Source organism: Arachis hypogaea, chromosome 16, assembly GCF_003086295.3.
Source record: "Arachis hypogaea cultivar Tifrunner chromosome 16, arahy.Tifrunner.gnm2.J5K5, whole genome shotgun sequence".
NCBI classification, from domain to species: Eukaryota; Viridiplantae; Streptophyta; class Magnoliopsida; order Fabales; family Fabaceae; genus Arachis; species Arachis hypogaea.
In genome coordinates, this window is record NC_092051.1 from 24004941 (window position 1) to 24077029 (window position 72089).

Below are 72089 nucleotides of genomic sequence, written 5' to 3' on the forward strand. Positions count from 1 at the left end.
CTTAGTAATACAAAGTTACTCCTTTACTAATGGACTACATTGCTTGTTATTAATATAAGTGATATATATATATATATATATATATATATATATATATATATATATATATATATATATTAAAAACTTTTTTATTAAATTTAATTTTAATTATATATAATTATTAATATAAATATAATTTTTTATAAGTTTATAAATTAAAAAATAAATAAATAATACTTTTATTATTCACAATCTATTTTTTATTATATCATGTATACTAATGTTATGTTTTCAATAAATAATTGTAGTATCTGATAATATAATAGGTATAAACTAATTAATAAATTATTAAAATTTATAAATAATAATTATATTATTATAAAAATAATAAAAAATTTTATTTATTATAAAAAATTAAAATTTTATATAATTATTTAATTATAACCCAGCTAACGATTCAACCAGTAACTTGACGGTTCAACTAGTGATTTAATATTTTGACCGAGTTAATTGCCGATTTGATCATGATAACTATGATTCTGAGTTACTGTGAAAATAAGGAAGAGGCTAGACAAAGCAGAGGCGTATGAATATTATTGAAATTCATGGGACTGACTTACGAATAAGGATATCTTTGAGCAAAATGTTTGACATTTGCATGGACTTTTACTAAGTTTTTCTAGAGAATTTGAGATTGGAGATTCTGAGCTATGCATTGGGTTATGACATTGGTCCAGATTCGGGATGGGATGCAGTGGGTCAGGTCAAAATGGTTACACTGACAAAAGTGCGCACTCGTGGTTACTAGAAAAAGACTACACATAGGATCGAAAATCATAGATGACCATGCTGAGAAACCTCTAATTCAGCAAGGTTGAATTTGTTTATAAGGACATGGCATTAAGACACGAACACAAAGACAAAAAATCATGTTTATTAGGTAAGACAGACAGAGATATTATGTATTTTGTGTCATTCTTAAAGGCAGGATACAAAAATATTAGACAGACACAATTTATTTTTTTATTTTTTTTTTATTATCACTATCAAATTTTTGTAATTATATTTTTTATTATTTTATTTTTTATTCTAAATTTTTTTTGAAGAAAAAAATGAAGGTAAATCAAACTTTTTATTGCTTGTTCTATCATATATTCAATTTATCACCAAACAAAATATAAAAATACTAATTTTTATGTCTCTCTATCTTTAGTGTCCTGTTCTCAAAACCAAACGAAGCCTAAGTGTTTGAGTTGACGCAACAAAGAGAATGAGAGGTTCGGTTTGTGTTGATCCAAAGAGAAGCTAACATGATCATTGATTGGTTAGTCAAAAAAAGTGCCCAGGGTAATGCAAGTGTAGTGGAATGGCAGCGTTCTAGTAGAGTATTCAACACCTGGCCTGATCCAAACCCGAGATATTTTATCAGGTTTGGGTTTATCATTTTTACTCGTGTTGCTTTTGGATTGGGTTTGAGTCATGCTTCGGGCAATCCGACCAAACAAAAATTATATTTTATAGTTAAAATGCATACTTCTTAGTGAAATTAGTAATAAAATATTATATTTTTATATTTGAATTCATATTTTTTATATTATATGGTATTATTTTTATTTAAAATAATTTATTTTGGTATAAATATTATATAACATTTGTTAAGTTTAATTTTAAAAGTAAAGTTTTATTAATTTATTATATAAAATTTACAAATTTGTATATACTAATTTCATGCCGAATCAACCCGATTTAACCCTATTTATTTCAGGTCTATTTAGAGTCGGGTCAAAATAGACTTGATAAAATATTAGGGTCAGGTGCGGGTATAAATAAACCCGGCCCGGTTCAGTTCATGTACACCCCCTATCATCTGCCTTGTAGTTAGGGATGGAAGTGAGTTAAGTCAATTTGTGAACTTGTAAAGTGATTGAGCCAGAATTTGAGCTTGTATATTAAACGAGATGAGCTTGCGCTTGAATAAGTTCAGCGGCTCATGTATATATTACTTATTACAATTATTTATATTAATACATATATTGTGTATTTTATACTTTTAAATTACGATAAAATTGTAATCTTAAACACATATAGTTATAAAATTTATTATTTTTTGTCATCACTTTTAGCCATCAATCCAAATTCCTTTAATTTAGTACAATATATTTTATTTAAATATTGATAGCTAATTGATGGTTAAAAATAATAAATCATGTTGGCCTTTTAGCATTCTTCTAGTTTTAAACCACCATTGATATCTGCCCTTGATCACCCTCATAGTCGCGTGCTGTGAATTCTGTTAGTGTTGGTCTTTGATTCAGTAAGATTTGTGAAATAGATTAAGTAAAAGAAAGATTAAGATGAGAGATTAAGGGTAAGTAAACTTATGAGAAAAATACTTTTATTAATAGCAAATAAGCAACACAAGAACTAAAGATGAGAAATGGAGATAGAAAACAAGTGTAGAGACCTTTGCTAATGTCATAAGAAGGTGAATGAGCTCTTTTAAAGTGAGTAAGGATTCACTGTCGGGGTGTTCTAGTGGAACACCCGAATGCTTATTTTTTTTAATTCTGTGAACAAAGTGAAAAACAATAGAAGAATTAGAGCAAAGGATAGATATGTGATCTCTCAAGTTTCAAAGAAAATAAATTCTCCAAGAAAAGTGGGTTGAGGTCCTTTTATAGGCCCAACCCATTTTGAAAGAGGAGTACATTGTCCAATGATTACAATGTGATATTCAACCTACCCTTTTTATTCCATGGTTTGTTACTAAATAAGATAGTCGGCAGAAACTAAAGTATTTTTGGATGTTTTTAGCATTTCAAGTCTTTTTAACTAAAATAAGTGTAAGGAGGAAGTTGATCCCCACAAATTAAATTAAAGTTTTTACACTATTCTGAGTGTTCTATTCTCAAAACCAAATGCAGTCTAACCGTTTGAGTTGAAGCAACAAAGAGAATGAAAGGTTCGGTTTATGTTGATCCAAAGAGGAGCTAACATGATTGCTGATTGGTTGGTCAAAAAAGGTGCCCTGGATAATGCAAGTGTAGTGGCATGGCAACCTTTTAGTAGGGTGTTCAACACCTAGTTTGATCTAGATCTTAGATATTTTGTCGGGTTCGTGTTTATCATTTTTACCCGTGTTGTTTTTGGGTCGGGTTTGGGTCAAGTTTCGAATGACCACCAGTCAGAAATTATATTTTATAATTAAAATGTATATTTTTGAGTGAAATTAGTAATAAAATATTATATTTTTATACTTTAATTAATATTTTTTATATTATATGATATTATTTTTATTTAAAATAATTTATTTTGGTATAAATATTATATAACATTTGTTAAGTTTAATTTTAAAAGCAAAATTTTATTAACTTATTATATAAAATTTACAAATTTATTTATACTAATTTTATATCAAATCGACCTGATTTAATCATATTTGTTTCAAGTCTATTTAGAGTCGGGTCAAAATAGACACGATAAAATATTTGGGTTAAGCCCGCGTATAAATAAATCCGACCCGGTTCAGTCTATGTACACCCTATCATCCATCTTGTAGTTAAAGATGGAAGTGAGTTAAGTCAGTTTGTGAGCTTGTAAGCTAAATTTGAGCCAGAATTGAAGCTTGTATATTAAATTACCCAAGCTTGCGCTAGTGTATATATTATTTATTACAATTATTTATATTAATACATATATTATGCATTTTATACATTTAAATTACAATAAACATTTTAATCTTAAACACAGTTAGAAAATTCATGTTTGTTAAATATATGATGATTTTTTATTGTCATTTCTAAATTGTAGTATTTTTGTTTATATTATTGGAAATTGAAAGGATTCAACTAAAATATGATAAATTAATTAAATTATTTATTATAGACGAGAACATATTTATATATTAATCATTTTAACCATGTTAGGTATATTTTAAAATTAACTATTAAAATTAACTATTAAAATTAACTACCAGTATAAAATACATATTGAAATATAAAATACACATTAAAAATGAATTAAATAACTCGTGTGTTTGTATACAAATATATAGTGACTAATTTTGGAAATAAATTTTGGTATACAAATAGCATTTGTAATGTTTTTTATACAAAATTTCATAGTAGATCTTTTTTACGTATGATTTTGTTAACGACAATATATATATAAAAGAAAAATGTTCGAAAACTATCAGAATTTATTGATTTTAGCCATCACTTTTAGCCATCAATCCAAATTCTTAGTTTAGTACAATATGCTTTATCCCACACTTTTAAATATTAATGGCTAAAAACGATAAATTCTGATGGCCTTTTAGCCTTCCTCTAGTTATAAACCACAATTGATATATTGGTCTTATTCTGTCCTTGATCGCCCTCATGGTTGCGTGCTGTAGATTCTGTTAGTGTTGGTCTTTAATTTGGGTGAGTTTCGTGAAATAGATTAAGTAAAAGAAAGTTTTAGATGTAAGATTAAGAGTAAGTAAACTTGTGAGTAAAACACTTCTATTAATAGCAAACAAGCAACACAAGAACTAAAGATGAAAAATGGAGGTGAAGAACAAGTGTAGAGACCTTCACTAATGTCATGAGATTGTGAATGAGCTCTTTTAAAATGGACAAGGATTCACTGTCGGGTATTCTAGTGGAACAACCGAATGCTTATTTTATGAATTCTATGAACAAAATGAAGAATAATAAGAAGAATTGGAGCAAAGGATGGATATGTGATCTCTCAAGTTTCAGAGAAAAAAAGTCCCTCAATCAAAGTGGGCTGAAGTCTTTTTATAGACACAAGCCATTTTGAAGGAAGAGTATATTGTCCAATAGTTACAATGTTATATTCAACTTACCCTTTTTTATCCCAAGGTTTGTTACTAAATAGGATAGTTGACAGATAGTGTTTTTGGGTGTTCCCATCATTTCCAGTCTTTTTAACTAAAAATTGGTATAAAGAGGAAGTTGATTCCCACAAGTTAAGTTAAAGTTCTGACAGTGTTACAGGTGTCCATGGCAAGGAGGTGTCCAAGTAAAAAGGTGCTTATGATATGTGACATTAGTGATGTGACATCTAATTTGGTTTATTTCTAACTAAATGTTACTCTCTAGACTTCAAATCCAACCAATCTACTTCTACCAATTTAGTTTCCATTAAAAAAGAAACTCAACTCTTCAAGGTGTTCTTTTTGGGTTTCACCTTTTTAACCCAACACCTCTAGAAGAAACTTTACTCTTTTTTGGCCATATTTTGGGCTATTTTAAAATTATTCATACACAAAATTCATATTTATGCCGTTGATATTCATGTATTCTTAATATTCACCCCGTTTTATTATTATCGCTGTTTTTTCTTTTTCTTTAGGACTTGTTCCTATGTTGTCATGCCTCGTATGAAACTCACTACCAATATAATGGATAGTGACCTAGAGGACTCTGATAGTAGTTTGGACATGGACACTTCTATGAATGATATGGACGATGTTCTCGAAGAGTATGCTATCGAATTTTCTGAATCTGTCCCCCAATCTTGGATTAAACCATCAGACAATAGGACAACTTTTATAGATCCTCCTCTTATTTAAAAGCCTTTTCTAGAACCTCCTTCCTCTGGCTTGTTATTAAGCATAGATAAAACCATTAAACCTGACTTTGATTCTTTAGACGGTAGAATTTTTAGGTGAATTTATTGAAAAATCTTCATATCAAGTGGGTCGTGCTCTTCTTCGTTCTCGGATGAAGCGCCAAGAATTTTCATGGACATATTTCATGTCTAAAGCAGCTATTCACGTGAATAAGCTTTAGCATAAGTGGGTATTCATAGTATTATTTAAGGAAGGTGGTGATTTTGTGAGGAGATTGGAGTTTTCTAGTGTTGCTAAGACTATCCGCACATTCGCAGGTTGGTTGTTCTCTACGATATGTTATCATAATTGATTCTTATCACTTCTTTATTTTGTTACTATATATTGAAGAAGGATTAACTGATTTCTTCATGGCAGGCTTGGGTGTTTAACGGGATGAATATGACATGAGTTTACTTTCACAGCGGTGATGTTCTCAGACTCACTTTTCTAACTTCTTGGGGTGAGTTTTCGACCACTTTAGAAGATATTGTGGTTCTACTTCAATTGCTTGTGTTTAGTCATGTGGATCTCACTTTTCTTCGCCCAGACTCTTATCTACTTAAGCTTGCAAGATATCTTCAAAGGAGTTTAAGTGATACTTACCGTTATGCAAAAGAGTTGTCTAAAAGTAGCCATGTTGAGAAGTCTTTTTCCAAGGATAAGCATCCAATGACTTGTAGGTCCTCCAAGGGCAAAGAGGTAGTTTGTGAGAAACAAGATTCCAAGAGGAAGAAGATTACTGTTAAGTACTCTTACTCTAATTGGTCTCGTTATTATTTTTTTTTTTTTGTGATTTTCTCTATGGTGAGTTTGTCTTTGCTCTTGATGTTTATTCAAATCTTAGGAAAGCTACTTTCATAGCTTATTGGTTAAGTAGATATGTGTTTTTGGGTCCGGCAGATGAGTATGAGCCATGGCGTCTTTCTCTTAGCTTCCTTGATCGTTCAAGGAGAACGTCTTTCACTAGCTTTTCTCTATCTAGATAGTTTATATACGCGAGTTGATCAATTTTCTGAGCAACTCAAAATTTTTTATGGTCACTTTTCGGTATTAGCTTTCATTGATAAAATATTTCAACTCTTTCTTTTTGAGTGGTTCTCTTGATTTGCTCCCATTCACAAGCCTCCTACAATTTTTTTCAAAAAAGGAGGCAAGTCCTCGTGCTTGGATTTGGAATTCAGTTTATCCTTCTAAATCTTTGGAGGATATTATTGATTTGGAGGAGAATTTTTGTTTCCACCCATACATAACTTCTTACTACCCTGGTGCATTAGTTTTTCATCATATATATTCCACTGATCTTAAACAAGACCGCAATGAGACTTTTGGCTTCTGTGCACTTTTCCTACCCTTCTTCCTGGTTTGATTATTATGGATAGGGACTTTTCTTATGGGGATTTAATATATCCTATGATCTATCGTCCTAATAAGGTAAGTCACTTGGGTGGTCGATTCTGCCCAGAATTATTGTTTCTAGACTTAGCCATTACGTTGAAGTGTTCCTCCCCAGTAGAGTCGCCAAATGATTCGGGTGAGTTTTGTAAAATAGATTAAACAGAAAAAAATTAAGATAAGATATTAAGATAATTAAACTTGTGAGAAAAACACTTCTATTGATAGCAAATAAACAACACAAGAACTAAAGATAAAAAATGGATGTGGAGAACAAGTGTAAAGACCTTTACTAATGTCATAATAGGGTGAATGAGCTCTTCTAAGGTGGGCAAAGATTTGCTGTCGGGTGTTCTATAATGCTTATATTTTTGAATTCTTTGAACAAAGTGAAGAACAATAAGAAGAATTAGAACAAAGGATGGATATGTGATCTCTCAAGTTTCAAAGAAAAAGGTCTCCAAGAGAAGTGGATTGAGGTCCTTTTATAGGCCCAAGCTATTTTGAAGGAGAAGTACATTATTCAATGGTTACAATGTGATATTCAGCCTATCCTTTTTATATCCCTTTTATCCCAAGGTTTTACTGAATATGGTAGTTGCCAGAAAGTGTATTTGGGTATTCTTCCTATCATTTCAAATCTTTTTAACTAAAAATGGGTGTAATGAAGAAGTTGATCCCCACAAGTTAAAGTTTTGACATTATTCTAGATGTCCATGACAAGGTGTTCGAGTAAAAAGGTGCTCATGACATATAATATTAGTGCTAGAACATCTAGTTTGGTTTATTTCTAACTAGATGTCATTCTCTACACTTCAAATCCAACCAATTCACTTCTACCAATTTAGTGTCTACTAAAATAGAAACTCAACTCCTCAAGGTGTTCATTTTAGATTTCACCCTTTTAACTCAACACCTCTAGAAAGAACTTTATTCTTTTTTGACCATGTTTTTGAGTCATCTTAAAACAATTCATATATAAAAAAATCATATTTTTGGTATACAATCAGGCTTCTAACTTTTTCTTTTGAATTTATTTAATTAGTTTCTAGAGTTGTACATGTTAAATGGATTCATGTAATATGTGATGTATCCTTAAGATCTTGGTTTCAAACGCTTAAATTATTTGCTTATGATCAGAATGTATCGGTGGGATTTTTATTTTCTTGGATAATCACTGTGTAATAATTCTTCATTTGTTCTTTGGTTTCAATAAAGTACTTGACCTAACAGAATATACGCGCGCAATATGCAGACACATGACAACATGGCGTTCCCTATTAACTCAATTTTTCCACCCACCAATTCTGCTTAGTTGCAAAACTGTCCCTAAACCTTTTGTGCCTGTATACCCGCAATCCTTTGGGGTATCTATCCTTAAAGCCAACACTTCTCAACAAAGCCAATTTAGTTGCTGATCAAATAACTAAAATCAAATTCGACACATCTTATATATCTGCAATGATGATACAAAATTTTACAAATCTGTGCTCTATGCATCTTCCACATGGTGAAAAGGTGAATAATAATAATCATTGTTCATCTAAGACAGACAGGTTAAATATAGGAAATGATTTATGTATAAATAAGTTTAACACAAATTTGTTAACTTTATTTTCTGTTCTGTTGTCCTTATATAACTATGAAACTAATGATCATATTTAAGACTTGTGTGCGTTTTTATTACAAGTGGCATGCGTTCGCCAAGAAAAAAATGAGATTGCATGCTATGATATGGGACATGGTCAATTCCAAGGACCAAGGCCAGGGTCGAAGACATGGTCACGAATTGAGGTTAGTTTGTATGTTTTTTATAAGCATGTGTTTTTTGTCTTGTTTTATAACAAGCGTTTGATTAAGGATATGAAAGGAAACACAAAGAACAAATAGAAGAAAATGATTGTATCAATGTTTGGGATACAAGAACCAGAGTTAATCCTATCCTTATTATAAATAACATGTCTTCATGTTATAACATTGATTTAGTGGAAGACGATAAGGTTAGGGGCTTTATGTAAGATTTTATTAGTTTTGTCAAATTAAAGGAAAATATTAATATACTCCACCCAACTAGACAATCTATGTTGTCGAGACTGATGTCATTTTACATGCATGGGATATTCGTCAAGTTGTGTAATTGCTGTTCTTTCAATTTTCTTAGTTTTGATGCAATTAAGTTGAAAATATTGGTTTTATTTTTTGTATGTAATTAATATGCTAATGAAAATTTGATAGCAGTATGAATTTGAGGACATCAATCAACTATTTCATTATTTCTATCAATTCTATCTTAGTCATGAATTATTTTATTTATTAGAAACCTGTAACTATAGAGACTTAAAAGAGTTGGTGAGAACATTTCTTAATTGGAAGGTAGCTATCATTCTTGCTCCAATATATATTACTTGAATAATCAAAACTTCATTCATATTTTACCTAATCCTGCATAAAAATGGGTAATTTCACTGTTGCACCCCTTTTAAAAATATTTTCGCATTCAGGATTGAAAGCGTATGAACTGAATTTAAAAGAGAGATAATTTGAATACGAGAGAAGGACGAATATGTTAGAATTTGTGAAAATAATTTCACTACGGATTTCAGTTATTTATAAAAAGTATAACTCAACTCACTTCTACATCAAGTAATCTAACTAGCTAACTCAGCCTTAACTAACTTTAATAATTGGCTGTATTAGTTACAATTAATTATAATAGTTTAAGCACTCCTACTCTTCAATCAGGGATCTAACGTAATATTTTTTAAAAAATATATTGTAAATCTTCATTTTAATAGATGATTTCAAATCCCTTTGTGCTAGCGGCGAGTTCATATACACTGCTGATGGCTTTAAAATTTTGCATTTGTTCTTAAAATAGTTCAGCTTAATATTCTGTAGTATCGTATCGTCATTGATTATGCAATAATTATGCTTTATTCTTAAACTTCATTATTGTTTGGCAGTCTTCTGTTATCTAATGCAAAGGTATCAATTATAGCAAACTCACTCGTGTCCACTTCATTAGTTTCAACCCTTCATGTCATTAACAACTAGCATTTCATCTAGAACAAAAATGGTAGATTTCCCAAATGAAGGTCTTTGTCAGCTTAATTTACTATTAAAGAGTGTTGAGTGCATCCAAAATAGTTATTTTTTTTTCTTTTTATTATTATTCTTTTAAAATTATATGCCAACAATAGATATTTTACCTAAATATATTACTTCAAATTATATGCATTTTCTCCCAACACTTCTCTCTAGGTCTATGTTTAAAGAGACAAAGTTACACATCTTCATTTTTCTCCATGCCCGCCCAACTTTAAGTAAGTTCATTAAGAATGACTTTATTCATTACTTTGCAAAATGATTTTCCAAACTAAGTTTAATCATTTTTCTTCTTTTTACTTTTTACTAGGGGTATTAATTTCTCTATGAATAGAAACTTTTGTGATGTTAGAAAATCCACGTGATTATCCATGTCTTTAGTAGGTTATTTTTAATAAATTAGAAGCACTCATCGCATCTGCTCTTAGTGCTTTTTTGTCTTTTTTTTCATAAACTTTATGTAGAACATGTATATATATAATGTTAGACTTGTCATTGCTCCTATTCACTTTTGAATTCAATTGTGAAATATTTATTTCCGTTGAATATTCAAGTGTAAAAGATCTATATGACTGTGTCACCTATTTTTTCTTCATTCATCTAATGGGATTTTTATCCTAACACCAATTCCCCATGTCATATTTCTCTAGAACTAAGTAAGATCGCCTAATTCTTCGAATTCTCTTTACAAATAGTTTATTTATAATTTTTGTATATTTTAATTCCAGACGACCCGGAATGGACTACCAGCAAATTTATACCTTTATCTTCGGGGAGGAAGTTTATTCTTATTCCCATTTTATGTGCCTGTCATCCATCATGTGACATGTTGGTCGTTGAATCGAAGGTTAATAAATTTCTTTTTTGTCTTGAAATTTATTAACATTCTATCCAATGTACATGTAATATGATAGATGACAGACACATGAAATGAGATGAGAATAAACCTTTTCGTAGAAGATAAAGGTATAAATTTACTAACATTCTTCACTCTAGGTCCTCTAGAATTAAAATACATACAAATTAAATAAACTACTTGTAAAGAGAATCTAGTGGGTTAGGTAGCCTTACTTGGTGCCAGGAGAAAAATCCTAATAACTTCAGGAATTGGTGTTGAAATAAAAATCCATTGGATGAATGTCGCGTAAAACAAGTGATGCAGTCATATAGATCTACACTTGAATATACAATAGAAATAAATATTTTCCATTTGAATTCAAGAGTGAATAGAAACAATGATATGCCTAACATTATATATACACGTTTCCCATGAAAATTTTATTTTAAAAATAAAACCAAAAAGAGTATGAACACCAAGAACAGATGCAATGAGTACTTCTAATTTATTAAAAAATAATTGACGGAAGGCATAGATAACCATGTCGGTTTTCTAACATCATAAAAGCTCCTATTTACAGAGAAATTACGAAGTGAAAAGAAAAAAACTATTAGATTTAGTATGTAAAATCATTTCCCAAAGTAACGAATAAAAACACTCTTAGCTTATAATTTAATTAGATAAACTTACTTAAATTTTGCGGACATGAGAAGAAAATGAAGATGTGTAACTTTGTCCCTTTCAACATCGAAAATGCTCTACAGAGAAATGTTGGGAGAAGATGCAACATATTTGAAATAACATATCTAGGTAAAACATCTTATATTGGCATGTAATCTTAAAAGAATAATAATAAGAAAAAATAACTATTTCGGATATGCCCAGTCTCATTAATGCTAGTCGGTAATGGCATGAAAGGTTGAAACTAATACAGTGAATACTAATGCGTTTGCTATCCTGGGAACTTTTACGTTGGATAACAGAACGCTAAAAAACAATAAAAATGCTCAAGCATAAGGCATAATTATTACTTAATCAATGGCGACGACACAATACTATATCAGAATATCAAACTGAAATGTTTCAAGAACACCACTTGTATAATTCGTGTATATGAACACATTGATTGTCGCTAACAGAAGAATTTGAAATCATCTATTAAAATAAATATTTACAATATCTTTTTAAGAAAAATATTATGTTAGATCTCCAAAGAGTAAAAGTGATTAAGTTAGAAGAAACAGTTAAAGTCTGTTTGTTATAATTAATTGTAAAAATTATCAAAATTAGTTAAAACTGAGCTAGTTAGTTAGATTACTTGATGTAAAAGTTAAATTGAGCTATGATTTCTATAAATAGCTGAAATTGTAACTAAACTCTGTAATGAAATTATTTCCACAAATTCTAACATATCTATCCCTTTTCTCTCATTCTCAAATTTTCACTCCTCTAAACTCAGTTCATATGCTTTTTAATTAATCCTAAGATGAGAATATTTTCAAAATGGATCAGGGATGATAGTGAAATTACTCAAGTCCTCATGTAGCATTAGGTAAGATATGAATAAATCTTTAATTATTTAAGTAATATATATAGTAGAACAGAAACGATAGTTACTTTCCAACTGAGAAATACTCTTAGCAACTCTTTCAAGTCTTTAGTAGTTTTCCAAACTTCTGATAAACAAAATAATTCATGACCATGATAAAATTGACAGAAATAATAAAATATAGTGGATTAAAATCTTCAAGTTCATATTGCTACCAAATTTTTATTAACATATTAATTACATACAAAACAAAACCAATTCTTTCAACTTAATTGTATCAAAATTAAATAATTGAAAGCAAAGTACTTACACCAACCTCACGAATATCTCATGCACGCAAAACAGCATCAGTCCCTGTCTGGTTAAATGGAGTATATTAATATTTCTCTTTAATTGAACAGAACTAATAAAATCTTACATAAAGCTCCTAACCTTATCGTCTGTCACTAAATCAATGCTGTTATAACATGAAGACATGTTATTTATAGTAAGGATAGGATTAGCTCTTATTCTTATATACCATGATACAATAATTTCTATCGCAAGCAATCATCCTGTCATTTCAACCAGATAGCCATTACCATTTTGAGTATCTGAAGTGACATTGCCAAATAAAAGACCGCTTACTAACGACAAACTTGCTCATTCGGGTTGGGTGATGTAAAAGCAACATCAGTGGGAAACCATAAGAATTGATTCTTTAGCGTGAAAACCTGTATTACAAAAATCAATGGTATACACAAATTATTATAATTAGTTAACAGTGCATTTTGTTAAGGGAACTAAAAATAGTAATATTTTATATTTTTCATGCATTCAATACATTTCAAGTGGATTGAAAATATAATAAGTATTTTTTTAATGAAAACTTTCTATTTTGTAGCAAATCTATTGAGGAGCACCGAATTCATTTGAGGAAAGTGTTGGCGCTATTAAAGGAGAACAATCTATATGTGAATAAAAGTGAGCAACCATGAATTGAGTATTCAATACATTTCAAGTGGATTGAAAATATAATAAGTATTTTTTTTAATGAAAACTTTCTATTTTGTAGCAAATCTATTGAGGAGCACCGAATTCATTTGAGGAAAGTGTTGGCGCTATTAAAGGAGAACAATCTATATGTGAATAAAAGTGAGCAACCATGAATTGAGTCCTTGGGCCACATTATCTCAGCCAAGGGAGTAGCAGCAGATCCTCAAAAGATTAAGGCACTGACATCATGGCCTATACCAACAGATTTGCGAGGGTTGCGAGGCTTCCTCAGGTTGACTGGGTACTACGGAAGGTTTGTGAAAGGGTATGGGAAGATAGCATTTCCTCTAACTAACACAACTACTAAAAAAGGATAAGTTCCAGTAGAATGCAGAGGTTCAGTTGGCATTTGATAGCTTGAAAAGAGCTTTAACAACCTCAGGTTCTTGCTGTCCCCTGATTTGAAAAATACTTCGTGATTGAGACAAATGCTTCTAGCAAGGGGTTAGCGGTTGTACTGATGCAAGAGGGCAAGCCGATTGCTTATTTAAGCCACACACTCTTGGATAGGGCCCAACAGAAATCAGCATATGAAAGAGAACTTATGGCAACAGTGCTGGCTGTTCAGAAGTGTAGGCTTCGATTTTGAGATAAAATACAAGGCGGGGACAGACAATTGAGTGGCTGATGCACTCTTGCGCAAGTTGAATTTTCTTCAATTTCTGCAGTAACATTTCATAACTGGGAAAGCCTTAGAGCTAAGGTTTAATAAGACAAAATTACGAAAAATTTAGCAAGCACTGTTGACAGGAGAGACTGCCTCTCCAGGCTTCGAAGTAAAGGGAGTACAGTTGTATTGCAAGAATCGGCTTGTGTTACCCACGGATTCACCAAAGATACTTCTTATTTTACAGCTTTAGGGGGTCATTCTGGATTCTTTAGAACTTATAAGAGGGCACACACTTTGCTTTGGTGAGAAGGGATGAAGCATAGTATCCAGAACTACATTCAGCGGTGTGATGTTTGCACTGGCACAAATATGAGACTCTTTCCCCTGGTGGGTTGTTACAGCCCCTGCCAGTACTTTCTGGTTGTGGCACGTGTGGGAAGATGTGACATGGACTTCATTGGGGAGTTGCCAAAGGATTATGGTATGGATATCATTATGGTGGTGGTGGATAGGTTCTCCAAATATAGTCATTTCATTGGGTTATCTCATTCCTTCACTGCTTACATGGTTTTCCCTCTAAGATTGTCACTGATCAAGACAAGGTGTTTTTGAGTATGTGCTGGTCAAAGATGTTTAAACAAGTTGGAACTAAGCTCAAATCTAGCGCAGCTTATCACCCTCAGTCGGATAGACAAACAAAAGTAGTCAATAGATGCTTAGAAACTTACCTTTGATGTTTTGTGGGTAATACACCAAAACAGTGGCCGAAATGGTTAATTTGGGCAGAACTTTGGTTCAACACTACCTACCATGCCTCTGCCAACACTACACCATTCAAACTCCTCTATGGAAGAGATACTCCCACTCTTCTCAAAGGGGACAGACCTCCTCCAACGGTAGAGGAGGTGAATCAGTTGGTGAACGAAAGGGATACTATGTTAGATGAGCTTAAGTGGCAGTTGCAAAAGGCCCAGAATCACATGAAGTCGTAAGCCAACAAAAAAAGGAGGGAAGTTCAATTTGAGGAAGGGGTCATAGTTTACTTGAAGTTGCAGCCATATAGGTTGAAATCCCTTACCAACAGGTTGAATCAGAAATTAAGCCCAAGAAATGCATGGCAGAAAACATCATGTTCAATTTTCCAAACTTCAAACTTGAGGACAAGATGGTAGTTCATGAGGGAGGGGGTATTGTTAAGGACAAAGCTCCTAATGGAATTTAAGTTTACAAAAGGAAGGGGTTCAAGGGTATTTCGGGTAAAGTTAGGAATATGACTAAGGCCCAGTTTGGGTAAACAACTTAATTAAGCTCCTTTTGACAAAATAACTTAAACAATAAATGATTATATTAAAAGTAGCTTATAAATAAGTTATTTTGTGTTTGGATTTTTAGCTTTAAAAGTGCTTATTTTATAGAAATGTGATAAAAAGTAGTAGTATTATGAGAGAAGTAATTTTTTTAAACTTCTCTATAAGCTCCTAAATAGCTTCTTAGAAAGCTGCAATTTGGTTTTGAAAATTACACCAGACATTAATACTACTATTTTTCATAAGTCAAAAGCTCAAAAAAGTTACTTTTGAAACTTCCCAAACGGGCCCTTAAAGCAATGATGGCTGAGGGGGTCTCTAACTGATTGCTACGCTAGCCATTAGGTGTGTGAGGAATGCGACTATTGCATGTGAAGCGTAAAACCGTTAGAGGAGTAGGGGGATATTTATAATGATGTGAGATTATAGGAGGGGGAGTTGAATATTGACTAGGAATTAGGAGAATAGAGCTGCTCCATAGTGCTCTGCATTTCCTTTCTTGTTGCCTTCTTTTCATAAATTTTCTTCCAAATTACTCTTCACTGATTCTTTAATATCAGTGTAAGAGATAGTGATAGATACCACTATCATTTTTTATTATTTGTTCTTAGTTTCCTATCTTATCCTTAATCAAACCCTTGTTATAAAACAATACCAAAAACATGTGCTTATGAAAAACCTACAAACTAACCTCAACTCCTGACCATGTCTTCAACCCTGGCCTTGGCAATTTCATTTTTTCCTTGATGAACACATGCCACCTGTAATGAGAACGCACACAAAATCCAAAATCTGATCATTGGTTTCATAATTAAATAGGGACAATAGAAAATAAAGTTAACAACAAATTTGTGTTAAACCTATTTATACATAAATCACTACCTATAATTAACTGTCATCTCAGATGAACAACAACAGTTATTATTCACCTTTTCACCATGTGGAAGATGCATAGTGCACAGATTTGTAAAATTTTGTATCATCATTGCAGATATACAAGATATGTGTTGGATTTGATTTTGGTCATTTGAGCAGCAACTAAATTGGCTTTGTTGAGAAGTGTTAGCTTTAAAGATAGATACCCCCAAAGGACTGCAGGTACATAGGCACAAAAGGTGTAGGGACAGTTTTGCAATTAAGCAGAATCAGGGAGTGGAAAAATTGAGTGAATAGGAAATGCCATGCTGGCATGTGGGTGTCTACAGTGCACGTGTATATTCTGTTAGGGGAAAGAGGGACATAAACGGTAGCGAGTGAGGAAAGAGGGCCAGGTTAAATCTGGGAAATTGGCTTGGGAAGTGGGGTTGCTATAGTGCCCTGTTTCTCCTTGCTTGTTGCGCATTTTTCTTCTATTTTCTCTTCAACGGTGAGCTGAGATCTAGACTCACCAGTGTGAATAATACACTCCTACTTCCTCTAGCCCGTGTTTGTGGTTTCTTGCAAGAAACTGCTTGTGTCTTGAGACGTGCAACAAAAAATTAAAGGTGCTACTCTACTTAAATTCCTCAAGGAAAAAGAAAAAATTCTAACTGATGTTATCAGATCCATTTTTGTGTTTAACATATTTATACTTAAATAACTGCCTACAATTTACTGTCACATATCACTTCTTATACTATTTATGCTAATCCTACTCTATACTGTTAGTCTTACATTAACTTTTTGTTTCACATTGCCAATTTCAATGATGGATAAACAAGGAAGGTTGTACTAGACCATATGCAACACAAGTAAAATCAAATTTCATAACTAAGGACAAAAATGCCAAATCATACAAATGCACTTCAAATCACCTCTCACTCTTTACAAGGATTCCATTTGACAGCAACAAAAAGATTAGGATTTTGACTATGATTGTGGTGTCACAGTAACTTGTTTTCTTGTTGTTCTTGTTCTTCATTTGTGCCTTTCAACACCATCAACAAAGAACCAAATTTAAAATTTATAGCATAGAGCTCATACATAATGGCAAACTTTAAACAGACCTGCTTTTTTGCAATTTAGAAGTTAAATATAAACTAAAATTGAATGCCTAACTCACCAATTTTCAGACTATATGATAGACAGAATCAAACTTGTAAATCTTGATGCAACCAGCCCTAGTGACATAAGCCAAATGTTTTCCTTAAAACATGGAATAAATAGCATTTAGAATTTATCTACCTCCTTATCAAAATTCTAAACCTTTAAGAAACCATCCCTAGTATATTATTTAAAACATATAGCAGTTAGAATTATAAACTGATACCAAAGAAATATAAACTCTTCTAAGAGACAACAGACAAGGAAAAACTTGCACTCACACATGAAAAATGGAGAATTACAAGTTGTAGTGCTGTGAATTGAAAATATTGGAGAAAATGCTAACCAGTTAGAATCGCTAAGACATGACCAACTATCCCGAAGATTATATCTCTGTGAAATAACAAATGCAAACATATATCATCAAACTAAATCACAGATCCAGAAAAATTAAATTCTATTGTTCAACTCACATGTGTGACACAGATCCCCGTAATCCGTACTTATGGGGAAGACATCGAACTTGGGAATGCGAGAATGAACTATGTAGCAGATTGAGCATATACCTTTAATTGCAATAAACACAAATGCCAAAATCATTCACAAATTAAAAAGGAAAAGGAGAATAACATCAGTGCTTGCAAATGACACATAGGCAGTGGGAGTAGCTCCCTCTCAATCAAATTCAAAAACAAAATTATAAGAAAAATCAAAATCAAAAACTGTTACGGATTGCCACAGTCCAGCCCGCCTACCCGACGGGTCAGACCACCACCACCGACCCAAGCTCCGAACCAGCCCCAACAGAGGCAACCTGATGAGTCGGTCCACCACACCCAACCCAAAGCACGTGCGACTTGCCATAGCGGCTCAAGTCACCACGCCTAGCAACCGGTCGGATCGGTACCCTTGAGGCTGCACCCGAGACCCCCGACCCGGAAGCTAGAACGACTTGACCTCCACATAGACTAGGACAGCTCATAGAAGCTTCCTGGCCAGTGGGCTAGGTCACCTATGGGCCCACCCAGCACAGTATATAAGGGGAGAGGTCAGCTCTCCCCCTAAGGTATGTGACATCTTACCAAACCTGGCTATCGCCCCATACGGACACTGACTTGATCGTCGGAGTGTCCTTGTAGGTGGCCACCCCCTCCCCCCCCCCCCCCGGTCCACGCTGTCTCCGACATCACCATCTTCCAGCTGACACCTCTACTCCCGCTCCAAAACCGCTCATTCTCTCCGCACCACCCGACCCGTCGAGCACCCAAGGTCCCTTAGGTAATGACAAACCCCATTTGTAGGGTTTATCTTGTATTGATTTTTGGGGATTTTATCAACTTTTACCCACATTTATTCAATGAAATAGCATGGTTTTATAACTTCTCCCTTAATTGTGCTTAAGAGTGAAAACATGCTTTTTAGGACTTAAAATAGCTAAATTTAATTCACCTTGATTCTATTAGATGCCTTGATATGTTTGTTAAGTGATTTCAGATTTAGGAGGCAAAGATTGGATCAAGGGAATGAAGAAAGAAAGCATGAAAAGTTGGAGAACTCATGAAGAAATGAAAGAACCGGAAAGCTGTCAAGCCGACCTCTTTGCACCTTAACGACCATAACTTGAGCTACAGAGGTCCAATTGATACGGTTCTAGTTGGGTTGGAAATCTAACATCCGGGGCTTCGAAACGATATAAGATTTGCCATAGTTGCATTGCGCATAGGGGCGCGCACGCGCACGGTACGCGGACGCGCCGATGGTGGCACATGACCCACTTAATGCAAATGTGGCCAGCGATTTTAGAAGCCTTGTGGGCCCAATCCAACTCATTTATGATGCTATTTAAGCCAAGGATTGAAGGGGAATCAACATACTTTTCATACTTTTATATACTTTAATCATTAGTCATAGTTTAGTTTTAGAAGTAGTTAGAGTTAGAGAGAGAAGCTCTCCCTTCTCTCTAGAATTAGGATTAGGAATTAGGGTTAGATTAGGATCTCATAGTTCTAGGTTTAATTCAAGTCTCCTTCTACTTCTACCTTCAATTGATGATTGCTACACTTTGGTTCTTCTCTCTATCCCTATTCTCTTGTTGTAATTTCTCTTATTTTGTTTCTAGGTTTTGTAATTGAGATACTCTTGTTCTCTTTATTTTCTTTCAATAATGCAATTTGAGGTAATTCATGATAATTGTGATTTCCTTGATTGTTGTTGTTAATTCTTTAATTCAATTGTAGTTAGAATTCATTCTTGTTGTGATTGACTATACTTTTCTTTTGTGCCTTCCAAGTGTTTGATTAAATGCTTGGAAGAATGTTAGACTAGAATTTTATGTTCTTGGCTTGAGAAGGTAACTTAGGATTTTTTGAGTCACTAGTGTCCAATTGATTGATAGTTGATAGCCATTAACTCTAGCCTTCATTAATCCAATTAGTGGAAAGCTAGGACTTATGGACTAGGATTGATATAACTCACTTGACTTTCCTTTGTTAATCGATTTAAGGATGACTAAGTGGGATTAATCCTTGCAACTACCATACTTGTGGCTAGTGATAATGATGAAGACCCTTGACAACCAAACCTTGCCAAGACCATTTTGTGAATAAAGTTTTCCTACCATTTACTATTCACATTCCTCATCCAAAACCCCAAAATAAACAAGTCCATAACCAATAATAAGAACACTACCCTGCAAGTCCTTTGAGAGACGACCCGAGGTTTAAATACTTCGGTTTATAGATTTTAGGGGTTTGTACTTGTGACAAACAAATTTTTGCATGAAAGGATTATTGTTGGTTTAGAGACTATACTTCAACGAGATTTCATTTGTGAAATTCTAAACCGTCAAAAATCCGTTCATCAGGTAACGAACATTGGCGCTGTCTGTTGGACCTCACCACCAAGCCCGTCTGGACCATGCAGGAAATTCAAAGCATGGCTAAAGAATACATCAACGGTGAGAAGGTAAGCCAGGTCGTGGCAGCCAATAAACGGCAGCCCTCGAACCCCTCAGCACGGCAGGCCCCTCCGATTGACAGGTACAAGGAAGCTCTCAGGGACGGAACCTTGGCAAAACAATCAAAACAACTCCCACGAGTAGGGAGGTTCACAAACTACACACCACTCACGACGCCTATAGTGGAAGTCTACCAGCAGATCGCGGATAAGGGAATCCTGTCCAGACCCAAACCATTGAAAGAGAGAACAGAAGAAAACAAAAGCCTTTACTATGATTACCATAAGGGGTTCGGTCACAAAACCCAAGACTGCTTCGATCTCAAAGACGCTTTAGAGCAAGCCATCAGGGAAGGAAAGTTGAGCGAATTCTCCCGTCTCATCCGAGAACCAAGGAGACGAGAGCGAGAATGCTCCGAGGAGGACCGCAGCCGGACTGTCAAACCAAGACAAGAACCTACAGGGAACACCGATAACCCCCCAACTTTCGTGGTCAACATCGTGGTCGGGCGTAATAACCCCCCAAGTCCAGATTGGCAGCAAAAAAGGATACCCAGGTCCTATCCATCTCGACGGGAGGTCCCGCCGTCCCAAACAGAGGAACTCCCATGATATCTTTCGGTCCAGAAGACCAATGGTTTCACGATATCCCCGAAAACCCCCCATAGTAATCACAGCAATGGTCGGGACGGGGTTAGTCAAGCGAATCCTCGTCGACACCGGGTCCGACTCCAATATCCTATTCAGGAATGTATTCGACGCCATGGGACTCAAAGAATCTGACCTCAAGAGCCACCAGCATGCGGTCATGGGACTAGGCGATAACTATATAAAACCCGATGGGACAATCTCCCTCCCAATCTGCCTAGGAACCGGAGATACCAGGAGGTCGGTTATGGAGGACTTCGTAGTCCTTAGAGACTCCACAGCCTACAACATCATCTTGGGGAGAAAAACCATCAACGAGTTCTCAGCAGTACTATGCACCAAATTCTTAACAATGAAGTTCATAACGGACAAGGGAGCCGTTGGCTCTATTAGGGGAGGCTTAGAAGTGGCGGTCGCCTGCGACAACGTCAGTCTCTCCCTGAGAAAAGAGTCAAAGAAAGCAGCCGGCGTGTTCCTGGCAAACCTGGACGTAAGGATGGAGGACAAGCCAAGGCCGGAACCAGAAGGAGACATGGAAAAGCTCCAAATAGGAAACTCGGCAGAGTAGTTTACCTTTGTAAATAGGAACCTTCCTCACGAGCTCAAGAGCCCCCTCATAGAGGTCGTCAAGGCGAACAATGACCTCTTCACATGGACGCCGTCAGACATGCCGGGGTTGGATCCCGAAGTTATGTCCCACCGACTATCCATCAAATCAGACGCCAAACCAGTAGCCCAACGGCGAAGAAAGATGTCTCAGGAAAGGGCCAATAAAGTGGCCAAGCAAACAGCCGGGCTATTAGAAGCCGGATTCATCAAAGAGCTCGAGTACTTGACATAGCTGTCCAACGTCGTCCTCGTTAAAAAAGCCAGCGGGAGGTGAAGAATGGGTGTCAACTATTCCGATCTGAACAAAGCATGCCCTAAAGACTCTTTCCCCCTCCCCAACATCGACACCTTGGTGGACTCGGCGGTAGGGTATCGCTTCCTTAGCTTCATGGACGCATACTCTGGTTATAACCAGATCCCGATGCACCGACCTGACGAAGACAAAATGGCATTCATAACACCAGCAGGCACCTACTGCTACAAGGTGATGCCATTCGGATTGAAGAACGCAGGAGCCACCTACCAAAGGCTGATGAGCAAGGTCTTCCACGACCTCATCGGCAAAATAGTAGAAGTGTACGTCGACGACATCCTGGTGAAAACAATAGAACCGAGCAGTCTTATTGACGACCTCCAAGCCGTCTTCGAGGCACTAAGGAAATTCAAGATGAGGCTCAACCCACTCAATGCGCATTTGCCATGGAAGCTTGGAAATTCCTAGGCTTCATGATGACACAAAGGGGGTAGAGGCCAACCCAGACAAGTGCGAAGTCGTCCTCAAAATGACGAGCCCAGGATGCGTCAAAGATGTGCAGCGGCTCGCCGGGAAACTTATGGCTTTGTCCCGGTTCCTCGGAGCCTCGGCAGAGAAGGCCATCCCATTCTCCAATCTAATGAAGAAAGAGATCGCCTTCGAATGGACTCCGGCGTGTGAAGAAGCATTCAACCATTTCAAAAAGGTACTATCGGAACCTCCCGTGCTCAGCAAGCCCAGAGAAGGAGAATCGTTGTACCTATATCTGGCGGTGACCACACAAGCCACGCGGCAGTCCTCGTCCGAGAAGAAGACAAGACTCAACACCCAATATACTTCATCAGCAAAGTACTCCAAGGGGAGGAGTTGAAGTACACCAAGCTGGAAAAATTGGCCTACGCCCTACTAACCTCGTCTAGAAGGCTAAAACAATACTTCCAGGGGCACGTGATCATCGACCAGGCCATACAGCAAGTCCTTCAAAAACCCGACCTTGCGGGGAGAATGATGGCATGGGCAGTAGAGCTGTCTCAATACGACCTGCAATACAAGCCCAGGCAGGCAATCAAAGCCCAAGCAATGGCGAATTTTCTGGTAGAAATCACAGGGGAGGCACCCGACACACCGAGCGCACGGTGGAAGCTCCACGTTGACGGAGCATCCAACTAAACGTTCTGATGGGCCAGAATCATCCTGGAAAACTCGGCAGGGGTAGCTTACGAACAGTCGATCAAGTTCGACTTCCCAGTCTCCAACAACCAGGCAGAATACGAAGCCCTGATAGGAGGGTTAATCCTAGCCAAAGAAATCGGAGCATCAAGAATAGAAGTCAGCAGTGACTCCCATATCGTCACCTCCCAGATAAACAGCAGCTACCAGGCCAGGGACACACTGCTACAAAAATACCTGGAGAAAGTAAAAGCTATGCAAAGGCTTTGGGGAAGTTGTGGTTCAACATGTCCCCAGAGAAAGAAACACCCGAGCAGACCTCTTCTCCAAGTTAACAAGCACCAAACCCGGAATGGAATACACGTCTCTAATCCAGGGGCTGGCAACTGAACCGGCAGTCATCTTGTGCGCAACCCAGACGCCGAGCCCCCCTCATGGATAGACCCCATCCTCTGATAATTGGAGCACGGCGAAACCCCCAAGAATGAGAAGGAAGCACAAGCTACCATGAGGGAAGCCCCCAAGTATGTGATCATACAAGGGCAGTTATACAAACGAGGGCTCCACCAACCCCTATTCAAATGCCTACGCCCCGACCAAACGGACTACGTCCTAAGTGAAGCATGAGGGGTGTTGTGGTCACCATATCGGAGGGTCGTTAGCAAGAAAGCTTATCAGGACAGGGTATTATTGGCTCACAATGATATCGGACGCTCGGGAGTTCGTCAAAAAATGCAAAAAATGCCAAGAAAACGCCAACTTCTACAAAGCTCCACCTGAAGAACTCAGTCTGATGATAGCACCACGACCTTTCGCCCAATGGGGAGTCGACCTCTTAGGGTCATTCCCACCCGAGCCAGGACAAGTAAAATACTTAATAATAGCCATAGACTACTACACCAAATGGATAGAAGTCGAACCACTGGCCAGCATATCTTCAGCTAATTGTCAAAAATTCATGTGGAGGCAAGTAGTCACCAGAAGTGGGACGCAGTTCAACGACAAGAAGTTCAAAGAGTTCCTATCAGGACTAGGAATCAAGCAAAAGTTCTCCTCAGTCGAGCACCCCCAGAGCAACAGCCAGGTACAAGCAGCCAACAAAGTCATCTTAAAAGGACTAAAGAAACGACTTGTAGGGAAGAAGGGCTCATGGACAGACAAACTAGCCTCGGTCTTATGGTCTTACAGAATCTCTCCCCAATCATCTGCCGACGAAACCCCCTTCCGACTCATATACGGGGTCGACGCAGTCATCCCAGTCGAGATCGGGGAGCCGAGTCCGAGGTTACTCCTCAGAGGGGGAAACGAGGCGGTCGAAAAAGGCCTGGTCGACGAAACAAGGCAGATGGCACACCTGACAGAAACAACAATCAAGCAAAGGATAGCACTAAGGTACAACAACAAAGTGCTGAAGAGAAACCTCGGGGAAGGCGACCTGGTCTTACACCGCAACGACATAGGACCACCAACCCCGGGAGAAGGCAAGTTGGCCGCGAACTGGGAAGGACCTTACAGGGTAAGGGAAGTCCTCGGCAAGGGCGCCTACAAGCTAGAGAGGCTAGACGGAAGCAAGGTGCCAAGGACCTGGAATATGGCAAACCTAAAAAGATTTTATTCATAAAGAAGAAGCGACCACATGACCTGACGGTCCTACACTTTAAATTTCTTTCCATTTCTTTATCCCTCTGTCACTTAATTACACGTTACATTATTCCTTTGTTTTAAATTCTATACATGCATGCGTAATTGCCTCGTTTCTGTAAGATTTACATCAACACACCATAACGACGCGATAATAAGACAAAACGGCGAGTGGTCGACCTAACGGAAACCCGGGATTGATCACCCCGGGAGCCAAAGGGACCCAAAGTCAAAACAAATGCGCAACAAAAAGGAAAAGCAACAAAATGGTTAATACCAGAAAAATGGTAAACCAAACACCAAAAAGCCACGACGGCCCGGATAAGTAAAGTAATAAATAAACAAAGCCACGACGGCCTGATCAAGCAAAAACACAAACGGTCTAATTAAAGTAAAGCGTCGAAAGTATCCATTACAACCAAAGGCACCACAAACAGGCCCAAAAGTAATGTTCAGAAACACTAAGATAAAAGGAAAAAGAAGGAAGGAGAAGTCTCAATCTCAAGGCATGAGGATATCCACAATCTTCCCATCCTTAACTGTCTTTAAGGCCCCAATTTGAGAAAGGTCGAGGTTGGGAGCCAACACGGCCACATGAGCCTTAATCCCCTCCTCAGTAAGCTTCACGGCCTCCCGGGCCCCCTTCGCAATCTCCTTGTTCTTTTTCTTCAAAGAAGACACCTCCTGGCGAGCAGCTGCAGCCGAGCTTCTCGCCAAAGCAAGCTTCTCCTCCAAATCCTTGACCTTCTTTCCAGCAGCAGCAGTTTCACCACGAGAGGCATTCAAAGAATTCATCAGAGAGAGGTCACGCTCCAACATGTTAATCTCCTGAGCATCCTCCTCTGACTTCAACTTCAGAGACTCCTCCCGAGATCTCGAATCTGTTAGATCCTTCTGGGAGCTCCGAAGTTTTCCCTCCAAAACATGAACACTTTCCAAGACGGGTTCTACCTTCTCGGCAATTGCGGCAGCTCGGAGAAGGCTACGATAAATCCACCTCGCCTGGGTTAGTATAAGGGTGCATGGGGGTGGTTCAGGAAATTGTAGCTTGTTTTTACTATTTTTAGGGTTCCCGACCTTCCGTGCTGACTGAGTGGTGCCCTCATTATAGGTATGGCCGAGCGTCCTGTGGTTCTGAACATGGCTCAACAGCCGTTAGCCGGTTTGGTCGACCACTATGCCTGGGTTACTTCCGACGTGAAGGATACCCCGTCCAGGGTTACTCGCGAGAGCCTCCAAGAGCTTCGTCAGGCTGAGCTCTTGTGAGGAAGAGGTCCCGAGGAGGCGCTCTATCAGGTTTATGTCCTTACTGACCGGGAACGTGTTTGACAAAAAAACTTGGCATTTTCGCGCGTGGTTGATTGGTTGTGGGTTTATAGACCCATGTTTACTTCCCTGGGAGTTCGTCTCCATTTTTCTCCTTTTGTAATGGGTTTGCTGAACCGGTGCGACGTTGCTCCGTCGCAGCTGCACCCGAATAGTTGGGCCGCTATTCGTTGTTTTGAGATGGCCTGCGAGTTCCTAGAGATCCCGGTCTCCGTGAATGTTTTTCTTTACTTCTTCCTTCTTACCAACCCTTCTCGGGAGGAGAAAACGAAGAAAGGGTATATGTCCTTTAGGGCTCCACAAGGTCGTAGGATCTTTGGCCTTTTTTAGGACTCTTTTCATGGCTTCAAATCAACTTTCTTTAAAGTCAGACCGATTGAGGTCCATCAACCTTTCTGGCTTACTGCGGAAGGAAAAAGACGGATCCCGACCTGTTGGAGTTTTGGGGCGGGGTCCGATTACTTGATTAAAATTTCCTATGATTGGTTGAGCTTGGAAGAGCGTAATATTGCCAACGTCCTGTTGGCTATTTTTGGCGAGAAAAATCTTAACCCTTATATGGTTTTGGGGGATCGGGAAACCGGTCGGTCTTATGTTGGTGAGTCCTTTGTTTTACTTGTATTTTTGCTTAGTGTTTTGCTTTTCCTTGCTCACGTCTTGTTTTTTATTGCAGTTTCCATGGCTGGTGGGAAAACTACTATGGCTGAGTTGATGAACCTTCTTGAGGGGAGTGGCGAGGACTCCTCGACAACTCCCTCAGCGGATCATGGTCAGGAGGGCGCCGGAGAAGGTAAAGGTCAGGTCGCCAGGGCTGATCAACCGAAGTATTCAAATCTCGGGTCGTCTCTCAAGGAATTGCAGGGAAGTGTAGTTTATTATTGGTTGTGGAAAATTATCTTTTTGGATTTTTGAAATAAGGAACAAGGAAATAAAATGGCAAGAAATTAAATTAATAACTAAGAGAACTCTTGGCAAGGTATGAAAATTAGAAGTCCTATCCTAGTTATCCTTATCAATTGTGATGAGAATTGTCCATTGCTCCCACTAAGTTAACCTCTAACTATGAAAGAAAGTCAAGTGGATAAATCAATTTGATTCCTCAAGTCCTAGTCAACTAGCAAATTTCAATTATTAGTCAACAAAAGAGTTTGATAACTCAAGAGTCTCCAATTACTCAACCAAAGTCAAAAGGAGAGAAATCTACACTAAGATCCAACCAAGCATTTTATCAAACACTTGGAAGGCACAACATAAAAGCATAGAAAAACAATAAGAGATAATAAAATCCAAACCAATTGAAAGCATCAATAACATAAATTGAAGAAAGCAATCATAAATATAAAATACCTCAAATTACATTAAATAGAAAATCAAATCTAACATGAGAATTCATAAACTAAAGTAGCAACACAAAGTAATCAATAAGGTAAATAAATAAACTAGAATGCTAAGATAAATAAAAGTAGAAGAGAAACTAAATTAAACTAAGATAGAAATCTGAAATTGAAAAGGAATAAAACTAAGAATCCTAAACCTAGAGAGAGGAGAGCCTCTCCTCTCTCTCTAGAAAACTACATCTAAAACCTAAAATTATGTAAATGAATGTTGTATGAAAGAATGAATGATTGATTATCCCACTCTGCAGCCTCTATTCTGTGTTCTCGGGCTTGGAACTGGGCCAAAAGGAGCCCAGAAATCGCCCCCAGCGCTTTCTGCAATTTCTGCATGTGACGCATATCACGCGTACGCGTAGGTCACACGTACGCGTCGCTGCCAGCTTCTCAAAACACCATTTTCTTGCGTTCTTTCAACTTTTGCATGCTTCCTTTCCATCCTCTAAGCCATTCCTACCCTATAAAGTCTGAAAATACTTAACACACAGATCACGGCATCGAATGGTAATAAAAATTGACAGTTTAAAGGCCCAGGAGACATGTTTTCAACTATATCACAGAATTAGGAAGGAAAATGTAAAACACGCAATTTATATGCATAAGTGCGAGAATAATGGATAAAATCTACTAAATTAAGCACAAGATAAACTCTAAAAATGGGGTTTATCAATCTCCCCACACTTACACATTAGCATGTCCTCATACTAAACTCAAGAGAACCAAAAGAGTGAAGGCAAAAGGGTAGAACTTATGCAATGCAACCTATCTAGATGCAAGCTACCTACATGCATCATGCTATTCTAAGTACTGTATATATATGTGTGTGTGTGTAAAGTGAGTTAAATTTTCAAGAAATCATATATGCACAATCAAGGACTAAATCAATCATATCAAAGCGCATTCACAATTGAGTTGAGTTAATCAAAAGAGTTCACAAACTTGCAAGACAAGCAATGATCAAATATGGACATATGGAAATGAGCAATTGAACCCTCACTGGATTTGTATATGCACTCTAATCACTCAAGTGTTTGGGGTTAAACCACTCAAATCTCCTCTAGTCATACTTTCTAGAACTTTGTTCTTCATCTAACCAATCAACAATTATCAAGTGTACAAATGCAAATATCATGAGAGATTTTCAAGGTTGTAATGGGGCTAAGGTAAGAATGAGGGTATATATATATATATATATATATATATATATATATATATATATATATATATATATATATATATATATATGGCCAAGTGAGCTATCATATGAATCTTTGACTAACTTAAGTTCTCACCTAACACATACACATATTCTATACAATTCTAAAATTAAGCTTAGCTACCCAAAATCTTACTTTTACATATTTTCACACACTCATGTATCAATTTTTAATTTCATCACATATGCATTAATCTTTTTATTGAACTTAACATTGGGATAATTTTATTCCCCTGTTCATTTATTCCCCTTTTTTTATTTTTTTTATAATATACCAATGCATATGTTTCTCTAATTTTACATGAATAGGCACCCAATTCCCAATATTTGTCAATATAAGCAAAAACACATTCTCATTAACCATAGGTCCCACATTTTCCCACACTTAGTTGACACACAATCTCTATCTTAAGCTAACCAAAGATTCAAATAGGGTAATTAATTATTTTCCTGCTTAAGGCTAGTGATGTTGTAATATAAAAAACAAATAGGGATTAAAAGGCTCAAAGTGGCAAATAAGGGTAATTGAAACAGTAAGCTATTTGGGATAAGTGAGCTAATATCAAATGATGGCCTCAATCACATATAAACATGAACATACACTAAATAATGGACATATAGAATGGAACAAACTCAAGCTTACAATCATGGAGAAGAAAACACAAAAGAATAAAAATCATGGTTAAATAATGTAACCATGCAATTAAGCTCAAAAACTCACGGGTCGTATGTTCTTAGCTCAAAAACCATATTCTAATTATATATATATTGTGCAAGTTACAAAAAGTTTTAACTGAAATCAATGTGAATCTTAAATGCCTTTTCTAAGAAAAAAATACATTCCTTGCAAATTTCATCAATTGACCAACATTTATTATTATATGTATATACTAAATGAGATGTGATTATGAAAAGCTAAAAGTTTTTAGTTTATCCCTATTTTCAATCAAATCAATTTCTTATATGCCAAAAGGGTAAACTAAACTTAATAATCCATGTTTTTTCACAGCACAACTAATAAACTAAAAGTGCAATTCAAACTAAGGGTGTGTTTGGGGTTCACGTTGGAGAAGAAAGAAGCCCGTTTGAGTGTCTTGAACGTCCCACTTTTATGTTTGGCAATTTGTTAGAACTCTAAACTCAGAAGTGCTTTCACCTCTGAACGTACGTTCACGTGAAGCTAAAATTTCTTGCTTCTGCGTTCACGTTGAGAAAGTTGATTACCGTTGGAGGAATTAAGTGAAAAATTTATTCCTTTTCTACCAATCTTATCCTCTATTCTCTTCTATAAAAAGGATGCAAGTAACCATAACTTTCACAGTAGTTCTTCGTTCATTTGTTGTGTATGTTCTTTGTTCTGAATTTTTTTTTCTATTAAAATTTTTCAGATCTGTTTCGATCACTACCAAGATAAAAAATTTAATTATTTTTTATTATTTTTAGTACTCTCTTTCATATTTTGATTTTTATTGTATTTTTTTAATTATACGATAAATATTTTTTATATTATTTTTTTAGTATTTTGATGTTATTTTTTAGTGCTTTATTATATTTTTATTGTATTTTTTTATTCATATGACAACTATTGTTGATATAAATTCTTATTTTTATTAATTTTTATTATTTTTTGTTTATATAAATTTTTTTTCTATCTTTTATTGTACTATATTTATGTTGTGTATAAAATTTTTTTTTATTTTATTTTATTCATATCAATTTTATTTACTTCTTATTATAATTTTTTTGTTCATATGATACATATTGTTAGTTGTAATTATTATATACTATGTTTGATATGAAATTTTTTTTTTCTTTTTGTTTTTATTGTATTTTTTATTGTGTTTTATTTTATTTTTTATTATATACTAAATATAAGTAACAAAAAAGTCATAAATAATAAAAATGTATATTCTAAAATGATATAAATTAAAGAGTAATAAAATACTAAAAAGATTATAGAACATTTTTTTTTGTTTGACATTATAGAATGTATAGTACGTACTCTCTTTTATAATTTTATTTTTTATTGTATTTTTTTCTCAAAAGATAAATATTATTTTATTATTATAAAATAATAATATTTATTTATATAATAAATATTTTTATTATAAAATGAATTACTAAGATCTATTCAAATATCTAAAGTAAAATAATAGGATAATATAAAATATTATTTAAATTGATGTCTCTTTTAGTAATTTTTTCTCTAAAAGTGATTTTGAGTAACAAAATCCAAACAACATTTATTTTACTATAATCCATTTTAATATAAAGATTGCCAAACATAAATTACGTTAACACAAACTTACTTTTCATCAAAATCAAGTTTGCAAAATCAATTCTATGCAAACTCTCGTTTACAAACTGTAATCCAAACACACACTAAATATCCAAGATATATGCAAGCCCAAAGTGCAAAATGCAACAAAGTAAAAATAAACAGAAATACAATAAAATAGAAATGTGCAAGTACTAAAAGAAAAATAAAATAAAATAAAGTAAAATACAAAATAAAGCAAAATAGAACAAAAGTCTGAAATGGTTCACCAAAATATAATCCGCCGGAGACGGCGACCTCCCCACACTTAAAGCTAGGGGTGGCAAACGGGCTTAAACCCGCCGAGTCGGCCCGCGTAACCCGCCAAAAAAGGCGGGCTGGGCTAAAAAATTAGGACCGCCAAATAGCAAAAGCCCGCTTAACCCGCACCGCTTAAACCGCGGGCTTTGGCAGGCTTTGGCGGGGCAGGGTGGGCTTCCCCGCTGGGCTTAGTATTTTTTTTGTATGGGGTATTTTTACAATTTTTTTTCCAAATCCCCAACCCAACTAACAAGAGAATGAAGATGAAAATTGAGTATTTTGGATTATGTTTATTTTGTTTTAGAGACAATATTTATAATTATGTTTTGGATTATATTTATTTTACTTTAGGAACAATATTCATAATTATGTTTTGCATAAAAACTTGGTTTATAATTATGTTTATTTAGATATTTATAATTACAAAGACTTTAATGTTTGTGAATATAAAAATTATAATTTGTTTATACTTTTAAAAATTATAATAGTTAAAAGTAAAAAAATAAAAGATTTTTTTATGCCTTTATATCTATTATTTAATAGTTAAAAATTAAAAAAAAAAAGATATTTGGCGGGCTTAGTCCGCCGGCCCACCAGCCCGCCGTTAAGCGGGGCGGGCTAAGGTTTTGGGACCGCCTCACTAAGCGGGGCGGGGCGGGCCAGCCCGCCAATGGGCAGGCTTCTGGCGGGGCAGGCTTTCCCGCTTGCCACCCCTACTTAAAGCACAGCATCGTCCTCGATGCTCTCAGTCAAGCTGGGTGTGAAGGATCATCGCCAACATCTTTATCGTCTCCTGTCGAAGGATGTGTCGCTGGCTCTGTAGGGTGCTCAGGCTGAGTCGCCTCCTACTCATCCTCCTCAGAGTGCTCCGAGGGTGTGTCAGGCTCAGAGGGGATGTCAGTACGCCCCGACGTCACAATCATCTTCAGATGTGAATACCGTTGCTTATTGCGACGCTCAGACTGCTCATAACGCCACTGATTACGGCGCTCCATTTGTTCAAGGCGCTCAAAAAGGCGGTGCACAACATGGTAGACTGGATGAGAAGCGGATGATGGTGCTGCGGAGGCAGGTGGTGCTGCGGAGGCAGGTGGTGCTGAGGTGCTGAAGATGCTGCTGAGGATGTGGCTGCATCAGTAGAGATAGTAGTAGTAGTAGGTGGTCTGTGGCCTAGAGGTTCGAACCGCTTGCCATAAGGACTAACCTTCTTGCAGTCGGCAATCGGTGGTCTCTCATCCTCTAGCTCTTAAGGCACCTCAGCTCGACGAGCCATCTAGGTGATCAAATAAGGAAATGGCAGGGTCCTTCTGACATGAACTCTAGACATGTACTTTCTGATGAGCCTTGGAAGGTATAGGTCCTTTCCTTCCATGACGCACCCAATAAGAATGATCATGGCAACGGGCACTTCTGACTAGTACTAGGCATAACATAATTACTCAATATCTGTTGCCACAGCCTAGCCTCATCATTGAGATAAATAATCTTTATACCCCGTGGAGTTACCTTTGACTTTCCCATAACCCACATAACATCAGGATCAATGGCTATGGTATACCAGACAGCATCCCAATCAAAACTCATGAATCTAATAGACTCCTTGGCCTTCTGAAAACTACCTGTATCATCTGTTTTAGGATGGAAGTGGAGAATATCCTCTAACGCCTCCTCTGTGACTAAGATCTGCTTTCCCCTAAGCTACACTGCATCAAGGGTCGTCCTATAATAGTTAGAATAGAACTCACAGACCCATGATGCATTTACCTCTGTCAGATCTCTATCCAGAAACACCTAACTTCTCTGTTTGATCTGATGTTTAGTGTACTTCCTTAATTCGGTTGGTATTTTGAGCGTCCTTTTCAAGTAGAGGTGTCGTTTTTTCCGCAAAGACCGAAAACTTGAGTCCACAGTAAATATTGGCAAATTTGACTGGGTCTTTAACAGGCACAAGTTGATTAGCTTTTTCTTGATCAGTAAAGTTCTTTTCATGCCAAGATTCATCCGATAGAACATCTGACAGAGCGACGGATGACTGTCCTCTCTTCCTCTTACCAGAGCTGGCCTTAGCCTTGCCTTTTCCTTTCTTGTCAGACATCTTGAAAAACAAAATTCCCAGGATACAGATTATCAAATTAAAGCAAAGAAACAAAAAGGCAAACAATATGCAAGCATTACGAGCAGTAGATAGGCAAAAAAGGAGTTGAAGCTAACACATGAAGTGAGTCAGAAAGAGATAAATCCTTGGAATGAAAAAAATGTAGGATTCAAAGAAATCAATCAGAAATCACAATCCAAGAATTTATACAATGAAATCTAGAATGCTTGTTTGTTTAGAAACAAGTATCATGCCTTGAAAGGAATTAAAAGAGTTACTTTGAAAAAGAGTTAAAACGAAAAAGAAAAGTGAAAAAGTCAATTTAGTTAAAAGTTAGGAACTACATTACCATGCCACTAATTCTAACATACTTCTCCAACTTTTAACTAAATTGACTTTCTCACTTTTCTTTTTCGTTTTCACTCTTTTTCAAACTAACTCTTTTAATTCCTTTCAAGGCATGATACTTGTTGTTTCTTAACAAACAAGCATTCTAGATTTCATTGTATAAATTCTTGGATTGTGATTTCTGATTGATTTCTTTGATTCCTACCTTTCTTTCATTCCAAGGATTTATCTCTTTCTGACTCACTTCATGTGTTAGCTTCAACTCCTCTTTTGCCTGCTCGTAATGCTTGCATATTATTTGCCTTTTTGTTTCTCTGCTTTAATTTGATAATCTGTATCCTGAAAATTCTGTTTTTTAGGATGTCTGACAGGAAAGGAAAAGGCAAGGCTAAGGCCAACTCCGATAAGAGAAAAAGAGGACAGTCATCCGTCGCTCTGTCGGATGTTCTATCGGATGAATCCTGGCGTGAAAAGAACTTTACTGATCAAGAAAAAACTAATCAACTTGTGCCTACTAATGACCCAATCAAATTTGTCATTTACTGTGAACTCAAGTTTCCGGTCTTTGCGGAAAAACGGCACCTCTACTTGGAAAGGACGCTCAAAATACCAACCGAATTAAGGAAGTACACTGAACATCAGATCAAACAGAGGTTGGGTGTTTCTGGATAGAGATCTGACAGAAGTAAACGCATCATGGGTCCGTGAGTTCTATTCTAACTATTATAAGACGACCCTTGATGCATTGCAGCTTAGGGGAAAGCAGATCTTAGTCACAGAGGAGGCGATAGAGGATATCCTCCACTTCCAGCCTAAAACAGATGATACAGATGGTTTTCAGAAGGCCGAGGAGTCTATTAGATTCATGAGTTTTGATTGGGATGCTGTCCGGCGTACCATAGCCATTGATCCTAATGTTCCGTGGGCTATGGGAAAGTCAAAGGTAAACACTAATACTTTCATTAATTCATGAAGAACAGCAGAGCTCCGCACCTTAATCTATGAGATGTAGAAACTCCACCGTAGAAAATACATAAGAGAAAAATGTCTTGGCATGGCCGTGTGGCCAGCCTCCAAATGTGAAAAATGACATAAGATCCGAATATAATAATAAAAAGTGTTATTTATACTAAACTAGTTACTAAGGATTACAGAAAATAAGTAAGTACTGATAGTGCAGAAACCCACTTCTGGAGCCCACTTTGCGTGTGCTTGGGCTGAGTATTGAGCTTTACACGTGTATAGGTCTTTTCTAGAGTTAAACGCCAGCTTGGATGCCAGTTCCGGCGTTTTACGCCAGAAAAGAGTCTCTGGCTAGCGTTTAACGCCAGTTTGGGCCATCAAATCTCGGACAAAGTATGAACTATTATACATTGCTGGAAAGCTCAAGATGTTAACTTTCCATCCCAATTGAGAACGCGCCAATTGAACTTCTGTAGCTCCAGAAAATCGCGTTTGAGTGCAAGGAAGTCAGAATCCAACAGTATCTGCAGTCCTTTCTTAGCCTCTGAATTAGATTTTTGCTCAGGACCCTCAATTTCATCAAAAAAATACCTGAAATTACAAAAAAACACACAAACTCATAGTAAAGTCCAGAAATGTGATTTTTACATAAAAATGTAATATAAAGTAACTAAAACATACTAAAAACTACCTAAAAATAATGTCAAAAAAGCGTATAAATTATCCGCCCATCACAACACCAAACTTAAATTGTTGCTTGTTCTCAAGCAACCAAAAACAAAATAAGATAAAAAGAAGAGAAAATACAATAAATTTCAAAAATATCAATGAAAATTAGTTTTAATTAGATGAGTGGGACTAGTAGCTTTTTGCCTCTGAATAATTTTGGCATTTTTCTATCCATTGAAATTCAGAATTGTTGGCCTCTTTAGGAACTCAGAAATACAGATGTTATTGATTTTCCTAGTTAAGTTCTTTTTTATTCTTGAACACAGCTACTTTATGAGTCTTGGCCATGATCCTTAGCATTTTGTTTTCCAGTATTACCAACGGATACATAAATGCCACGGACACATAACTGGGTGAACCTTTTCAGATTTTGACTCAGCTTTGCTAGAGTCCCCAGTTAGAGGTGCCTAGAGTTCTTAAGCACACTCTTTTACTTTGGATCACGACTTTAACCACTCAGTCCCAAGCTTTTCACTTGAACCTTCATGACACAAGCACATGGTTAGAGACAGCTTGATTTAACCACTTAGGACAAAATTTTATTCCTTTGGGCCCTCCCATCCATTGATGCTCAAAGCCTTGGATTCATTTTACCCTTGCCTTTTAGTTTAAAGGGTTATTGGCTTTTCGCTCTTGCCTTTTGGTTTAAAGAGCTATTGGCTTTTCCTACTTGTTTTTTCTTTTTTTTTTTTTTTTTTTGCAAGCTTTTGTTTTTCACTGCTTTTTCTTGTTTCAAGAATTAATTTTATGATTTTTCAAATTACCGATAACATGTCTCTTTTTTCATTATTCTTTCAAAAGCCAACTTTTCTTAATTCCAACTTCAAATATGCACTGTTTATGCATACATTCAGAAAACAGAAAGTAGTGCCACCACATCAAAATAATTAAACTAATTTCAAGATAAAATTTGAAATTCATATACTTTTTGTTCTTTTTCAAATAAAAGCATTTTTTTTCATTTAAGAGAGGTGAGCGATTCATGGAATCATTCATAACTTTAAGACATAGACATAGACACTAATGATCATGTAATAAAGACACAAATATAGACAAAACATAAAGCATAGAAACGAAAAAAAGAAAAATAAGAACAAGAAAATTAAAGAACGGGTCCACCTTAGTGACGGCGGCTAGTTCTTCCTCTTGAAGATCCTATGGAGTGCTTGAGCTCCTCAATATCTCTTCTTTGCCTTTGTTGCTCTTCCCTCATGGCTCTTTGGTCCTCTCTGATTTCATGGAGGATAATAGAGTGCTCTTGGTGCTACATCCTTAATTGCTCCATGTTGGAACTCAAATCTCCTAAAGAGGTATTGAGTTGCTCCCAATAGCTTTGTGGAGGAAAGTGTATCCCTTGAGGCATCTCAGAAATTTCTTGATGAGAAATTTTCTCGTGCTCTTGTTGAGTTCCATGAGCGGGCTCTCTTGTTTGCTCCATCCTCTTTTTAGTGACGGACTTGTCCTCTTCAATTAGGATGTCTTCCTCTATGACAATTCCCGCTGAATTGCATAGGTGACAGATGAGATGAGGAAAGACTAACCTTGCCAAAGTGGAGGACTTATCAGCCACCTTGTAGAGTTCTAGAGGTATGATCTCATGAACTTCCACTTCCACTCCAATCATGATACTATGGATCATGATAGCCCGATCCACAATTACTTCGGACCGGTTGCTAGTAGGAATGATAGAGCGTTGAATGAACTCCAACCATCCTCTAGCCACGAGTTTGAGGTCAAGCCTTCTCAATTAAACCGACTTGCCTTTTGAGTCTCTTCCATTGTGCTCCTTCCACACAAATATCTGTGAGGACTTGGTCCAACCTTTGATCAAAGTTGACCCTTCTAGTGAAAGGATGAGGATCTCCTTGCATCATTGGCAAGTTGAATGCCAACCTCACGATTTTCGGACTGAAATCCAAGTATTTTCCTCAAATCATTGTGAGCCAATTCTTTGGATTCGGGTTCATACTTTGATTATGATTCTTAGTGATACATGCATTAGCATAGAACTCTTGAACCATTAAGATTCCAACTTGTTGGATGGGGTTGGTAAGAGCTTCCCAACCTCTTCTCCGAACCTCACGTCGAATCTCCGAATATTCACTCTTTTTTAGCATGAAGGATACCTCGTGGATCACCCTTTTCTTGGCCACAACTTCATAGAAGTGGTCTTGATGAACCTTTGAGATAAATCTCTCCATCTCCCATAACTCGAAGGTGGAAGCAACTGCCTTCCCTTTCCTCTTTCTAGAAGTTTCTCTGGCCTTAGATGCCATTAATGGTTATGAAAAAATAAAAAGCAGAGCTTTTTCCCACACCAAACTTAAAAGGTTTGCTCGTCCTCGAACAAAAGAAGAAAGAAAGGAGGAGAAGAAGAATAAATGGAGGAGATAGAGGGGTGTTTTGAATTCGGCCAAAGGGGGTTTAAGTGTTTATGATGTGTGAAATTGAAGGTGGTAAAGAGGGGTATTTATAGGGTAAGAGAGAGGAAATTCGTGTAAGAAGGGGTTGGGTTTGGGAAGGAAATGTTTTGAATTTGAATGGTGAGGTAGGTGAAATTTTATGATGGATTTTTGGAAAATAGTGGATGGATGTGAGTGGTGAAGAGATTATGGAAAATAGGGTAGGACTTGATAGGTGAATAGTGTTTGGAAAATAGGTATTGATGTGATTAGTCAAGGGTATTTGGGGAAGAGTGTTATGAAAAAGTATGAAGAGGAGAGAAAGTGAATTGGAGTAGGTGGGGATCCTGTGGGGTCCACAGATCCTGAGATGTCAAGGAATTTTGGTCCCTGCACCTTTCTGGCATTTAAACGCCCCTGGACAGCCCTTTCTGGCATTTAAACGCCAATCTGCTGCCTTTCCTGGCGTTAAACGCCAAGCTGATGCCCTTTTCTGGCGTTAAACGCCAGTCTGTCTGCCAATTCTGGCGTTTAACGCCCAGAATGGCTTCTGTTGATCCTTCCATGAGAAATTTAGATGATTTCTCCATGAAGGATTATAGGTGTTTCCATGGGATTCTCCCATGTAATTCACCTCAACGATTCTCAGGGTCATAAGCTTCTCCTCCTTTTTCTTCTTTTGTTCGAAGACGAGCAAACCTTTTAAGTTTGGAGTGAAAAAAAGCTCTGCTTTTTATTTTTCCATAACCATTAATGGCACCTAAGGTTGGAGAAACCTCTAGAAAGTGGAAAGGAAAAGCAGTTGCTTCCACCTCCGAGTCATGGGAGATGGATAGATTCATCTCAAAGGTCCATCAAGACCACTTCTATGAAGTAGCCAAGAAAAAGGTGATCCTCGAGGTCCCCTTCATGCTCAAAAAGAGTGAATATCCAAAGATCCGACGTGAGGTTCGGAGAAGAGGTTGGGAAGCTCTCACCAACCCCATCTAACAAGTCAGAATCTTAATGGTTCAAGAGTTCTATGCTAATGCATGGATCACTAAGAACCATAATCAAAGTATGAACCCGAACCCAAAGAATTGGCTCACAATGATTCGAGAAAAATACTTGGATTTCAGTCAAAAAACCGTGAGGTTGGCATTCAACTTGTCAATGATGCAAGAAAATCCTCATCCTTTCACTAGAAGGGTCAACTTTGATCAAAGGTTGGACCAAGTCCTCACAGACATTTGTGTGAAAAGAGCACAATCGAAGAGAGACACAAAAGGCAAGCCGGTTCAATTGAGAAGGCCTGACCTCAAACCCGTGGCTAGAAGATGGTTGGAGTTCATCCAACGCTCTATCATTCCTACTAGCAACCGGTCCGAAGTAACTGTGGATCGGGCTATCATGATCCATAGTATCATGATTGGAAAGGAAATGAAAGTTCATGAGATCATACCTCTAGAACTCTACAAGGTGGCTGACAAGCCCTCCACTTTGACAAGGTTAGCATTTCCTCATCTCATCTGTCACCTATGCAATTCAGCGGGAATTGTCATAGAGGAAGACATCCTCATTAAAGAGGACAAACCCATCCCTAAAAAGAGGATGGAGCAAACAAGAGAGTCCGCTCATGGACCTCGGAAGCAACTGCCTTCCCTTTATACGCTTTTTTTACGAAAACTTGGTGCACGAAATTGTGATCACACTTTTCACAACTCCGGTACAACTAACCAACAAGTGCACTGGATCGTCCAAGTAATAAAACCTTACGCGAGTAAGGGGTCGATCCCACGGAGATTGCCGGCTTAAAGCAAGCTATGATCATCCTGTAAATCTTAGTCAGGCGGATTCAATTGATTATGAGTTTTGATAATTGAAAGATAAATAAAACATAAATTAAAATAAAGATACTTATGTAATTCATTGGTAGGAATTTCAGATAAGCGTTTGGAAATGCTTTGTTGCTTTTGAACATCTGCTTTCCTATTGTCTTCATCCAATCATGCGTGCTCCCTTCCATGGCAAGCTGTATGTTGGTGGATCATCGTTGTCAATGGCTATCATCCGTCCTCTCAGTGAAAATGGTCCAGGCACGGCTTCTATACGGCTAATCATCTGTCGGATCTCTCGTCTCGGATGAAGAATACCAGGCACAGCTACCGCACGGCTAATCATCTGTTGGTTCTCACTTGTGTCGGAATAGGATCTCTCTATCTTTTTGCACACTGTCACTGCGACCAACATTCGTGAATATGAAGCTCATTTGTTCTAGCCTTTACCATAAAGGTTCTGATCTCTGTGAGTTCGACTGCTCTGTTGTCAGGAGATGCAAGTCAAAGTCACGAACCAGAGGCCTAAGAGATTATACTCCAGCTGTCGTCCAATGACTACGTTGAACATCATATAGACTGCTTGTGGTTGTCAGGCACGCAGATCTTGGCTAAGTGAGTAATGAAGATAGTAGATGATTGTCACGGGTCACCCCTTCATTCTGACTTAACTGATTGTCACGGGATATAAAGATTATTTATCTCAATGATGAGGCTAGGCTGTGGCAACAGATACTGAGTAATTATGTTAGGCCTAGTACTCACGAGTCAGAAGTGTCCGTTGCCATGATCATCCTTATTTGGTGCGTCATGGAAGGAAAGGACCTGTACTTTTCAAGGCTCATCAGAAAGTACATGTCTAGAGTTTATGTCAGAGGCACCTTGCCATTTCTTTATTTGATCACCCAGATAGCTCGTCGAGCTGAGGTGCCTTGCGAGCTAGAGGATGAGAGACCACCGATTGCCGACTGCAAGAAGGTTATTCCGCACGGCAAGCGATTCGGACCTCTAGGCCACAGACCACCTACTATTACTACTTCTATTGATGCAGCCACATCCTCAGCAGCACCTGCAGCACTACCTGCTTCCGCAACACCATCATCTGCTTCTCAGTCAGTCTACCATCTTGTGCACTGCCTTTTTGAGTGCCTTGATCAAATGAAGCGCTGCAATGAGCGACATTATGAGCAGTCTGAGCGTCGCAATAAGCGACGATATTCACATCTGAAGCTGATTGTGACGTCGAGGCGTACTGACATCTCCTCTGAGCCTGACACACCCTCGGAGCACTCTGAGGAGGAGGAGGAGGATGAGGAAGAGGCGACTCAGCCTGAGCACCCTATAGAGCCACAGGCACCTGCACAGCCACAGCCGACAGAGCCAGCGGCACATCCTTTGACAGGAGACGATAGAGATGCAAGCGATGATCCTTCACACCCAGTTTGACTGAGAGCATCGAGGACGATGCTGTGCTTTAAGTGTTGGAAGGTCACCGTCTCTGGCGGATTATATTTTAGTGAACCATTTCAGACTTTGTTCTATTTTGCTTTATTTTGTATTTTGCTTTATTTTATTTTTCTTTTAGTACTTGCACATTTCTATTTTATTGTACTTCTGTTTACTTTTACTTTGTTGCATTTTGCACTTTGGACTTGTATATATCTTGGATATTTAGCTTGAATTGCACTTTTAGTTTATTAGTTGTGATGTGAAAAAATATGGATTATTAAGTTTAGTTTACCCTTTTGGCATATGAGAAATTGATTTTATTGAAAATAGAGATAAACTAAAAACTTTTAGCTTTTCATAATCATAACATCTCATATATATATATATATATATATATATATATATATATATATATATATATATAATAAATGTTGGTCAATTGATGAAATTTGCAAGGAATGTATTTTTTCTTAGAAAAGGCATTTAAGATTCACATTGATTTGAGTTAAAACTTTTTGTAACTTGCATTATATATATGATTGGAATATGATTTTTGAGCTAAGAACACACAACCCGTGAGTTTTTTAGCTTAATTACATGGTTACATTATTTAACCATGATTTTTATTCTTGTGTGTTTTCTTCTCCATGATTGCAAGCTTGAGTTTGTTCCATTCTATATGTCAATTATTTAGTGTATGTTCATGCTTATATGTGATTGAGGCCATCATTTAATATTAGCTCACTTATCCCAAATAGCCTATCATTTCAACTACCCTTGTTTGCTACTTTAAACATTTTAATCCCCATTTGTTCTTTATATTACCACATCACTAGCCTTAAGCGAAAAAATAAATAATTACCCTATTTGAATCTTTGGTTAGCTTAAGATAGAGATTGTGTGTCAACTAAGTGTGAAAAAATGTGGGACCTATGGTTAATGAGAATATGTTTTTACTTATATTGACAAATATTAAAATTTTAGGTGTCTACTCATGTGAAAGCAGAAAAACATATGCATTGGTATATTATTAAAAAAATTAAAAAAAAAAGAGAGAATAAATGAATAGGAAAATAAAATTATCCCGATGTTAAGTTCAATAAAAAGATCAATGCATATGTAATGAAATTAAAAATTGATACATGAGTGTGTGAAAATATGTAAAAGTAAGATTTTGGGTAGCTAAGCTTAATTTTAAAATTGTATAGTTTGTATGTGTTAGGTGAGAACTTAAGTTAGTCAAAGATTCATATGATAGCTCACTTGGCCACATATATACCCTCGTTCTTACTTTAGCCCCATTACAACCTTGAAAAGCTCTCATGATATTTGCATTTGTACACTTGATAATTGTTGATTGATTACATGAAGAACGAAGTTCTAGAAAGCATGACTAGAGGAGATTTGAGTGGTTTAATCCCAAACACTTGAGTGATTAGAGTGCATATACAAATTCAGGGAGGGTTCAATTGCTCATTTTCATATGTCCATATTTGATCATTGCTTGTCTTGCAAGTTTGTCCACTTGTGAACTCTTTTGATTAACTCAACTCAATTATGAATGCGCTTTGATATGATTGATTTAGTCCTTGATTGTGCATATATGATTTCTTAGAAATTTAACTCACTTTAACCATATATATATATATATATATATATATATATATATAGTACTTAGAATAGCATAATGCATGTAGATAGCTTGCATCTAGATAGGTTGCATTGCATAAGTTCTACCATTTTGCCTTCACTCTTTTGGTTCTCTTAAACTTAACATGAGGACATGCTAATGTGTAAATGTGAGGAGATTGATAAACCCCATTTTTAGGGTTTATCTTGTACTTATATTAGTAGATTTTATCCATTATTCTCGTACTTATGCATATAAATTGCGTGTTACATTTTCCTTCCTAATTCAGTGATATAGTTGAAAACATGTTTTCTGGGCCTTAAAACTGTCAATTTTAATTACCTTTATTACCATTCGATGCCGTGATCTATGCGTTAAGTGTTTTCAGGCTTTATAGGACAAGAATGGCTTAGAAGATGGAAAGGAAGCAAGCATAAGTGGAAGAAACGCAAGAAAATAGTGTTTTGAGATGCTGACATGGCGCGGAAGGCATGCGACGCGTACACGACTGAAGCGTACGCGTGACAAGAATTTTTTGCCAAACGACGCGTACGCGTGACGCGCCACGTGCAGAAATTGCAGAAAGCGCCGGGGACGATTTCTGGGCTTCTTTTGTCCCAGTTCCAAACCCAAGAACACAGAATAGAGGCTGCAGAGTAGGAAAATCAATCATTCATTCCTTCATACAACATTCATTCGGATAATTTTAGGTTTTAAATGTAGTTTTCTAGAGAGAAAGAGGCTAGGTTTAGGATTCTTATTTTCATTCCTTTTCAATTTCAGATTTCTATCTTAGTTTAATTTAGTTTCTCTTCTACTTTTATTTGTCTTAGCATTCTAGTTTATTTATTTACCTTATTGATTACTTTGTGTTGTTACTTTAGTTTATAAATTCTCATGTTAGATTTGATTTTCTATTTAATGTAATTTGAGGTATTTCATATTTATGATTGTTTTCTTCAATTTATCTTATTAATGCTTTCAATTGGTTGTTTGAATTTTATTATCTCTTATTGCTTTTCTATGCTTTTATGTTGTACCTTCCAAGTGTGATATAAAATGCTTGGTTGAATCTTAGTGTAGATTTCTCTCATTTGGGTTTTGGTTGAGTAATTGGAGACTCTTGAGTTATCAAACTCTTTTGTTGACTGATAATTGAAATTTGCTAGTTGATTTTGATCCCTCTAAAACTAGTCTTTCCTTAGGAGTTGACTAGGACTTGAGAAATCAAATTAATTTATCCTTTTAACTTTCCTTCATAGTTAGAGGTTAACTAAGTGAGAGCAATGGACAATTTTCATCACAATTGATAAGGATAACTAGGATAGGACTTCTAATTTTCATACCTTGCCAAGAGTTCTTAGTTATTAATTTAATTTCTTGCCATTTTATTTCCTTGTTCCTTATTTCAAAAATCCAAAAAGATAATTTTCCACAACCAATAATAAACTACACTTCCCTGCAATTCCTTGAGAGACGATCCGAGGTTTGAATACTTCGGTTGATCAGCCCTGGCGACCTGACCTCTACCCTCTCCGGCGCCCTCCTGACCATGATCCACCAAGGGAGTCGCCGAGGAGTCCTTGCCACTCCCTTCAAAAAGGTTCATCAGCTCGGTCATAATAGTTTTCCCACCAGCCATGAAAACTGTAAGCAAAAACAAGACGTGAGCAAGGGAAAGGAAAACACTAAACAAAAATACAAGTAGAAACAAAGGACTCACCAACATAAGACTGACCAGTTTTCCGATCCCCATAACTATATAAGTGTTAAGATTTTTCTCGCCAAAAATAGCCAACAGGACATCGGCAATATTACGCTCTTCCAAGTTCAACCAATCATAGGAAATTTTGATCAAGTAATCGGACCCCGCCCCAAAACTCCACTAGGTCGGGATCCGTCTTTCCCCTTCCGCAATAAGCCAGAAAGGTTGATGGCCCTCAACCGGTCTGACTTTAAAGAAAGTTGATTTGAAGCCATGAAAAGAGTCCTCAAAAAGGCCAAAGATCCTACGACCTTGTTGAGCCCTAAAAGACATATACCCATTCTTCTTTTTCCCCTCCCGAGAAGGGTTGGTAAGAAGGAAGAAGTAAAGAAAAACATTCACGGAGACAGGATCTCCAAGAACTCGCAGGCCATCTCAAAACAACGAATAGCGGCCCAACTATTCGGGTGCAGCTGCGACAGAACAACGTCGCACCGGTTCAGCAAACCCATTACAAAAGGAGAAAAAGGAAGACGAACTCCCAGGGAAGTAAACATGGGTCTATAAACCCACAACCAATCAACCACGCACGGAGATGCCAAGTTTTTTTGGCGAACACATTCTCGGTCAGCAGGGACATAAACCTGATAGAGCGCCTCCTCGGGACCCCCTCCGCACAAGAGCCCAACCTGACAAAGCTCTTGGAGGCTCTCGCGGGTAACCCTGGACAGGGTATCCTTCACCTCGGAAGTAACCCAGGCATAGTGGTCGACCAGATCAGCTAACGGCCGCTGAGCCATGTTCAAAACCACAGGACGCTCGGACATACCTACAATGGGGGCACCACTCAGTCAGCACGGGAGGTCGGAAACTCTAAAAACAATTTAAAAAAAAAGCTACAATTCCCTGAACCACCCCCATGCACCCTTATACTAACCCAAAACTTAATCAAAAGCTAAAATAAAACACCCAGTGGCACCCCCTCTAAAAGAAGACGCAGCCAAAAACAAACAAAACCCAAGCATGCACAAAGAAAAACGCACAAGGGAAAGCCAAAGGAAAACAAAAAGCAGGGAAAGCTGTAAAAACAACATACCAGAAAAATGCAGGAAGAGTCCACAGAAAATCAAAACAGGAATTCGAAGATCGAAGCAGCAGATTGAAACAACAGCAAGAATACTGAAGCAACAGCAAAAAAAAAAGGAGAAGAATGGAAGCAACAGTGATAAGAGAAAACAGAAGAAGAAAAGAAAAGTAAAGAAGAAGTTATAAAATAAAAAGGGCAGGCCCAAAGACATAAACCGTCGAGAGGAGCGCCGAAAGACAGGGGCACAACCGTCATTTCACGCAACTTTCAATTCATGAAATAATGGCCATTTAATGCCCAGCACAGAAGCTAAGGAGACAGTCCCAAGGGAAAAACAAGCCAGCCACGCGTGAACACAGACGTTATCAACAAACTCCGGGAAAAGAAGACACGTCCTGATGCAGTGAGTAAATCAAACACGCCCAGCCCCGAGCTCCAAACCTCGAGGCCGACACGTTGGGGGCACTGTTACGGACTGCCACAGTCCAGCCCGCCTACCCGACGGGTCAGACCACCACCACCGACCCAAGCTCCGAACCAGCCCCAACAGAGGCAACCTGACGGGTTGGTCCACCACACCCGACCCAAAGCACGCACAACTTGCCACAGCAGCTCAAGTCACCACGCCTAGCAACCGGTCGGGTCGGTACCCTTGAGGCAGCACCCGAGACCCCTGACCCGGAAGCTAGAACGACCTGACCTCCACATGGACTAGGACAACTCATAGAAGCTTCCTGGCCAGTGGGCTAGGTCACCTATGAGCCCACCCAACACAGTATATAAGGGGAGAGGTCAGCTCTCCCCCCAAAGTATGTGACATCTTATCTAATATGGCTATTGCCTCGTATGGACACTGACTTGATCGTCGGAGTGTCCTTGTAGGTGGCCACCCCCTCCTCCCGTCCACGCTGTCTCCGACGTCACTATCTTCCAGCTGACACCTCTACTCCCGCTCCAAATCCACTCAAGGCCTCACCCGCTCATTCTCTCCGCACCACCCGACCCATTGAGCACCCAAGATCCCTTAGGTAATAAGGAACAGAAGAAAATGTCTAATGTGTCCTAAATTTCAGCAGAATAATGTAACCTTTTTCCCATGGTAGAGCTGTTGTTCGGTTTGATTGGAGCATCAAAATTTGGGTTGTGCTAGCCTACATGATAGACTAGGTTAGCTTTTTTAACTTTTCAAGAGAAGGCATCAAAAATCAAAGCAGCAGACTAGCAGGGGTTAAGTGCTTGTTTGGACGTTATTAAATCGGTAGAAAAATAACTTTTTCAATGAGAAAAGATCTTTTTTTACTTTTTAGTATTTGGCGAATTCCTAATAGTAAAAGTAAAAGTACTAGAAAAATAAAAAAAATACTTTTGAGAAACTACAATTTACATATTTTTTTAAAAGATCTTTTTTTAAAAAATATATATTTTTACATAATAAATAAACAAAAAGTACTTTTATCTTATTGTACCCAAACATAATTAATAGATAAAAAGATCGTTTTACATGAGATATCCAAACATAAAATTACTTTTACTTTTCTAAATGATCTTTTTAAAAAAAATAATTCGAAAAAATATATTTTCTTAGAAACTCACCCAAACAAACCCTTAAATCTGTTTGTTATCAAAGAATCAAAAAATCAAAGTAACAAAATATGACTTTCCAAAGTACAAGTGACAGTATAAAAAGAATTTAAAAGTATGGTTTAAGATAAATACCTTGCATATTACTATTTGTCAAGACGATCCTATAACCAAATCTTACAAATTCTGTACACAGAAAAGTAGCAGGGTTAAATGTGTTTTTTATCAATTTGTTATTTGCATTGGTTAAGTGTGTTTTCTTGAATTATTAAATCTAATTTTGCTAAGTGCTTAAGGTGATTGATCAAACAAAACAAAACAAATTGATATAGAAAACGAAATATTCAAACAAAAGAAACTTTGAGCACACAATAACACAATAAGAAATCAATACTCTATTATTGTTAGGCCGGAAAGAATGATTACCCCTGCATGAATGTGCTTTTGAAAAACCATTTCTAATTATATCTAAAGGCATTTTCGTTGCAAAGGTAATTGATTCACGGTTTCTTCGAATTTATTGACAAAATAAAAAATCAATATCATATATTTAACAAACATGAATTTTATAAATGTGTTTAAGATTACAATTTTTATCGTAATTTAAAAGTATAAAATACATAATATATCTATTAATGTAAATAATTGTAATAAGTAATATATACACGAGCCGCTAAACTTACTCAAGCACAAGCTTAGCTCATTTAATATACAAGCTCAAATTCTGGCTCAAACTCGCTTACAAGCTCACAAACTGACTTAACTCACTTCCATCCCTAACTACAAGGCAGATGATAGAGGTGTACATGGACTGAATCGAGCTCGGTTTTTTTATACCCAGACCTAACCCAAACATTTTATCGAGTATATTTTGACCCGACTCTAAATAGACCTGAAACAAATAGGGTTAAATCGGGTCTATTCGATATAAAATTAGTATATACAAATTTGTAAATTTTATATAGTAAGTTAATAAAACTTTACTTTTAAAATTAAACTTAACAAATGTTATATAATATTTATACCAAAATAAATTATTTTAAATAAAAAACAATACCATATAATATAAAAAATATTAATTTAAGTATAAAAATATAATATTTCATTACTAATTTCACTCAAATATACATTTTAATTATAAAATATAATTTCTGACTGGCCGGGTCGCTGAAGCATGACCCAAACCCGACCCAAAAGTAACAAGTTGAAAATGACAAACCCGAACCCGAAAACTATCTGGGTTCCGGATCAGGCCAGGTGTTGAACACCCCTACTAGAAGATTGCCATGCCACTACACTTGCATTACCCTGGGCACTTTTTTTGACCAACCAATCAGCAATCATGTTAGCTTCTCTTTGGATCAACACAAACCGGACCTCTCATTCTCTTTGTTGCTTCAACTCAAACACTTAGGCTACATTTGGTTTTAAGAACAGGACACAAAAGACAGAGACACAAAAATTGGTGTTTTTATATTTTGTTTGGTGATAAATTGAATATATGATGGAACAAACAATAAAAAGTCCCAATGTCAAACGTGCTAAACTTTTTACAGCTGCACTAATCATATGTGAAGTTTCTCCACCAAGACCCCCAGCAATCTGAGCTCATGAAAATCTCACAAAATCATTACCCAATGAGGGAGAAATATAAAAAAAAAGTGTTCAAGACTAAAGAGTGATGAGTTAATACTAATACTGTACATCACATCAAATAGAGTATGCGCAGGTGATATTGATTATTAAAAAACTAATGAAGATGTAAAAGCACAAGTTAGATATTTACCTTGTCAAAAAACTCGTGGATTATTTTTTCTCTGTTCCCACCTCTTTCCTCATCTCCAAGTACATGGCCTATTTGGACAATTATTTCACAAGCCCTGTTTCTGGTTTTTTTATTAGCCTGCAAAGATACTATTCCAAATTTAGCACCACAGCAGCCTTATGAAGGTGAATTAAGAAACCATTTTTCGGGTGAATCTCGTATCTGTTCCAAACAACATTCCCGAGTGCTCCATATTGAAAAACACGTTGAAGAATAATCCCCTACTGCTCATTGACACGATCAACCCAAGAACAGAGACAACATACTATAAAAACAACAGTGGGACCGACTAGGTAGTACTGAATTTGACGGGTGCAAAGACCAAAAAGAAGAAATAATATAAATACACTGACAGAACAAATATTTTATTCAAAAACCAATGTCCACAACATTTGTATTGATAGAAAAAGACCAAATACACATTCATGAATAATATTTATCAATGCACTGTTGCAATGGCTCACATTTGGTATGCAAATAAAACACAACACACGTGAATAATGTTGCTTATACCTACATAAACTGGAGGAGGGGAATGTCAGTTGAAGACATTGCATGCCAACTCATTTTGCTACATTCTAGAATTAACACATTACCTCTTTAACAGCAATGATTATTTCGACAAGGAAAACTTCAACATCTTTTCTCCACAATTCCTCCAAACTATCCTGCAGGAAATGCATGCTTTTACATTATTTATGCTCACACAGTCCTGCCAGGTGATGCAACAAACTCTACAGCTTATCAGATGCATCATGAGAAAAATAACTCAAGGTAACAAACAAAGAAGCAAAAGCACATCTTTTAATACCTTTGACTGAAGCATGAATTATTAAGAAGTAAAGGCAATCAAGTCTGTGACGCTTGGCAGAAAAATGGCATGAATGAAGAATTTCAACCATCAGCTCAAACAGTTCCTTCGACTTTGAAGAAACAAAACTATCTGAACTCTGTCCAGAACAACACAAAGCAGAAAGTTTAAGCCAAATTAAATTAGTAACTAACACTATATCAAAGAAAATATCTTCACAAAATGGAAATAGCCCAGCAGTAAAAACACCAACTAAAGTTAGTTTGCCGTGCTCCAAGAAAGAAAACATATAGTGGTGAAATATCTAAGAAATACTCCAACTTAACCATTAGAGAGGTAACCTATCTTTCAACAATATTATGCATCCCCATAAATAACAACACTAATTGAAGCATTGTAGCTAGAGTAATACAGCATCAATACCTTTTATGAATATGCTTTAATCACATCAACCCACACTTTTTAGGTTAACCAGGAAACCAAATAAAATGTGTATAGACTACCTTGAGAATGATTGAAAGTGCTTTATATGCCTTCTTCTGCATGAGACCTTCGGCGTCCTGCAATTAATAAAAACTATAATACTTCTAACTTCAAATGTGAAAGGGGGTTGCAGGTACTACTATAATAGAATGAAGTTAAATACACCATGAGTCTTAGTCAGACCATTAATGCTGCCTTTATTGCATGATACAATGCATGAATCCCTTCAGCTGTTAAACCAGGCAACAGGGAAACTACAAAATCAACATACTGTTGCCCTGGGATAGAAAGAAATATGTTACAACTTTACGAAGTACATCCATATATACACAATTAAAGAAATAGATGACTATGTGTACTTGATAACTAATGCAGAATTCTCAGAGTTGTCTACTCTGCCGGCCTCTTCAAGGCGTCGTTCAATCCCACTCATTCTGCGGATGAGTAAATTCCACACAACTGTCTTGTCTGCCATGGAAGCAATATCACCAATAGTACGCTGCAAATGGACAAAAATCCATCTCTATAAACTCGTTGCATGAGCTAAATGTAACAAATAAATTATATATTCAATTCAAAGACAATGAAGAAGCTCAAGACAAGTCCACTTAGTATAATCATTAAATGGTACAGCATACAGTGAAATAGGAAAACCAAACTACTTATTTCTAGAAAGACTAAACGATTAAATATCAGTATACAAAACGCATGCTTTCATTTTCACACTGGTGGAGGGAGATTTTTTTGCACTGACATGTGATGGGTTTAGTAGAGTTTCTGCTTTTCAAAAGTTGTTTTTTTTTTTTTTCTTGTTTTTTCAAGTATGGCTTATCAAAGGTTGTAGCAAATATTTTTGTAAAACAAAATGTAACAACTAGTATCTGAGGTAGTGAAGTTGAGAAAACAAAACAGCAAGACAAAATAAAAGAGTGAAGCAAGATGATCTCACTCAATTTGCTGATATAGAAGAAAGAAATACAAGAAAGAAAAGATAATGGCTGTGATGTTAAGAGCCAGCCTCACTCTCCTAGCCTAGCCTTAATTCTTTCCAAAAGTCTGTCCCCCCCTTTCCCTATTTTGCTACTACTTATATTCTCCTCACTCCAATCATGAAAATCCATTAGAATCATCCCTACTGACCCTCTTTTACATTTTTCCCACTAACACTCATGATTCTCTTCCCTAGTCTTTCCTATTCTATCCTGCACTCCTTTCCTTCTAGTGTAATGTAAGGGCAGTGGAGAAATTTGCTTCCCTTTATGATTGGAAGCTTCTATTCCTAATATTTCATTCTTGCTTGGGTACGTAACACAAAATAAAATTGGCCTTCAATAAGTACAAGCTATAATAATAGTGTTTAGTAAAATTGCTTTGAAATTTAAAATGAATTTAATAAACAACAAATATAATGAGTTAGAATAAATCCAGATATTCATTAACATATAAAGTCATACTAGACTTTTTTATTTTGAAAAGTATGTCATAGGTCATTTCAAAAGAACTCCTAATTTTTAAAGATTGAAAGCACAAGCACGAGCACATGAACTTGTTTTTACTAAACAGTGTTAACTAATGCTTTTGAAAAGCTCAAATATTTCTCCAATAAACATACAGTCTCTGTTGCTCCTATCAAAGTGATTGTAGAGAAACCAAATTACACAAAATAAGTATTCCCCTATGAGCATTACATGGCAAACAAAGCATCGAAATATTCTAGAACAAATAAATTATGAAAATGATGAATATCACATGTAGCCAGCAGAGTAGAGGGAACTATCACAGACCCATTACATAAAACAGAATGTCTAATGTCTAATTATAAATTATCTTCTATGTTGCAATACACCCCTCATTTATGGATGCATAACTACTGCAAAAACGGCTTAACACTTAAGAAACAATTCCCAATTTATCAGTACCTGCAAACAACCACCGTCATCTTTTGAAGGCTTCAGGAATACATCTGCCAGAGCAACTAGCAAGTGCCTCGCAGATGACTTCAGCACATTCCAATTGTCCTTGGCAACCTGTTGCGAATAACAGACATGACCTTGTTTGTCCATATCTTGCCCATTAAAATCTGTGCTATTTGCTTTCACATCATTCTTGTTTTGCTGAATCAGTAGCTGCAAGCTATTGCATATTATTCCACAAACACCAGGTTCCTCTTTTATCTCTGAATAAATGCCCTTGTAGATTCACAAAACATTCAGCAGTGTCCACAGGATAGTTGCAAAATGATGGCAGCAAAGACCACAAAGAGTATGCAAGAGGATCTCCATTCCTTGATGAAATCTCTAGATCCTCAAGCTGCAAAACAGAGAAAGTAAGTAACGAAAATCTCTGCAGGAGACTAATACTGCAACTCATAATAAATAATAAATCGTTTCCCACCCTTTGAGCCGCCATCTCCCTTGTACGTTCAATCATGGGCAAAATTTCTTCTTTAAAATAATTTAATCGTGCACCAATATACTGTTTCAGAAAAGGAAACAGCCAGATATTTGCATCCAACAAGTCTTCAGCTTCCAAATTCAGAGGTATAAGGGACAACAGTCGTTCAGGTCCCATTGCAACAAGAGCTGATCCAAAGCATTCATGCAGCTACAAGATGTAGAATGTACTATACTTCAGTAATCAGTTGCCAAAGAAAATTATAATATAAAATATAGTTCCAGATTCTTGTCAACAACATACTAATGGGTGAATAGGCTACAAAAGGAACCGAGACAAAAAGGTTTGCTATCAATTCTTGAACAATCATAATAAGCATAGAAATCAACAGAAGTTTGTAGCACAGAGCCGCTATTCTGTTATTTGCTAAGGATGCAATCAGCAGCCATTGGCAGCACCAAATATCCCTAATAATATTAATTGCATGGGCAAACGAAGATTTCTAACCTAGAAACAAAATGGTTGCAAAAACCAACCCAGTCACTGTAAAGTTTCAAACCTTCAAAGATCATAATAGACTACAAAATATATCCAACTTTTTCCTGGTCAACACTAATGGAAAACCGTTAAAACTAAGATATAAGAGAATGTTGCAATAGTAACATAGCATACCTGCTTCTTAAAGAGAAAATCTTCTTCATGCAGCTTTTGCACATCTACCAAGTTTTTGAGTATTCCTCTCATAAAATAATGAGAACTTCTTCCTGTAATGATGATAGCAAAGTCCGAAATATAAGTAATTTGTGGTATATACATTATTTTAAGAACATGATTACAAAAAGTGACTCAAAACCAAACGTGGGACAAATATCAACAAATTAACCACACCATCCATGATTTAGACAAATTAAGTCATAATCATAATTGTTACATTAGAAATAATACTCCCTGGCCTCTCTTAGTCTAATCACCAACAAACAAAAGGTTTTCAGTGCAAGAAAGTGTGAGATCTGATAGCAAACAAAATACCTAATTTGTTAACATAGCTGAAACAACTTGTATTACTCTGTCCCAGACAGCAGTATAGTGATAATCAAGTAAGCTCTCAATAGTTGCACAGATTTTTTCAAAAATGGTTGGTCCTGAATTCCTAGGTTCTCTGTCATCACTGCAAGAGATCTGATCCACTCCCTGCTTAATCAAGCTTGCATCAATACAAGAATTAATCATGCTCTTAAAGGCATCAGTGGCTGCATATATTGCCTCTTCATGTTTAGATCCCAAAATATCTGCATATTCAAAGGAAAAAACAATACTTGAGGAGTACCTTCCGAAAAAGGTAAGCACATATGAACACACATGCATGCAGAAGTCATGGAACATGTGCACACAGAGAGCATTAAGAAGTACTGTGCAACATAATTAAATCAGTCAAAATGGAAAAGTGGATATGATATCTTAATTCTTACCTCTGAGAGCATAAAAAACAAGAGGGAGCTTAACCACACATATTTGCCTGTTGAGCAAATAAACTTTATTCATTTCAGTAGCCATCAAGGGAGCAATTAATGCCATTCCATCCCCAGATGTCTGATTTATGAGATAGAATGAGCAAGCGAGCATAACAACTCGAGAAATGGGTCGGGCAAAACTTCTGATGTTGGGTAAAGACAAAAGGAACTCAAGCCATCTGTTATGCGCCTTGTGATAAAGGTTGCTGCAAATCCAAGAGAGTTTTGTAGCACTTGAGAACGCTGGTCTTGTATTTCAGTGACACAAAGGGAAGGCTTTCTTTCAAAGCATCAAGAATATACAGAACCTGCTGGGCTCTCGTAGTTCCTTCACTTTCTTTCAAAGCATCAAGAATGTACAGAACCTGCTGGGCTCTTGCAGTTCCTTCACTGGCATTAGCATCTTCTCCACCAGTCAGCAGAAGTTTTGTGACTCCCTCACGTGCGGAGGCCAAGAGAGAAGATTTTTGCCTTTTTGGAAGTTTAGCAAGACGTCACGAAGCCACAAATAAGCTTGCCTTCTAACCTGTTAAAAGATTTAATTAGCAGACATAAGATCCAACAATGCACCGCAGTTTAGCAAGCGTTCAGTATCCTTATAATCAAAGAACAAAAGCAGAAATCTAAAAGCAGAACAGAAGCTATATGCAAGACCCAATCATAGGTAATGTACAATTCTTATTAGAACAGGTTCAACTAAGAACAAAAGTTGTAGGAACTTGGGGATATCGCCCACAACAATATCCTCATAAATATGAAACCTTTATCGTGGTATCCCTATCACTCCCATATCCATTGATTTTCACAAACTGAAAATTCGGTTTTTGGATTCACAGAGAAGCTAATATACCTTAGGTCGTGAATCGGTAAGGAATTCCAACGACACACTGTCCCTTCTAATCAACAAATGCGAAAGGAACTTCAATCCTGAAACCATGACACTCTCTGATAACACCAACGACCGAAGAACTCGCTCCACCAGCTCCAACAAGAACTCCCTCTTCTTCAGCACCGCAGCGGGCACTCTCGGAATGAGGAGGATATAACCGTGAGAAGGGCACCGGTGACGTGGCTGGGAGGGTTGGGTTCCACTGATATGCGGTCCAAGGAGGAGCATGCAGCGCCAAGTAAGCGACAGGTGAGGAGGGGAGATTTTGGTCCTTGAGCTCCTGACATGGCACCGATTACGGCGCAGAGGTGCAAGTGGCTTTCCTTGGGGGAACCGGAGAAGCGAGATAGGATTGTATCGCAGAAGTCACCGTTTGAACCTTCCCCAGAGAAGTACAGTGCATCCGTTTCGAAGTCGTCCATGTAGGATGATGCAATCTGATTAGTCGCCAGAAAGTGCAGTAAAACCCTAGCTCCGGTGGCAGCAGAGGTTTAGGGTTGGTGAGGTAAACCCACAGATGCGTTTTGCCTTTTGGTAAATTAAGAAGACTAGAAGCCTTTTCTGTAAATCAAAAAGAAGCACTCAAACAACCTCCTCTCTTTTAGGTGAATCCCAAACACACCCTATATTTAGAAGAGCTAAATTTTAAAGTGGTGCTGAATTTTTATTTAGAGTAATTACCCAAATCAGTCTCCGAGGATTTTAGAACCGGACATTTTAATCCCCAAGGAAAATTAATACACAGATCAATCCCTAAGGTTTTACTCCGGCAGACAAATCAATCCCCAGTTCATTTTTCGGCAGAGTAATTACCCAGATCAGTCCCCAAAGATTTTAAAAATGGACATTTTAGTCCCCAAGAAAAACTAATGTACAAATCAATCCCCAACGTTTCTCTCTGTTAGACATAATAGTCCCCCGTCCAAAAATAAAATAAAATAAAATAATTATTATTATTAATTGCACAATAATATTGTACTATATTTTTTGTATTTTTTAGACAAAAATAATGATAAATTTATTCATTAAATTCTTATAATATATATATATATATATATATATATATATATATATAGTCACTCAATAATAATAATAATAATAATAATAATAAAATTATTAGATATTATTTTTCAAGAAATTTAAAGTTAAAATCATTTGATATTTTTGTATTTAATATAATCAAAAGATGTCCTATGTAAAAAAAATTATATATGTTTATATTAAAAAATATGTATTAAAAAAATATTTTAATTTGAATTTATATTAAATACATATTTTTTTAATACAAACATATTTTTTTAAAATAGTACATCTTTTGATTATATTAAATACAAAAATATCAAATGATTTTAACCTTAAATTTCTTATAAAATAATCTCTAATAATTTTAATAATAATAATAATAAATAAAATTATTAGAAATTATTTTACAAAAAAATCAAGGTTAAAATCATTTGATATTTTTGTATTTAATATAATCAAAAGATGTACTATTTTAAAAAATATGTTTGTGTTAAAAAAATATGTATTTAATATAAATTCAAATTAAAATATTTTGTTTTAATACATATTTTTTAATATAAACATATATAATTTTTTTTACATAGGACATCTTTTGATTATATTAGATACAAAAATATCAAATGATTTTAATTTTAAATTTTTTGTAAAATAATTTCTAATAATTTATTATTATTATTATTATTATTATTATTATTATTATTATTATTATTATTATTATTATTATTATTATTATTATTATTATTATTATTGAGTGACTATATATATATATATATATAAGAATCTAATGAATAAATTTATCATTATTTTTATCTGAAAAATATAAAAAATATAGTACAATATTATTGTGCAATTAATAATAATAATTATTTTATTTTATTTTATTTTTGGACGGGGGACTATTATGTCTAATAGAGAGAAAAGTTGGGGATTGATTTGTACATTAGTTTTTCTTGGGGACTAAAATGTCCGTTTTTAAAATCTTTGGGGACTGATTTGGGTAATTACTCTGCCGAAAAATGAATTGGGGACTGATTTGTCTGCCGGAGTAAAATATTAGGGACTGATCTGTGTATTAATTTTCCTTGGAGACTAAAATGTCCGATTCTAAAATCCTCGGGGACTGATTTGGGTAATTACTCTTTTATTTAAGTCTTAAAGTCATTTCTTAATTTGAAGTGCCTCATGTTTATCTTTAAATTTAGGTTGAGTTCGGGTAAACCGCTTCATTAAATTCTTTTTTAAAAAATAAGTTAAATAATAAATAATTATATTAAAATTAACTTATAAATAAGTTATTTTGTATTTAAATTTTTAATTTTAAAAATATTTATTTTATAGAAATATAATAAAAAAATAGTAATATTATGAGAAAAAAAAATTTTTATTGAAAAAAGACGTTTTTTATTTTTTTAATATTTTTACTTTTACTACTAGAAATTTGTCAAATACGTTAAAAAATAAAAAAGATTTTTTTTATATCTTTTTTATCAAAATAATAGCGTCCAATAAGCACTACATCTTTTTTTAAAAGATCTTTTTTCTTAAAAAAATATGTTTTTCATGTAATAAATAAAAAAAAATACGTTATACCCAAACATAATTGATAGATAAAAAGATCTTTTTGCATGAGATACCCAAACATAAAATTACTTTTACTTTTCCATAAGATCTTTTAAAAAAATAACTCGAAAAAAGATTTTTTTTAGAAGTTCACCCAAACAAGCTCTATAAGCTTTTTTTTTTTTAAGGAAAGAGCTCAACACAACAAGGTGGAGCAACTAAACAAAACAAATAAACAAAAAATAAATGTTAATCAAACAAACAGACATCCCTCCATAGTCACATCTAGCAATGTCGTCAACAACTTAAAGATCAAACTCAATCTACTCTTGTAGCTCCTAATTAATTTGTTGAAAAATTTCGCAACACCTGAGAAATCTTCTAGCCCCCACCAGTCCTCTATTATCATTTTGAGAAACCCTCATGAGTGATCCAAGAATTTAAACTCATAGCAATCTACTATTCTCCACAATCAAAGGACAATGATCAGATAAACCTCTTTGCCCGCCTTTTAGCATCGTCTCAGAAAACTCTTCAATCCATCCCACGCTAACCAATACCCGATCAAAGCGACTGCACGATTGACCCCGGAACCACGTAAACTTCCGATCATTCAGCTCTAGAACCACCAGCTCCATATCTTGTATCCATGTTTTAAAAACTACTGCTGATACTGTAAACATACTAGCTCATTTCTTTTCTTCCACTTGCACAACCTCATTAAAGTCATCAATGTAGCAAATAGGGATTTGACACAAACCATAGATAAAACTCAACCAGCAGAACACAAAATTAAAATTCTTGTTCGTCAACACCCCTTCCACACACAACCATCTATCCCCTTTGTAGCAGTTACGCAAGTCAAATATCAGTACGTCCCACAGCAACAAAAACCCTCTAAAAGCACCGTTCGGAACTCATAAGAACCCAACCCACTGCATCATTTTTCCAAAATTACACTGCATCAACTTTGTATCCACCTGCTTTTTCGTCTCTATTAATCCTAACATGTTCAAACTATATTTTGTTTTATATTTGTCACCATACCCAAGCTTCCAACACCCCCTAAGCCCCTCACATTCAAAAACTAATATCATTTAAAAATTGTATTACACACCTTATTCCGATTTTTAGGACGACTCCTTCTTGCTTTCTCTTTTTGTTTTGCTTGCTTCCTTTTCTGTGCAATAAGTTCATTCTGAGTTTGAAGAGCAACCATAATATCATCTTCTTCATCATAAGGAACAGCTCCTGATTCCATCGCCAAATCCCAAGCTACTCTATTTTTCTCCAAGTCTGTAACCTAATTACCACCTTGCTCTACTTGGTACAGCTCACAGTCAATGTCATTATTCGAATATCCCGACTTCTCCAAGTCCCTTATAGCCCCTTCTTCTTGGACACAAATTTCCTCCAACAAAATAGTTTCACCCCCTGAATCTAATTCCTCTGCTTCACCATCCCTCATTGAGCTAGCTCCAGTGTTCCTTTTGTTAGTCACATTCACCCTATTTGCTCTGGCACAGGATCCATTCAACTCCCCCAACTCATTCCTAGATACTGTTTTTCCTACCTCTCCTGCGCTTACAGCGTCACCCTCTGCACCAGCCTCATATCTCTTCTTTGTCAGTTCCTCATCAGAATATGCCATCAACCCAACACCATTTACTTTGTTGGCTAAGCAGTTCTCCGCCAGACTCGCCTTTTGCCCTGCACCACCGATCGACTCCTTCCCGGCGCCGGTCAACTCAGTAGTGGCTCTACAAGCTCCTCGCAGTTTAATACTATCCACGTCATCTTCCTCTGCCTGACGGTCATCACAACCGCCGCCACCAACAACCAGCCGTCCAGCTTCCTGCCTTTTCGTTCCCCCACCATTCTCCTCGTCGCTGTTGGGCCTCACAAGCTCTATAAACTTCAAAATAACTTCTTAGAAAGCTGCAATTTGATTTTAAAAACTACACCAGATATTAATACTACTACTTCTCATAAGTTAAAAGCTCCAAAAAGTTACTTTTAAAACTTTCCAAACGGATCCTTAGTAATGTTGGCTCGCGATAGTTCCAGAAGTACTTTTCAGTGACAAAAAGATGACGTGGTTAAACAAAAACTACGTTAGACTACTAAGGGTGTATTTGGCAAACGAAAGAAGCATGTTTAGGCTTCTTGAAAGCTTCAACTTTTAGTTTGGCAAATTTTTTTTATGAACGCATAAGTGATTTTGTTACCAAAACCACGTTTACAAGAAGCAACTATTTTTAAGTTTTGTGTTTTCTTAACGAGCTTTTAGCTATGGATACTAGTACTAGGGGTGGCAAAACGGGTCGAGCCCGTCGGGCCGATCCGCTAAACCCGCTAAAAAAGGCGGGTCGGGCTAGGATTTGGAGCCCGCCAAATTAAAAAAAACCCGCCAAACCCGCACCGCCAAATTGACGGGTTTTGGCGGGGCGGGGCGGGCCGGTCCGCTGGGTCGAAGATTTTTATTTTTTTATTTTTTATTTTTATTCTTCTTTTAGTTATTAACTTTATTTATTTTATTTTACAATTTCGTATATATGCTCAAATTATATGACTTATTTTTTAAAATAAAGATGATTCTATTGACAAATATTATTTTGAACAATTTTATTGAAGTTAAAAATTTTAAAAAAAATAGTAAAAGAATTATATTATAATTTGACTATTTTTTATTTCTATTTGATTTTTTAATTATTATTTTTTGGTTAATTTTAATAAGTTTTATTTTAAAAAAAAAAGAAGCGGGCTAGCCCGCCAATCTGCCATAAAGCGGGGCGGGCTAGCATTTTGAACCCATTTTAGTTGGCGGGACGGGCCGGTCCGCCCCGTTTATGGGGCGGGCCTAGGCGGGGCGGGGCGGGTTGGGGCGGACCGGCCCACTTTGCCACCCCTAGATACTACACATTTATTTACATTTTACCAACTTTATTCTTTATATATGTTATTGTATTATTTATAGAATTATTGTTATTTCTATTTATATGAGCTCTATTTTTCTATTATTTATTATTTTTATTTTTTTGTCAACTATTTGTTTGACTTTATACACTTTTTTTAATTGTGATTTTTGTGTATTATGTTTGTTATTATTTTTTTATAATATGATTTATTGATCCTATTAAGTAAAGTAAATTAAATAAAAAATTAATCATAAATATTTAATTTTTTTATTATTTTTAGTACTCGCTTTTATAATTATAATTCTCGTATACTATATTTTAGTGTAATTTTTTATAATATAGATTATGATTTCATTAAAAAAGATAAATTAAATAAAAAATTAATCATAGATAATAATAAAATCATAAACCTTGGATTCCAAATTAATATTAAGAATAAGATTATTAAGAGTACTAGAATAAGAGTACAATATAAAAAAAATGCTAAATTAACATTCTCATGTTAATACTTAAAAAATTTAACATATTCGATTAAATATTCTTTTATATATATAAAATTTATATTTTTTATTTTTATTTAAAAATATATTTTTTCTATTTTTATATGTTATTTTTATTTTAGTAAGTAAATATTAATTTCATTATAAAATTAACTAATAAGATTTATTTAAATATTTAAATTAAAATGATAGGATAATATAAAAAAATTATTTAAGTTGATGTCTATTTTAGTAATTTTTTATCTAAAGGTGATTTTGAATAGTATAAGCCAAACAACATTTATTTTATCATAATCTATTTTGATATAAAAATTACCAAACATAAATCACTTTAACACAAACTTACTTTTTATCAAAATCAAGTTTACAAAATCAATTTTATGCAAACTCCCGTTTGTAAACTATAATCCAAACACACACTAAAATGATGTCGTTTTATTTTTGGTGTCCAAATAGAATAGAAATGACGTTGTTTAGTGTATATGGGGGGAGATTTAATATACTGAGTGATTATTCCTCTCTCAGTCTAACGAAGTCTCTTCTTTTTCTTCCTATTTTCTTCAATAGCGCCACTTTGAGAGAAATTTTTTCTGGTGTTCTCTGTGAAGGAAAGCAACCACACTGTAATTGTCTCATCTCTGTCACACATGTAGTGATTGGTTGTTAGAAGTAACAAAAACAGAAAGAAAAAACTAAATAGCCACTGCCTACTCTTCTGCTTTTCTTGATCATGGCTTTTTTCTTCTTTTTTTCTAAATTGTTAAGTCGATATCTGTAAAACCCGCGAAATTAATAAATAATCAGTCAATACATTAATTATTATTTAAAGAAATTAGAAAGAACCTAACTACATATACATATACAAAACACAAAGTATAAAATTCCAAGGATAGATCTTCGCGTCCCAAAAGTCTATAGCAAGCTCAACGTGGTGTATCACACCCTGCATCTGAAAACAATAATATATGTATGGAATGAGAACTGAGAGTTCTCATCATGGTAAAAGTGCCCGTATAGTTAATATAAAAGGTCTCGAAAAAGGCAGAGGCATTCCTAAAACTTCGACATTCAGAAAATCAAACTTAAAATCAATACTAAGCTATAGAGTTTGCTACTCTACCCAATGGATTCCCATTTCGAAATTAACTCTTCACCTCTTGTCTCTTTCTAAACTAACTCTTCATCTCCTGCCTTCCCAGACCTCCTAATCATCGGTGGAACTACCCTCAACTTCACCTCTGCAAGCGTGAGAAATTTCTCAGTTGCAAACACATATAATACAACCAAGAAAAACATAATTATGGCTAGCAAGTACAGCAGGTAGGACATGTAGCAATTAATTACAATTAAACAATCAAGCAAGCTAAAATAAAGCATACTCAAATGAATCACACAAATGCACATGATGCGTGTTTGCCCTATGGCCGATGAGTCTCATCTGTCGGTTATATAGCCAAACCCGACATGTCCGGTAGCTAACTCTGGACAGAACACTAAATACGGAACAAGTGAGACCAAACTGCAACCCTTGCATCTTACTCGCGTACCCGGAGTAAGGGGACAAGCTCACCCTTGCATTTTACCTAAACGGTGTTACAATTCTCAACTTGGAGCAAGCGGCGACAAAACTCAACCCTTGCCTCTTACCCGGAGTCTCGAACTCTTACCCAGAGAAAGTGGATAACACCACTGCATCTTACCCGGCATCTCAACTCTTACCTAGAACCAAGGTTCTGAAAACCGAACCGATCATCAAACCGCTTTAGCTACTGGTTCACTGGTTTATTGGTCCAACCGATTCAACCGAAAAAACTATTTTATAATAAAAAATAAATTATAAATAACCACCATAAAACATAAATATAATCTATATAAAGTATAAACCTTAAAATGTCTTTCAAATTAAAAGCATTGTATGAATATCATCAACCAGAGTATTATAATCTTATCAAAATATAAACTCAAAAGTTAAATAACAACAGAAAAATATGCTAATTTACAAAGATAAATATGATAATAATCACATATCCTAGAGAGATGCCCACCAACATACAGAAGAATTAATTTACAAAGAATAAATATGCTAATAATCACATTCTATTTGATCTACACAATTTCATGTATGCAAGTGTTTTGCAGTAAGAAGGCAATAATAATCCATCATATGTAAGTCCAAACAAGCAGCAAATCAAAAGAGTAAATAAATGAAAGAAATATAAAAGCAAGTATATATACCTCAAAAAACCCCTCATGTAAACAATGGAACCATGTTTATTTACGATGAGTTGCTTGCAAGAAATTAAAATGTGCATATACATAGATAGAGTAGGTAGAAAGAGATATAGAGAGTAGACTAAAAAAAGTCTAATTTGGTGATTAAACTGCAGCATTCAACAAAGTAGCAAGACCTATTCTGCAATTAAACTCAACCTAATCACTGAGCCAAACCTTCTCAAAACATAACAATTATCAAAATTTATCACAATCTAAAATCATATCTAACAAACAACTCAAAATTTCAGGCCATCAACAACAAAGGCAACAAAGATTAAACAAATCATCAAATTGCTGTGTGTAATAATAACAATGCATGTTGCAATTGCTCAGATACATTCTTTTAACTTTAACAAAAACTTCATTCAACCCAAGAGAGGGATAATAAATCTTGAATCTTCCTTAGCAAATCCAAATCAGCCATAATATTAAATTGTACCTTCTGATTTGGCAACTACTAAAATATAATAGAGAAATAAAATCTGAAAAAACCAGAATTAAAGAAATAAATCAGCAACAGTACAAATAAATTAGAAAAAATTCATTGAATGAGTCAAAAGCATAGAATCAATCCTAAACCAGAATTAATAAAAAAAAAAAAGCAGAACAAAAAATTCAAAGTAAAACCAAAGAATCAAGAACAACCCAGCCAAAGAACACATCAGAATCAATAATGGGGAGGACTACGGAAGAATAAAATTAAATCAGAATCAAACCAACAATCAGAATAAAAAAGTTCAGAATAAAAACAAATCAGAATCAAGCTGAGGCTCCATTACAGTTTCAAATGCAAGGAAGGATGACGGCTGGAAACAGAGAGATGGCAACAGAGGCAGGAACAGACATGGCGCCGGCGACGGTGGAACAGAGCTTCGCGACGGAGGCAGAAGGCAAGCCCGTGACTATGCTTCCACTACTGAGAGTTTGAGACGTTAGCTAAGTGAGGGACCGAGTGAGCTTCGAAGCTCCAACCGGCGACGGCGTTAGGAGCAGTCTGGCGGTGGAACGAAAGGGAGAGACTGAGCTCGCTGGTGTTGAGAGGAACGGCCAGCTCGAGGGTGATGGGAGGGACGAGGGAAAGTGTGCTGCTGCGCTTTGGAGAGTTAGAGTGAGTTAGGGTTGGTAACTGGTAAGGGTTGGGGGGTGGGGTTACTGTAAGGTCCCACGTCGGTTGGGGAGGAAAACGAAGCATGCCTTATAAGGGTGTGGATATCTCTCCCTAGCATGACGCATTTTGACGAGTGAGTGTGGGGGGAGGGGCCTTCGGCTATCATCCTTATCGTCAAAGGCAAAACCGTAAGGCCTTGTGTGCCAAAGCGGACAATATCGTGCTAGCGGGTGGCCTGGGCTGTTACAGATGGTATTAGAGCCGGAGCTCAGATCGATGTGCCAGTGAGGGCGCTGGGCTCTCTTAGGGGGGTGGATTGTAAGGTCCCACATCGGATGGGGAGGGGAACGAAGCATGCCTTATAAGGGTGTGGATACCTCTCCCAAGCATGACGCGTTTTGACGAGTGAGTGTGGGGGGGCTTCGGCTATCATCCTTATCGTCAAAGGCAAAATTGTGAGGCCTTGTGTGCCAAAGCGGACAATATCGTGCTAGCGGGTGGCCTGGGCTGTTACAGTTACTGAATACTAAACGGCTGCGTTTTCAGCATTTTTGGGCAAAGTAAAAAATCGGCCGGATCCTGGTTCGGTTCGACTGACCGGTTACCGGCCGGTTTAGCGGTTCAAAAACGATTTTCATTTTTTCGGTTTTGGCATATAATCGAACCGTATTTCTCATCGATTCACGGTTCAACTGGTTTGACCAGCCAATTCGAACCGGTTTTTAGAACATTGCCTGGAACAAGTGGATAACACCACTGCATCTTACCGGAAGCAAGTGGATAACACCATTAGATTTTACCCGGAATCTCAAACCTTACCCAAATTAGGTGGAGAACGCTACTGCCTCTTATCTCGGGTCTCTTTCTCAATCAGATTCAATCTCATATCACATCCAATATTTTCGCACCTCATTTATTGATCTCTTCTCTTCACAGACCTCCTTCCACTTCAATTTAACTTTCTCAATAATTTTACTCTTCTTCCGTAATTTAAAAACTAGATTTCGGGCCTTAAATAGTAATTACCGAGATTTGAAAAGTTAGAGGGATGGTTTTAAAACTAACTCAAAAAGCACAATTTTCAGTCAAAACAGGGTTCCGCGTATGCATGCCTTCCGCGTACGCGGAAGTGTTAAATCTTCCATTGTCGCATACGCAACCCTTGTCCACGTACGCGGGATGTCTAGACAAAGCCCAGGATCCGTGTCGCATACATGTCCGTGTATGCATGGGCTGCAGAATTGGCAAAAAGCTGCTAAGTTCATAAAATCAAATATTTTACACCCAATTTTGAATGCGCATAACTTTTTTGTTAAAAATTATTTTTAGTTCGTTCTTCGGACGTCATGAGCTTTACGGGCCCAATTTTCATTCGAGACAAGCTTTACAAAGTTTGGGAATCCGAGAGCCAAGTTATGACCCACCAAAGTTGGTCAAAATTCAACTTTTACCAAAAAGTACCAAACCTCTAATTTTCCAAAGTTCTCAATTTTCAACCAAAGTTTCATAATCAAAACAGCCCCAAAACTCAACTCAACACCTTCCATTCATTTCAAAACATATTAACATCCAAAATCCTTAATCTATTCAACAATTTTCATACATATCTTCCATAATTCCTCAACCAAATCAACACCAATCATATTCACATACATCACATTCATGCCTCAACATGCCAACATACAAATTCATCTAATCCAAATACAAACCACACCAATCTTAATTCATTATACTTATCCGGACTTATCGGTCACGGCCTTGGGCCCAAATCTCACTAATACTCATCATCACAATCATCATACATCACATTTTATATCATCAACAATCATCACACACACACACACACACACACACACACACACACACACAACCAATAACTTCACCCTCATTCCAACACATATCCTCTTCAATTTACATCATCATGCTCATCATACATTATATACATATACACATTTAACCCAGCAAACTCAACAATTCAAAGCATTCAAACCTATCTTATGGGTGCCTATATTTTCACGCGACATTATATATTAACTATGAGAAACCAAAATGATACTTTGGCCGATTTCTCCCAAGACTAAAACACCACAAAACCCCTCTTTGCAAGCTTTCTGACCTCCAAACCAAATTTAACGAGTCTTGCCCATACTACAACATTTTGGGTCTATGGCCACGGTTTTTTTGGTCACGGTAAAAAAACGTGACCATAGACCCTCTATGGTCACGATTTTTTAGGATGACAAAAAAAGTTATGGCCACGGTTTTTTAAAAAAGGGTGGCCTAAAAGGGTCTATGGTCACGATTTTGAGGGGTGACCTAAAGGGGTCTATGGTCACGGTTTTTTACAGTGACCAAAAAAGGTCTATGATCAGGGTTTTTCAAAAAAAGGTGGCCTAAAAGGGTCTATGATCACGGTTTTGGAGGATGACCTAAAGGGATCTATGGTCACAGTTTTGGGGGTGGCCTAAAAGGATCTATGGTCACGGTTTTTCAAAAAAAGGTGATCTAAAAGGGTCTATGATCACAGTTTTTGGGGGTGACCTAAAGGGGTCTATGGTCATGGTTTTGGGGTGGCCTAAAAGGGTCTATGGTCACAGTTTTGGGGGTGACCTAAAGTTGTCTATGGTCACGATTTTTTACAGTGACCAAAAAGGGGTCTATGGTCACGGTTTTTCGAAAGGGTGACCTAAAAGAGTCTATGGTCACAGTTTTCGGGGGTGACCTAAAGGAGTCTATGGTCACGATTTTGGGGGGTGACCTAAAGGGATCTATGGTCACGGTTTTGGGGGGTGACCTAAAGAAATCTATAGTCACAGTTTTTGGAAGTGACCTAAAAGGGTCTATGGTCACAGTTTTAATCATTTGAGTTTTAATTAATTAAGATTTTTATGTTTTTTTATAATTTTAAATATTTTATCTTTTTAAAATTTAAAAATTTTAATAATTAAAAAATAATAATAATTTTATATAATTTACTTTAAATATTAAAATTTAAATCTAATTTTATAAATAAAAAATTAAGTTGAATACTATTAATTTTAAATTAAAAAATGATTTAGAACTTAATAATATAAAAAATAATTTAATAACTTAATAACGGATGAAAAACTAACCCATCATCAGTGACCACTTATAATGCCAAATTTGTTTTAATTATAGTTTAAGTTTTAGCCATGGTACATTATAAGATAATTGGAACAAAATAAAAATTAATTTTGTACACTAAACGGCGCCATTTCATTCACTAAGGTAACCCAGTAACTCTAATCCCATAGTTATCAAATCCGGCTTGACCTGGCCGGTTCGATCGGAAATCCGGTCACTCAGTCACCTGACCGGGCCGAGCTACCAGTTGAACCGTTCATGCAACATGTAACATCCGCATTTTTGAAAATCTACATATAAATAAATTGTGATTTTATCTTATTAAGTTTAAACTTTATAATTTTAGAAATTATTCTATTAGAAATAATTAAATAGATTCAGAGATAATTTCATTTTAAATCAAATAAGATTCTTGAGTAATTTTATTATAATTGAAATATTTTGTATAATTTTAGTAATTGAAAAATAAGAAAGTATTGTACAATTTAATTTAAGTAACTTTTATTATGAAAAGTTATGAGTTATTATTAGTTTGAACTCTTTATTTTATAAACTAATCTATTAAGAGTAATTAAATTAGTTTTACTAATGTTTGGAATTAATTCAATTAATATTCTTGTGTAAATTTTATAGTTGGTTATTTTATATAATTTGAAATTAAAGTTATGATGGAAATATAATGAAAGGTCATATAATTTGATTTAGGTAATTGATATTTCGAGTTCAACTGTATTTTATATAATGTGATTAGTATGTTTACTTTATAATTTAAATTAGAAACACTTATTTGAGTTCATTAATAAATTGATAGATAAAATCTTGTCCATATTAAAAGTAATTTTTATAATATTATATTTGAATCTTAAATTGTTATTCTATCTCAAATATTTTGTAAAACTTGTTATATTACTCATATATATTTTACCTTAACCCTAAATTCCTAATTAAAAACCTAATTTTGCCCTAAATTGAGAAAACACACGCGCAAAACACATTCAAAACGGGAAAGAAAGGAAACAGGGAAAGCTCGAAGGGGATGAGGGAGAAAGAAAGAGAGGGAGGAGGAAAGAACGGCGCCGGTTGAGACCTCGCCGCCGTCGTCGTTGCCATCGTTGCACGAGAGAAGGGAGAGGCTTGCAGTGGAGGAGTCGAGAGAGAACCTGATGCGAAGAGAGGACGACGCATGAGAGGGAGACAGAGGTCGCGATGGAGCTGTCCCGCTGCCTACGCCGTGCCCTACCACCGTTGCCGAGCTTCCATAGCTGCCGCATTTCACCGCCGTTGAGGGTGTCTCCACCACCGAACCTTGGTCGATGCTACTGCCACTGTACGCGAGAGGAAGAGGAGCGATGAGACAGATACACGACTAAGGGAGAGAAGTGGGTTGTCGTCGCCGCCAGAATTCTTGGGCGCCGCCGTCGTTCTTGGTGAGTTAATCGTTCCTAGCTACCACAATCACCACCTCTGAACCTTATTTGCTTTGTAACCACCCTCTGTTTATTTCTGATGTTCCTGGCTCTACTGTATTTGTTGGAATTGTCATTTTTCCATCAGAGAAAGCAAGCTGCCGCCGCCATATTTCAACTTGGCCAGCATCATCCTCCTTGTTCTGATTCTAATTTCCCCAATTTTAAAACCGTAACACTCTCATCCTTGCTCAGATTCTATTTCATTCCTCCACCATGTACTTGTTCTAATCATGGTAGTCTATGTCTTTATTTTATCTCAGCCCTTTTGGCTCCCATTTTCTGCTACAATTAGGTCAAGTATTTACGTTGGTGCTGCCTTGGGGCTGTTGAAGCTACGGCTGGTTCTGTAGTAGGTTGTTGCTGCCACCAATGCTGGTTTAGGTAGAATGATGAGGCTGCAATGTTGAGGGTGCAGTCCAGCCTGCTGTCTCACCATAATTCTGCCTTCGGTTTCTTTTAATTGCGACATCGAGGTAGGGGGTTTAACTTAAACGGTTTTAATTTAAGAATGCCCACAAAGTTTATTGAATAATTGCAAATAGGTTTAATTATTGTGAATAATTGATTGGCTATATGGATGTTGAATATGATTGAGCTTGTTGATTTTATGAAATTGATTGGTTATGTGTGAATTATGAATTGTTGATAAATGATTGCTGAGAGTGTTGAATCTTGATGTTATTGGTTGATTGCTGTTGAGCTGGTTATTAGATATATTATAATGGTGGTGGGCTTAGTTGGTGTTTGTTTGAAATTGATTTTGAGAGGAATTGAAGGTTGAATTTTGAAATATTAAATTTTTGTAGGAAGCCTGATTTTTTTTAGATAAACGGCAATTTTGAAAAGCAAACCAGTAATTTGATAATGATCAAAATAATGAGATTAAAGGTTAAAGTGAATTACAATGAGTATAGTTGCTAAGATTGAAATTTTGAAGGTTTCGTATTAACTAGAGAAGTAGTTATGATTTTTCTAAGTTGTATTGTAAAATCAGATTTTCTGCATTACTTTTAAACGAAGTCAGAAACTTTAAAAAGCTATAACTAATTCTGTGATGATCGGAATTGCGCGGGACCAAGTCTGGATTAAACTTGGGAATGTATAGAGTTGGACTAAAAAATTTGAGGTATTTTCGTTAAATACACAATTTATGGCGAATTTTTAAAGTTAGGTCGATAAATCTGCCCTGCAGCAGAAAAGTTCAAACAGGGCAGCAACTTGTTTGTCTTGCTGCGATTCCTACAAGATGAGTTTTGGGGCAAAACTAATTTTGTTTTAAAATTTGATTAACTCGGTTCATTGCTCTATAACTTCAGAATTTTAGGAGTTAAGGATTGGGAGTTGTGAATTTTTGAAAGTTAATGATTAAAGTTGGAGAGAATAGCAAGTTATGCATCAACTTCCAATGCTTATAACTCTTAGAATTGAAATGTAATTGGGTTGCAACCAAGACAGCATCTGCTCCCTCGGGTGGTGGTGTAAGACCCAAGACTTTTGAGAAGTCCTATTTTGAACTAATCTCAAATCATATATTTATTTATATTTTTAATTTCATAAATTATCTTATTGAAGGTAATTAAAGGTAGTTTTGATTAATTGGATTTGAAATAAATTAAGGTTTTTATCCAAACTCTATGCTTATGGAGTATTTCTCTATTTACAACTTAAAGTTCTAGAAATCTAAAAATAATGAGTTTGGGTTATTTAAATTAAGATTTTATCTAATTTTATAATTATTGAGTTATTTTATATATTTAAATTGTAAAGTTTGTAGTTGTGAAATAATAAGGATTTTTATATGATTTGGACTAAATAATTAATATTTTAAAATATTGATACTACTGTTTTGGAAAAACAAAGGATTTAAGTATATTATCTCTAATTATTTTGATTTGGGCATTTTACGGAAAATAATTTGTGAAATTGATGAGCAAATAGTATTTTCTATATATAATTAGTGTTGGATATAATTTGGGTTTCAATTACTATGTTGTCCACAATTTTATCAGAAATTACTAAAATGCCCCTAGCCCTAATTTTCTCAAAACCCTAACCCATGACCTGGTTCCCTTCTCACTCAACCTAGCAGCAGCAGCACATGATTTTCCTTTTTCCCTTTCCATGAAAGAAAGGAACGAAAAAGCAGAAAGAGAGAGAGAGAGAGGCTGAGTTGCTGCAGAGGAGAGTAAGGAAGTCGCCGCTCAGCTGGTCACCGCCGCTCATCCTCACTGCCGCCAGCTGCGTGTCCCACCAAGCCGCCGAACCTGCCACGCATCACCGCCACCAATCTCGCGCCGCCGCGGTCCCGTCGAGCTTCAGCCAACACCACACGAAACAAAGAGAGAGACCGATGGAGAAGAGGGCTGCGGAGGGGGAAAGAGCCGGCGATTGCAGTCGCCGTTGGGTCCTTGTTCCTCGCCGTTGAAGGAGCTGCTCCCAGCCACGGTGGTTGCCGATGTTCGCGCCGTTGCTGTCGGAGAACCCGAGGAGAGAGAAACGACACGACGGGAGAGAGAGGGAGTCGCCGTGGAGCCACAAGCTGCGCCGGTCGCCGCCGCGTCACGTCAGAGAGGAAGGCTGAGACTGAGCACCGCTGGGAGAGAGGAAGACGCGGGCTGAGGGGGCTTCATCCAGTCACCGCTGTCACCGGAGTTCTGAGGCCACCAGGACCACCGCCAGAGTTGCTGGAGGCTGCCGCCGCTCTGCCTAGTTTTGTGTTGAGTCACGCCGCCGTGCCTGGCCACCGGAAAACCCCGCTGCTGTCGCCGGAAAACTCTGCCGGTAAGGGTTTTTGAATTTGGTTTTCATTCGTTTAAAATTCTGGAAACTTTATCGTTTGCGTATGTGGGTTTTAGCTACCATTGCCGAAGTCCGGGTCGCCGCTGCCATTTGAGGTGGCTGCCGGGCTGCCGCCAAGCCGGTTCGGAGACCGTCGATATTTCGGTTCAGCCCTTCCTTCTTCGTTTGGTAAGCGTCTCGATCTGAAAGCCCTCTAGTTACTGCTTCATTATACGTTGAGGTGTTGTAGCATTCGTTGTTATGAGAGTTAATCTCGGCTATTATATGTTGCGATTAGAGTGGTTGTGGTTGCTGAGAAAGCGGGTTGGAGCTGAGGTTTTGACTGCAGTCGATTCGGGTCAATACGAAAGGAGTCAGTTAGCGAGTT

General features: G+C 36.4%; 1 protein-coding gene across 31 annotated transcripts; it reads right to left on the bottom strand.

The window, feature by feature from the left end:
- Positions 1 to 34630: 34630 nt before the first annotated feature.
- On the bottom strand, positions 34631 to 55590 carry LOC112756874 (putative ribosomal RNA-processing protein 12). Of its 31 annotated transcripts, none has more exons than XR_011874047.1 (18): positions 54928 to 55590; positions 54386 to 54603; positions 54036 to 54283; positions 53596 to 53855; positions 53239 to 53330; positions 52567 to 52776; positions 52092 to 52482; positions 50532 to 50671; positions 50356 to 50450; positions 50193 to 50249; positions 49690 to 49828; positions 49475 to 49546; positions 48840 to 48956; positions 47189 to 47239; positions 46560 to 46623; positions 45482 to 45564; positions 44404 to 45214; positions 44044 to 44327 (listed from the first exon to the last, which is right to left on the bottom strand). XR_011874047.1 is itself a non-coding variant. In XM_072220057.1 (14 exons), exons 11-14 carry the CDS (start codon positions 49702 to 49704, stop codon positions 48464 to 48466), a joined length of 396 nt encoding a protein of 131 aa, XP_072076158.1. In that variant the 5' UTR covers positions 49705 to 49828; positions 50193 to 50249; positions 50356 to 50450; positions 50532 to 50671; positions 52092 to 52482; positions 52567 to 52776; positions 53239 to 53330; positions 53596 to 53855; positions 54036 to 54283; positions 54386 to 54603; positions 54928 to 55590; the 3' UTR covers positions 47603 to 48463. The 31 variants fall into 23 exon arrangements, 4 of the variants coding, with proteins under 4 accessions (XP_072076159.1, XP_072076158.1, XP_072076156.1 ...); XR_003814635.2 differs by having other exon boundaries at positions 54036 to 54603; XR_011874046.1 differs by having other exon boundaries at positions 49475 to 49590; positions 54036 to 54603.
- Positions 55591 to 72089: the final 16499 nt, after the last annotated feature.

Excerpts from the sequence above, each read along its gene's own strand:
- LOC112756874 (XM_072220057.1), bottom strand. Across the intron at positions 48,957-49,474 it reads TAATCATTGCTGTTAAAGAG|GCTAATAAAAAAACCAGAAA; the intron begins GTAATGTGTTAA and ends GTATCTTTGCAG. Across the intron at positions 48,656-48,839 it reads TCCACGAGTTTTTTGACAAG|ATTGCTGGGGGTCTTGGTGG; the intron begins GTAAATATCTAA and ends TCATGAGCTCAG.